Source organism: Pinus tabuliformis, chromosome 1_2 (genome assembly GCF_031772625.1).
Source record: "Pinus tabuliformis cultivar Carrire ecotype Pingquan chromosome 1_2, CPIR1, whole genome shotgun sequence".
NCBI lineage: Eukaryota > Viridiplantae > Streptophyta > Pinopsida > Pinales > Pinaceae > Pinus > Pinus tabuliformis.
Genome location: NC_142298.1, coordinates 337,534,349 through 337,606,437, shown reverse-complemented (window position 1 = coordinate 337,606,437; position 72,089 = coordinate 337,534,349). Strand labels below are relative to the sequence as shown.

The window sequence follows — 72,089 nt, the reverse complement described above, 5'->3', positions numbered from 1 at the left end:
GCTGAAAATATAAATGAGGGTGCTTTTCCCATTAGAGAGACTAATGGAGATACTAGGATGAAAAATATAAGTCCCTTTTCCCTTCCTCACTTCCATGGCTTAACCTCAAAGGACCCTGATACCTTCTTGTTTGAGTTTGTTGTCATCTGTAGAACTTATGATTATACCTATGATGACCAAAAGTTGAAGTTGTTCCCATCCACCCTCAAGGATGCAGCCTTGCGCTGGTTCATGGGTCTACCTAGGGATAGCATCACTACCTGGGATCAAATGTTGCAATCCTTTAACAACAAGTATAGGGACTATTGCAGGTCCAAAGACACCAAAGAGGAAATATTTAGAATGACCCTAGGACTTGATGAATCTCTAGAAGATTATGAGGAAAGGTTCCAACTCAGTTACAAAAGGTTCAGAAGCACCTTTGATCCTGAATCACTCAAGTTAGTCCTTCTTAGAGGAATCAAGGAGGAAATATTGGAAACCCTGAACATGTTGTCTAAAGTAGACATTTATCAGCTACCCTATAATGATATCAAGGCAGTGCTCAAAAACTATTCTAGGGCTGCTAGAAAGAAGGATAGGGCTAATCAATCTTTGGCCAATTCCTCTTCCTCCAACACATCTATCAAGAGTGAAGTTGGAAACATGTTGGAGGAAATTAAAAGTGAAATGTTGCGCACCTTTTCTCTGCAAATGGACACTATGCATATCAAGAGGAAACAAGAGGAAGTAGAGAGATAATTATCTATACTTTTCCCTAAATGCACTAGGAGGCATCCCAGAAACGAATGTCCACTAAATGCTATAGAGGTCTGCTCGATCTGTGAGGAAAACCATTCCATAAATAAGTGTACTTCTCTTCCTGGATTAAAGGTTGTATACCAAGGGGTTGAAGGTGGGGCTAAAAAACTCTATTATATCAATCAAAGGGAGGCTCAAGGACCTCATCCATACCAACAACGCATGCGAGGTGCATCCTATTCCTATTACAGCCCCAATAAGAATGCACCCCTGCCCCCTTGGTGTTTTCCTGCTCATCCTTCATGGTCCACGCCTTCTCCTTGGTCTTATGCACCTCAATATCCTTCCCAACCTACCAATCAACCATTTTAGCCATATGCTTCTCCACATCCTCAGTGGAATACCCCATCACAAGGTTGGAGGCCTCAATTCAACCAACCTCTTGCTTTACTGCCTCCACCTCCATCTCAACCACAACTAATTCATCCTGCTCCACCCAAGCAAGCCCAAGTGCCTTCCCAACCAAATATGAACCCGAACAACAGGCAGGCACAGTAGGTCTATAGTGGGGAGACATCTTACCCTGCCTATGTAGTGGAAATTCAAGAAATCAACCTCAGGTCTGGAAGAGTCCTCTCGAATAACCAGCCTCCATCTCCACCTGAGGAGCTTGAAGAGGAAAAGGAAGAGAGTGTTCCTAAAGCCAATCCACCTCCTTTTCTAGAAAGTTTGATCCATCCCAGTCAGCACACCGCGGAAGAGACTGAATTTCTGGGAGAACTAAAAAAATTGCTTGTTAAAATCCCACTCCTCCAATCCATTAAGGATGTCCCCATCTACAAAAATATAATCAAGGAGAAATTCTTCAAACATCCTGGGAGGAGAAAGAAAGACACCCCTACCATTAATGTCATTGGTTAGTTGTCTCGCCCAATGTTGGGGAGAGTGATTTTCCTAAATTATCTAGACCATGGAAGTCTTGTGGTATATGTGCACACTAATGGCATCATTGTCGCTCACACCTTGATTGATCTTGGGGTTGCCATCAATGTGATGGCTAAGGAGACCATGCTCAAACTAAACCTCCAAGGACCCTTAAGAAAGACCACAATAGTATTGCAACTTGCAGATAGATCCACAGTAGCTCTTGAGGGATTTTTTGAGGATGTAATTGTCTCTATTAATTCTTGGGAATATCTTGTTGACTTCTTATTTCTCCAGCCCAAGGCCAAATTCAGTGGTTATCCTCTCATCCTTGGAATACCATGGCTAGCCACTTCTGATGCTTACATAAGTTGTAGAGTTGGTAACATGACTAGTAAGAATGCGCATTTTTCCAAACAATTGGCCTTGTACCCTCCTGCTCAACCATCCCTAGAGTATGACTTACCCTTATGGTTGGAAGAGGAGGAGGAAGATGAAGTATGACATACCACATCCTATCCAATCTATACCCTAGATGCTATCATAGCATGGGGGCAACCTGATAAAGGTGACCTCATTGATCAAATCCTCCAGAACCAGCCCCCCAACACCATGCCTCTTGATGAGCTGGTGAAGGAATCTGAAGATAACCCTGGGATTGATTTATGCCTAGTGGACCCAATTGTTTCGCATGTCAAAATGGTAGAATTTTCCCCCAACACGATGCCTCTTGATGAGATGGTAAATGAATCTAATGATAACCCTGGAACTGATTTATGCCTAGTGGAACTAATTGTTTCGCATGTCAAAATGGTAGAATTTGGTCCCTCTAAGACTTTGAAGATCAACCCCTCACTCTAAGCCAACGAAAAAGAGAAGTTGTGTAACATGCTGAGAGAGTACTTAGATTCCTTTGCTTGGAGCTACAAATAAATAAAGGGAGTGCATCCTTCGGTGTGTACTCACCACATCTACATCAAGGAAGGCTGCAAACCAATGCACCAACCTCAAAGGAGAAGGAACCCAACCTTCAAAGACATAGTCAAAGACGAATTGTAGAAGTTGTTGGATGCAACCTTCATTTACCCAATCTCAGATAGTGAGTGGGTGTCCCCTCTAGTTTTGGTCCCAAAGAAGAATGGAAATTGGAGGATCTTTGTGGATTACAAAGAGATGAACAAAGCCACTAAAAAATACCATTTTCCTCTAAATTTCATTGATCAAGTCTTGGATGGTCTTGCATCGAAGAAGTTCTTCTCTTTCCTTGATGGATTCAGTGGTTATAATCATATCTAGATCAGCCCAGAGGACCAAGATAAAACCACCTTCACTTGTCCTTGGGGTACCTTTGCTTATAGGGTCCTTCCTTTTGGATTATGTAATTCCCCTGCCACTTTTCAAAGGGAATTTTTGAGCATCTTTGTTGAGCTAGTCCATGACTATGTAGAAATCTATATAGATGATTTCACTCCCTATGGGTGTGACTTCCTGGAGGATCCCTCTAACTTGGGTAAGGTACTAAAGAAGTGCATTGAAATGAACCTATCACTTAGTCTCGAGAAGTGTGAATTATTGATGAATGCAAGGACTATTTTGGGTCATTCAATATCCCAGGAAGGAATACAAGTGGGTGCAAATAAAATTGCCATCATCAAAAGGGTTCCTGGTCCTCAAAAGCATAGGGATGTTAGGAGTTTCTTGGGCTTAGCTGGATATTATAGGAGGTTTATCAAGGACTTCAGCAAAGTATCCTCACCATTGTTTCAACTTCTGGCTAAGGACTCTGAATTTTATTGGTATATAGTTTCCAAGAGGCCATAAAAATCTTGAGTGACAATTTGACTACTGTACCCATACTTAGAGGCCCAAATTGGGCTCTCCCTTTCCACATCCATGCTGATGCATCTGAAAAATTTGTAGGAGAAGCTCTAGGCCAGATAGATGACAAGTTGCCTTATGCCATTTACTTCATTAGCAAAAATTTGTCTAAGGTTGAACTGAATTACACTATGACTAAGAAGGAACTCCTAGTTGTTGTCCATTCCTTGAATAAATTCATACACTACATCACTGGTTATCAAAACTTTTTGCATACTAACCATGCTTTTATCAAGTACTTAATGAACAAGCCTCATGTGAATGCTAGAATTATTAGATGGTTTCTTTTATTGCAGTAGTTTGATTTAACCATCATTGATATGACAGGTAAATAAAATGTAGTTGTATATTTTTTGTCTAGAATTGCTTTACCTGTAGATGAGGAAGGGATGGTTGATAATCAGCTTCCATATGAGAATTTATTTTCTATTTCAGTTCTCTCTCCATGGTTTGCTGACATAGAAAACTACCTAGTTGCTACAAAGTTCCCTCCAATTATGTCATCCATGGAGAAGAGCGGGATTGTAAGGAAGAGCACCCACTCACTTGGATTAGGGGCAATCTCTTCAAACTAGGCCCAGATCAAATATTTGAGAAGGTGTGTCAGGGAAGAGGAAGTCTTTGACATCCTCTTAGCCTGTCATGGTGGGCCTTCTGGAGGTCACTTTGTTGCCAAGAGGACATCTTTCAAGGTATTGCAAGTTGGCTACTACTGGCCTGCTCTCCATCAAGATGCAAAAAAATACACCGATCGATGTGATCAGTTCTAGGGGATGGGGAAACCTACTCCCAAGGATTAAATTCCCTTGCAACCTCAGGTAGCTTTAGAGCCATTTAACAAGTGGGGCATGGATTTCATTGGACCAATTGATCCACCATCTGGACAAAAAAAAAGTACATAATTGTATGCACTGATTATTTGACAAAGTGGGCTGAGACCAAGGATGTCAAGGTAAAAATAAAGCAGAAAGTGGTTAAGTTATTAAGGGATAATGTATTCTACAAATTTGGGTACCCTAGAGAACTAATCATTGATCAGGGAGCTCAATCAACATCACATATGATCGAAAATTTATTAAAGCAGCTTGGGATAAAGCACTCACCTTGTTGAGAATCTGATGGTGCCACCCGAATACTCAAATGAATAGCCATCGCTGTTAAGAACCACCGGAATCCAATGGGGATTTGCGCGTAGCTTCTGGTCTTTGACATAAAGAAAGAAGGTTGTAATAACGGGACGAACATGTTAGAATTTCATCCTAGCTAGTGGAACGAAAGATACATGCATGTATATGGAATACATAATCTATCTAAGGTTATACCGCAAGGTTATACTCGACTGACTATAGGGGGGGGGGAGGTATAACCGATAGGATTCCGCATGGGATACGTACATATAATGATTCGATCCTAGCGCTTTGTTCCTCGCTCCGCTCGTGGCACTCCTTGCTTGCGGAGCGGCATACCGAAAAAAGAGAGAGAAGGTTATCCCCTTTCTTTCCCGTAGCTCAGGTCAGGTTATCTTCCTGAGCAGAGCTAAGGTAAGTGACCTTACCTTCATGCTCAGGTAAGGTTCTCCCTTACCTTCGGCTCTTGAGGGGAAGAAAGAAAAGGCCAGGATCTTACCGCCCACACCGGCACATGACACTTCTATTTATTCCCCTCAAAGACTTTAGGTTAAGGCCCAGGACCGTCTGCCCTCTAGAGCCTTATCTTCGAAGTCTTTCTTTACTTACTTTCATCTTATTAAAGTAAGGTATAACCTTGGCCTGGAAACCAACCTTATTAATGAAATAAGGAAAATGAAAAGAGTTATGTGCTTATCTCCTTGGCTTTATACTTATCTCCCTGGCTCTCGTTACCGACATCAAGGAAGGATATGAGCTCGCGGCCAAGTGAAGGCGTATCCAATTGAATTGAGGAATTGATTGCTTGCCCGCACTGATAAGATAAGAAAAGGCAAGGGTGAGGGTGAGGGACGAACCGCTCTAAAGACCCCCACTAACCAATAAGTAATTAAGAGGGCGAGGACCGGCAGGGTGCGTAGCACGCTCGACTAATAAGGCCGCCATCGGCTCGACTGCTAAGGAGAGGGATTAGAGTGAAAAAAGCTCGACCAAAGCCCCGTAAGGAATCGATAAATACTTCGGCAAGGAGCGGAGCAGCCTATTAGTCTACTTGCCGCCGGAGACCGACTTCTACGATACGAAGTCCTCTCCTATTAGTCGAGCCTGCTGTAGCATCCTTTGGGCGGCAGTTTCACTAAACAAGACACTGAATTCTCCTCTCCTTATCAGTCGAGCCCCCTGTCGGGTCCTTGCACTAGGAAGCGCAAGCCCCTCCGGGACCTATAGTAGCAGCAAAAGAGATTGGGTTGATAGACTAGTGGAGGCCACTTGGGCCTATAATACAACCTGGAAGACAACCACTGGTTTCACCCCTTATGACTTGGTCTATGGAAATAAAGCTCTGCTCTCCATTGAGTTTGAGTACAACACCTTGAGAATGGTAGAACATTTGAATTTGGATGTTACAAAGGCTCAGTAGGAAAGGTTGCTCCAGCTGAATGGTCTGGATGAATTCAAGATGCATTCCCTTCTACACACTGAAGTTATCCAAGTATAGAGGAAGGTTTGGCATGACAAGAACATCAAGGAAAAGGTTTTTTAGAAAGGTGATTAGGCTCTACTATATGACTTCAAGTTCAAGGATTTCAAAGGAAAATTGATGACAAGGTGGTTAGGCCCATACCTGATAAAGAAGTGCCATGATAATGGAGTTGTTCAAATCAGGACCATTCATGAGGAATGTATTCGCTTGCTTGTCAATGGATACATATCGAAGGCTTACAAAATACCTCTATCCAGAGAAGATTTCATGAGCACCATTAGCAAGGAGGTAAATGTGATTGGAAGTGTCCTAGTTTCCAAGTCGCATCATTCTTTAAAAATGTTTTTATTTGTGAAAAAAAAAGAGAGAGAAAAACAATAAGAGGCTTGTATGAAAACCTCCATGAGGCATCTGAGGCCAACTCCTGGGTTGAAAACCTACTTGAGGCAGCCCAAGAGTGAAAAAAGAAAAAAGAAAAATCAAAGATCCACGAGTGAAAACCTCCCTTGAGGCACCCAGGGTAGGAAATTAGGTTGAAAACCTCTCTTGAGGTAGCCTGTGTGTCCCTAAATACATAAGAAAAAAAAACAAGCAGAATACCATGACAGGGAACTCCAACCTGTCCATTAATAAATCCTGTCATTTTGCAGGTTTTTGAATACAGTGGCAAATGCAGAGCTACAGGGACAGCATGCTCAAGTTTCATTACATTTCTCCCTCCATGCACTCCATCTCATCCAGGTAAACCATGTCCCTAACACTCATATCCATTGTCGAGCCTCAAAAATTAGTTTTTTTAGCATTTTTTGGTTTGCTATAGGATGTCATGTAGCACTACAGGACATCATGAAATGTTATAGGAAAGGGGACCCGATGAAAAAATAATCATGCATGCCTATTCTAGGTTGATTAGGGACCCTACACTTCATCAAACCACTCACCCATCATCCATGCATCCCTGATTCAAATAACCATACCCATGCCTAGCCACTATCTCATTCAAAAAACACAGGAAAATTTCAAAATAATAATAATAATAATACAACCAGATGACATGTCCTCCATTGCCACATCCCTTCACTACTCCATCAATGCTTTGTTATCATCCTCCAACCATACACTACTTCCCAACATCCCTCTAAAGAATAAAAAACCCTTAAAAGGGAGAAAAAGGGGCTACTACAGGATCTCCTATAGCAGCCTATGCCACTACTACAACCAGCCTAAAACTTAGTTTGTCTGCCCAACCAAAGTGAGGAGCAGTACCATGATCCATGGATACCTTGTTCATCCTAGCAAGACTCCAAATTAGAAACAGCAGCAAAGAGATAGCAATCACCTACACACATGAACTGAACAAACAGTCAGCCATACAGGAGCTAAAAGAAATACACAGAAAAAGAGCAAGGAGGCACTTCCCTAGGCAGCAGCATAGAATTCAAATACTCCAGCATGCACCAATCAGAAAAAGGTTGGCACAGGTATGGTAACTTACTCAGCTCTTCCCTAGGTACGATATGATGAAGAATGTGTAAATTTCGAAGAAAGGTCTATTTTATAAGCTGGAGGTGGCCAGTAAACTTGGCCACCCTCAACTCGTGATCAAAAAGTGATCTTCTAGTCAGTATGCCATGTAAGGATGTCACATCAATGAGAATCAGTTGAAAGGGTGGTCAAATCAGTTCAAAGGGAGTGGTTGATGATTACGAGGAGAAAGTGAATGATCACCAATGGTGGGCCAATGGTCCCAATTAGGAAAACTCGTATCACTACCAGCCAGCACAACGCTCTGAACCTTAACCTTAAATAGCATAAAATCCCAAATTTTCATGCATTTATCGCTCATTTCAAAATCAAGGAGATAGGGACCGGCTTGAGAAGCCATCACAAAACTTGAACCCTGCTCTGGAAATCCTACAAGCGGCAGCTATAGGAAACAACTACAAGAACGAAATAATGCTACAGAAAGCTACAGGAAACACTGAAATTCCACAAGAAGTCTGCAAGGGTGTTCCTAGGGTCAAATCGGTCCTCAATTTTCATAATCCTAGGCATTACAATGAGAAGTAAGTGGTCTATATCTCTTTTTTCCATGGTTTTCATCATTGATACACTTTGAACTGTCTTAGTAATTACAATCAACCTATGAATTAAAAAGATTTTGGGGCTATAAAAGTAAAAAAAATTGCGGCTATAAGGAGTTGTAGTAATTCCAGTCATCAACTAAAATTTTAGCTCTCAGCTACCCTGAAATTCATACTGAAGTTATCCTAGGAAACCTCTTACACTTAGCTGAAGTGGGCGAAGAAAATGGGAGGGGGCTTCAATAGGAGAGAGCCCACAGATACATCAATAATTCACCTTCATCCCCCTATGGTATACATTTTTAGGAGGCATCACTAGTTAGGCTTCTTTGAGTTGCTAAAGGGATATGATGATGATATAACTTATGAGTTTTCCATGGCACTAAACCCTCAAGAAAGAACAAGTGCTACCACTATGGTGAGAGGGTTGTCCATTACCATCAATCCTGAGGTGATCAGCAGAGTGACAACACTTCCTCTAGGGGTCTAATGGAGAAAGGAAGACAAGGCCAGTAGCACCTTTGCTAAGAAAAATTTCTTCACCAATGATGAGAGACCAATTGAAGACAAAAATGGGGTCAAAAGGGGAATTCTTCCCTATTCCTGGGATGAGGTAGCCTACCACATCCTTAAATTCATTTCTTGTGAAGGGATACTGAGTATAGTTTATGGCTACCATTTTAGGTTTCTCCATTAATTGATATTTTGAACTAGGTTTCCCATAGCCCAAAGACTAAGTCTGCCCTATTTTCTCCTACAGTCAATCATAGACATGAGCCAGAAGGTGAAAGAGGGAAATAAACAACAATTAGCACACCATGGTCTCATCAAGCTAATAGTAGAGGATTATTTGAGTAGATCAAAGGCCCATGTCCTCTGGTCCACATTCAAATATATGGACACAGAAGCCTTCATTGAGACCCAATTCCTTGCACTTGGTGAGAACCCAACGTCAAGTGCTAAAGATTCAAGGAGAAGAAGAAGGAGCAGAAGAAAAATAAGAGGCAGAGACAAACAAAATAGAGGATGATGAAAATAAAGAAGAAGAGGAGGAGGAGAAGAAAGATACCATCCTTGAGAAGACCACTACACTTGAAGGGGATTCCTTGCACTTGGTGAGAACCCAACATCAAGTGCTAAATATTCAAGGAGAAGAAGAAGGAGCAGAAGAAAAATAAGAGGCAGAGACAAACAAAATAGAGGATGATGAAAATAAAGAAGAAGAGGAGGAGGAGAAGAAAGATACCATCCTTGAGAAGACCACTACACTTGAAGGGGAGGAGATATCCCCATATCAGGGAAGGTTGTCTCCTGAACCCACTGAAAATGACACATTTTTTGCCTTGGTTTCTTTGAGCACACCCATCAAATCCACGAAGAAAAGGTGGAGACGAACTCCATCTATTTCAAAACAATAAGAAGCAATAGGATTAAGCAAGGGAAGCCACAAACCCCCACAAAAGACCCTCTTATAATTGAAGAATCACCAAATAAACAGGAGGATCTAGAATCCATGGGAATGAAGGTTGAGAAAGTCACATCACCATGAGAAACCCCAAAGGCTACAATTAACTATGTCAGAAAGCATGTCACCAGGTTAGCCTCATCTAAACAGCCCAAGGCACTTGTAACACTCCAACATAAAAGAAAAGGCCTGTTGTAGGATCCCCAAACAGTGCTACAGGAAACACTAGCAATGCTACAGGAAAGGTAGAAAGTGCTACAGGAAGAGCATCAGGGGAACAAAGGAAGATAAGAAGCAACACCACAAATACATGAGGGGGTCACATCTCCAAAGACAATTGAGGGATATTCTACAAAGCTACAGGAGCCTAGCCCACAGGCCAACTTGAGCTCCTACTACAAGTTCATTGAAGGAGGCAGAGTGATCCCACAGAAATTTGCAATCCCTCTCTTCTTTGAACTTGAAAAAGAAAGAGGAAGGACACATCGATGGATGCAGATTGCTAAATCGAAGAAAGTAGAAGATGTGGGCCTTATGGAAGAAAAACTCCTAGATATGGGCAAGGAGTTGAGTGAGTTGAGAGATAGAGAATACACCATGAGAACACAGCTGTAGGAAAAAAAACACATGGCTAAGGAGGAAATTGCAAGAAAAGGAGACCCAATTTGCCACCATGGCAAGCCTCTCCATGGAGGCACTTCAATGTAGACTACCATCCAAATCCTATGCACTTTACCTCAAGGACCAACGAATTCAGTTCGAAATTAAGACAATAGAACAACATAGGACCATGTCATTCCAGGATTACAGACAATTCATAGATTTGTGTGACAAAAGTACCCTTGAAGGCAAGGCCAAATTATCTAAATTCTACTTGCACAACCTTGCCTTAATAGACCTGAATGTTTGGGACCCCAATGCAAAGTTGGAAGACTTGTATCTGATGGCCCTTGCATCATGGATGAGTCATGAGGAGGCTAGGGCTAAGGAGGTGAAAATAATAGTAGAAAAATACGAAAAAGAACCCCTCTACATCAGGGAAAATCAAATATATTCAATGGTTATATTTAGTAACCACGGAATCATTTCCAATGATTCTCAACTTGCACCAAGATACCTAGCTACCCAAGGACAATACATATCCCATTTCGAGGACATCCTCATATTGTTAGGGACTGAGATCCAACAAGCATGCCAAAGAAGATGGAATAACCTGCCACACAGTCTCTGGATCTGGGAATATCATTGTCCTGAGAGATTGAGGAATGCATTGGAGAGAACACCCCTGTATAAACAAGCCATGCAAAGAGTGAAGATCAATTGGATTGGACTTAAGATCAGTCCACCTTTGTTGTTGGGTTTGCTGGAAGGTAGGAAAGAAGAAGAGGAAATAAAGTAGTGGGAAGAGATATAGAAAAATGAAGGGTTCTATCCTCAAGAAGGGACACCATCCATAGAAGCTTGGCATGTCAGAGAGGCCACCAGGGCTATCAAGGATATGGATATAGATGACTAGGTTGGTGAGAGGATGAGAAATAGTTTCAGTAGGGGGTGATGATGAGGCTCATCAATAAATAAACTATATGGGTCAAAATGCCACTCTCCATATTATTAAATTGTATTTTCTCACATTTATTTACATATTTTATTATATTTTTCTTATTGAGAGGAGTAAAAGTAGGTTACTATGTCCTATGGCCTAATGTGTGTTAAATGCAGGAAATTGGAGCAGTTTTGAGTTGACTTGAGTGCAGGGACTCAGAGTAAGGAAGCAAGAGAGGTTCTAGGAAGTGGTATACCTCCTTAACTCCTCAAATCAATCGAAGATTCTCCCCCTCTATCTCATCAACTCGGTGTCACTGGTAGACAAGCAAGTTGAGTTCATTGGTAGCCAAGCTAGTGCTAGTGCTAGTCAAGGAAAATTTATTCTCAGGTTAGGATGCCAAGTATCCCTATTTTCTATGGAGTTGTTAGTATCTCTAGTTTTGTATAAATAAGCAAGCTAAGGGACTCATTAGGATTTAAAGTTTTATTGTAGCCAAGAGGCCATTAAGCTAAAGCACATTTGACTGTTATTGTTATGTATTCGACACTTTTATTATTATGAGAAAAAAAAATTTGATCCAGCACTGAGTTGACTCAGAATGATAAAGCTCTTGGGTTAGGGCCCAACCCTAGCAGCAGAAGTTCCTCTCTTTTGTATTTGTATTCTTAGCTTAGAATGTTGATTAACTGTTGAAGTTATTTATGTTTTCCATTTAGCTTAGAAAGTTGATCAAGTTGTTGCTTATCCCTTCTTTCATTAGCTTAAAGAGTGGATTAGTGTTGCAGTCTAGTGAATGAAAATATACCAGAAAATATTGTGACAGTGACCCCTATCCCATCTCCCTTATGGCATCATAATTAGGGGACTCCACTCTCACGGCCCAAAAATAGAGTTTGTCTTTTGTTCATTGCCTAGATTAAGTCTCATTCTTAGCTAGATAATTGTTTATGATTCCTTGGAAATATTTGCAATTGTTATTATGCTTCTTAATGTTGTTGTAGCTTAAAATTTAGTCCATTTTACAGATCTAGTCCTTAACAATAGTTAGATCATATTTTCTAAATTCAACTCATATTTGACATCCGATAATTTGTAAATGAGAAGAGAGATAGGTTTTATTGCAGGTATTATTGATCTGCAGGAAGGGACTCCTCCAACCAAATCCCCTTAGGTCTTATGAACCTTCTTTTGATTCATACCAGCCCATATTCTGAACCTATGTTTTCCAGCCACCATGAGCAATTTGTCTTAGGAAAATACGTCCTTCTTGGAGTGTTGGGCTTTGCCTTGGGTGATGCTCACCTCCCCTACACCTTCCACAACTGTCATGCACCTTTCTAACACTTCATCTCACCATACCTGTCCTCCAAAACCTCTCAGCCAACTTCCTGTAGCAGTTCAATACATCATGTAGCAGTTAAGGACATCCTATAGTAGTTTCCTGTAACAAACCTATAGCAGCTTGTTTTGACAATGTTTTGACCATGTTTGACCTGAATTGGTAGTCTAGCCTAGTTTAGGAGTAGGATAACCCCTCAGCTTCGTCTCCATGACCAGAAGTTCCACCTAGACCATTCTTTTCACTCCCTTCCTTCCTGCAAGATGAGATAGCATTAGCTCTTTTATTAATAAGTTCATAAATTAGAACTTTATCTGTTCTGCAAGTGTGAATGAAATAGTTAATGCATACATGTTTTGCTTATGAATGATATGGTAATCTTCCAGTTTCAAGCAACCCTGATAGACAGGTGATCAAGTACAAGATTAGCATAGTTTCCTTTCTGCAAGTGATTTGTGTCATTTAACCCTCTTCAACCCTGTGATTGGGTGCTTAAGGGGGAGAAATTTGGGTCGTTGATGGCAATTATGATAATTGTGTTACAGTACATTCCACTAGAGCAGGATTGCGATTGTGCATAATCCTTTTCTTGCTAAGAGGGAAAGTTAAAATTGTAGAAATAAAAGGATTCATTTGAATTGTGCCTTAGTCAAATGGAGAAATTCGATTTTCCACAACAGCTAAATGACTTGGATTGCAATTAACTGGAGTGACATGGCTTTGTCTCCTAGTTAAATCATTAAATTCGAGTTGGTAGGCTAGAAGTAGAGTTGTGCATGAGTTAATTGCTAAAATTTAGCAATCTGGTTGATTTGTTGTTAGTTAAACTCAATTATTTGAGCTCTAGTCTAGAATAGAGTCAGTAGGAATTAAATTGAGTAGTAGAACTATTGTTACTCATTGATCTCCCACTTAACTAATCAAATAACTAAAAATATCCCTAGTCATGCATGGAATTCAAATTGCCTAGTTGCGGTGGAGGAAAAGGAGCATTGTAATTGTCAATTGTATCGATCATGTGATAACTTCCTTCAGTATTTGCACAAGGAAATAGGGAATTTTCCTATTTTTTAGGGGCTAATTTCTTCAAGGATTGCACAAGGAAATAGGAGGAAAGTTTAGGCCTATTTTGGCTAAGTGTTGGTCAGAGAAGGTCAGTGAGTAGGAGATCAGAATTGCAGTGCATGGTGTGCTTCATATGTGAAGCAGTCATTGTAAATGATCCATATTCTCATCTGAATTAATGAAAAGCAGCGATGGGGATTTTCCCAATTGGGTTCCCTTATAAAATCATCATGTTCCTTGTGTTTTGATGGTTGCATGTTATTGCATGTGTTTCTATCGTGTGTTTTCCTTCCGAAAAATTTAGTAGAATAATTTTTTGTCTATTGATTTAAGTGTGATTTCATTAGTAGCTACAAATTTTGAGTTATTTCTACATGGTAGTAGAGCTATTGAAAAATACATAGAAACCAGGTCCCTGATCTTATCTTAGAGAAATTTTTTGAATAGTAGATTTGTGTTACAGGAATTTTCTTCAGCGCAGGATCGATGTCTTTCTATGGAATGAGACTTGAGTATGCATTGGAGGGAACTTCAAATTTCATAGCTTGGAAAGACAGGATGGAAGTTGTGCTAAATGACAACGGATTATTTGAATACACACAAGCTGATATTCCAAAGCCACAGAATCAAATGCACAACAGCTAGCATGGTGGAAGAAAGATACTGCAAAATCCAGGAGGATTATCTTGGAGGGAGTCATAAACCGTGTGGTTTCTAGTTTGCATGGAAAGCGGATTGTTTATGCAATGTCGAAAACCCTCACAGATTTATTCGAAAGAAGTAGTGATGCAAGGAAATTAGCATTGAAAGATAAGCTCGGGAACATTGGAATGCAAAAAAATGAAACCATTGTTCAGTACCTATCCAGATTCACTTAGGTAATAAATGAACTTGGAGGAGTAGGAGAGACAGGAGTAGGAGAGACCGTGCCACTATCTGAGCTTGTGATATTAGTACTCCTTGGTCTTCTGAAGTCCTGGCACGGATATCAGGATTCAGTTAATGGAAGAGACAAGCTTCCAAATTGGGAGAGACTTTGGACTAATTTGGTGTAGGAGAAGATCAGAAGAAACACTAGAGATGGTGTCACATCCAAATCTGATGAGGAAGAAGATGGTTCTCTAGTTAGCAAAGGAAAGAATGTCAAAGGCAAGAAGGCCTAAGGTGAGGTGGAATTCGGTCAGAACCATGGAAAGAAGAATGACCTCAGTAAAATTAAATGCTTTCATTGTCATGATTATGGACACTATGCAACCAAGTGTCCACACGGGAAATCCGGTAAGGAGCCTGCGGTAGGAGAAGAAGGAGATGCTCTTGCATCACAATTTGAGTTGGATTTTACCCTCATTGATTTCATGGCAAACACAGTAAGAGGGAGTGAGTGGTACTTAGACTCTGGTGCTTCATATCATATGACAGGAAATAAGGAGTTCTTCAGCAGCCTAGAGGAGGAGGACCTACAATTACACATAGAGCTTGGAGATGATGGAAGGTATAGTACCAAATGGATTTTCACTATCACCTTTAAGATGGAGTTGGGATCCCATCTTCACCTGAAGAATGTAATTTATGTGCCTGGTCTAAAGAAACATATAGTTTCTATAGTTATGCTTGAAGACAAAAGATATGATGTGAAGTTCAGTAGAGGGAAGGCATATCTAAAGCATGTTGCTACTGGATAAGTAAAACAAATTTGTGTTCGAGTCAAAAATCTCTACAAGCTAGAGGTATATTTCGCCATGCATGCACTTATAACTTCAGGAGTGAGGTGGGGCGATGTAGATCCTTAGTCCCAGAGTTGCAAAGATTTGGGTAGGGTCCATAGGAGAGTAGTAGCAATTGCAGTACACTCTTCTCATGGATCATTACCCTTGCTACAGGGGCCCACAGTTTTCAGTAGCAGAAGGATAAGTGTAAGTTGATGCAGTCAAAGCTTGAGCGACAGTTGTAGGCTAGTAGCAGTTAAATACTCAAGAGACAGTCGCAGCTCAGAGACACAGTGGATTCAATATTTTGGATGCTTCTTAATTGCAGTTGTTGTAGTAACAACAACCACATTGAGAAGGGGTGTTAATTTTGTTACAGTAAATTCCACTAGAGCAAGATTGGGGTTGTGAAAAATCATTTTCTTGCTAAGAGGGAGTGTTAAAATTGTAGCAAGAAAATTCTTCATTTGACTTGTGACTTATTCAAAAGGAGAAATTTGATTTTCCACGTCAGCGAGTGGACTTGGATTGCAGTTAGTTGGAGTGACATGGCCTTGTCTCCTAATTAAATCAGTAAATTTGAGTTTGTAGGCTAGAAGTAAAGTTTTACATGAGTTGATTGCTAAAATTTAGTTGAGCTATTGTTAGTTAAAGTCAGTTATCTGAACTCTAGTCTAGAATAGAGTCAGTAGGAGTTCAGTTGAGTAGTAGAATTATTGTTAACCCACTGATCTCTCAGTTAAATGACCAATTTACTAAAAATGTCCCTACTCATGCATGGAATTCAAATTTCCTAGTTGAGGTGGAGGAAAAGGCACATTGTAATTATCAATTGTATACTAGTTGAGAACTCTCCTATTTTTACGCAAGGAAGTAAAGAACTCTCCTATTTTTAGGGTCTCATTTCCTCAAGGATTGTGCAAATAAATAAGACGAAGTTGAGGTCTATTTTGGTTAAGTGTTGATCAGAGTAAGTCAATGAGCAAGAGATCAGAATTGCAATGTAGGGTGTGCTTCATGTGTGAAGCAGTCATTGTAATTGATCCATATTCTCATCTGAATTAATGCAAAGCAAGGGAGGGGTTTTTCCCTGTTGGGTTCCCCAATAAAATCATTGTGTTCCTTATGTTTTGATGGTTGTATATTATTGCATATGTTTCTATCATGTGTTTTCTTTCTGCATAATTTAGTAGAAGAAATTTGTGTCTATTGATTTCAGTGTGATTTCATTAACAGCTACAAATTCTGAGTTATTTCTACAGATTATTTATGGTCATCGAATGAGCCCTAGAGCAATATCCCCAGAAGATCCAGAGAGAGAACACCAAGAGGAAATCCCAGGGTCGAATTCCCGAGATGAGGTAGTAGTGGCGCATGTTTCCCCATGCATAAAGCGAGGATGACCCTCCAACTTGCATATAAATGGGAAGCCATGAATGGTTGGGCTTGAAGGCTACGTGGGACACTCTTGAAAGAAAACACTCTGCTAAAATGTACAAAGTCTAAAGTCAATACGTGTTTTGGTTTACCTGAATAAAAGATTTCTTGTTGAGAAATGCTACATGGATCACATACATGTTTAATATGCCCTCTAAGAGCTGGAAGTCTCTTTTTGAAGTACAATTATTGGAGCCATAAGAAATACATATATTATATATATGATACTAAGATGGTGACACTTTGCAAGTTAAATATGGTAAACCTGAATCTTGTAAACTTGAGCCCCGTTTCGAACAACTTTAATGGTGTGGTTTATAAAATATGTTTGTTTTCTATAATATAGGGGTTGTTTAATTTTCCTATTTATTAGGAAAGAGGTTTAATTGTTTGCAACCATTTTTAATGTCGGGTTCCAATGTTTTTTCATATGGTACGGCTTTATTCGCCAGTGACGAAATTATATACCCTTGCATGCGTGTGAACGGAGGAAAAAGGAACAAAGTATATTATAGTAATTAGATACTTATTAGTATAGTAAAGTATAGTATAGTAATTATATACTTACTACTATGGCATGATGACTTATGAATATGTTGTCTTATTGTTCGATGATGTTGGGTTTGGCACATATGGTTGGTTGGTGATATATTTATGTTGTCATGGTTATTATTTTTTGCACATGTTTATTGGTTATAACTAAGGTATCATTTTGATTAGGGAAGGATTTAAAGGAGGTCTCACTTACTAAATTAAAAAATAAAAAGGTTTACCAACTAATTTATTAATTATGTTTTTAGAACGTCCCTCCTCCCGCTTTCTAATTAGTGAGATTAAGAAATCAGATATAACACAATCTTTTGACTAGAAAAGCTTCCCAAAACTGTTTTTAAGTCTTTTTAAAAGGAAAAGGGGTCTGTGAAGTGGAGGGGGAATTGTGAAGAGAGGTATGCCATAAAAATTTATGTTTGTCATTTTGTCTTTTGATTTTAATTTTTTTTAATTTTGAAGCTAATTTTGATAGTGATAGCAGATTCATTTCGCCAAAGGGAGGCAAATTGGAGTGATTCCATTATTATTTTTAAGGAATTTTTCAGGTATCTTGCGTCTTTTGGATCTATTTTATTGTTGTTTGAAGGTCTAGTCATCTTTTAACCAGTGCTAATAGCTATCCTTTTGCAAAGAACAAGTTGCCCATATTTGTACTTTCATGAAGGATTTCAATTAGCTGTCATTCTTGTTTGTTTTCCGAGCTATTGTATATGATTTGATTTTACATTGCAGTGGTTTTGTGTTGAGATTGCAAAGGTTTTCACAGAACTCTGTCTTTCAAGATTTTGGTTGTGCTTTTTCATTATTGATAAAATCAGTGTTTATTTTACAGTTATGTTATTCTGCATATCTTAGTCTTTATTACATATTTTATTGTCGCAGTCTTATTTGGTTTCTTATAATTTGGCTTTACAAAATTCAGGGCTATAAAACTCAATTTTTGACCAGCTCGTTGCTTTAACTAAATTTGATTTTTATTTTCAATTTTGTAAACATTGTATTTCAAATATATATTTTTTCATTTATTTTTTTAATGTAAATTCTGCTTTCCTGTAAGATAAATCTTCACTATAAAAACATAAAACCAAAAAATATATAAAACCGTAGCTGTAAATTCTGAGCACCCTGTCTCATATTTCGTTGCGTTAAGCTTTTCATATAACTTTTTGGCACATTGAAATTCCATTGAGATATGCCCCGCATATAATTTGTAAAGTTATATGAGATGTACAAATCTATTATTGAAGGGTTAGTACAACCCAAATCGCTATAAAATCAATTGATATATTTATGGTTTACTAAAAGAGCATTATAAATAAGTGGATAAGATAAAATTATCTTGTATTAGTTACTACCTAAGTGATCATACTTTTCCAAATCAACTAAAGGGGTGATTTCTTTTTATCTTTTAGGTAATATCTTAAGGACTAAATTTGTTAATAACTTTTTTATATCATGGTGACAAATATTTCTAAATTGGTGGTAAGGATATATTATGATAGTTTTTTTTTATCCTCATAGTAATGATTAAAATTATAGGTGCTTTATCCATGATCGGGGTGAGAGGTGATTAGCAAATCCATTAAGAGGATCATTATGACAAGGACATCCGAAGGCAGTGCCACCGCCTCCCACACGCTCGAAGCGCAGGGCACAGTGGCGGTCCGCATGATTACGATAAGATAGAGGAAGGAAGGTGGAATTCGCATGCATCAGAGTCAGTTAACATCAAAGAGGGTTAGCAGGGAGGAGGGAGGTCGCGAAGAGGAGGCAACAATGAAGGGGACGCAACATTTGCGGGAAGGCGAAAAGATATAATGATCCCAAGCGTTGGTTAACGAATATGTTCTCTGCCTACACTTCATTATGCTCCCCTATGTTCGGTGTTTTGAATTGGGGTTGCATGGGGGCAAGGGGCTGGGGAGAGAGAGTAATTGGGATGGTGGGAACAGTTGGGAGGTAAAGGGTGGTAGGATTCATCGCAAATGCAGAGGTTATGTAGGGATATTACTCTGCTTAGGCACTGCATTCTCGTGCATGGGGTCTGCTGGGGTTTTACTCCGTTTTGGCATTCTCCACTCGTGCATAGGGATCATAGGGATGGGGAGGGAAGGTTGTTTCCTGAGTGAACCTTGATTGCTTGTCTGCTTGGCAATTTATGTAGAGTTAATTCCAGTCTAGGTCCTGGAATGAGTTGCGAAGGATAGGGCTCTAAGAAGGTCGGAGGCCATGAAGGCAGACACCCAGGGCCCGAGGGGAGTCAGTAGGGGGGGAGATTTCTGGGAAAGGAGTCCTCCGGAACTGGGAATTGGTATGTTGGGAAATCCGTACAGGCTAGCTTCGGCTAGCGGCGAGAGCTAGGGATGGTTCATAAAATATGGAAGGGATACCTGGTAGAGGAAGGGTCTCAGAAGACGGGAGGTCTGGATGAGTAGCCGCAAGAATCACAGATACAAAGTCAAGGGAACAGGGGACGAGGTCAGCCAACAAGGGGCACTGGGGAGAAGGAGCGAGGCTCCTTTCAACTGGGCTTCTAGGCCTTTACGCCTATCGGCAGCCATGCAATTCGTGATCGGAATCGTGGCCATTATTGGCACAAGGCAGGGGGCATGCAGGGATGTCTGGGGCGTATTGGGTGGGCGTCTCTCACGCTCGGGGGATTTGAACAGGATGCATGGGGGGAAGAAATGTTGGATGAAGAGAACGAGTGGTTGTCGAAGATCATAAAAATAATGGTTTGGAATTCTTGGTTGCTTGTTCCCGAAGCAGGTAACTCCCCTTCGAGGAAGAAAGCTCTAAAGCTAGTTCCGAGCCACCGTCAACAGCAAGCTAGAAGGCCCAGGGACAGTACAATAATGGCTCGATCAGTGGAAGAAAGCTCTAAAGCTAGTTCTGAGCCACCGTCAACAACAAGCTAGAAGGCCCAGGGACAGTGCAACAATGGCTTGATCAGTGAAAGGTAAGGGCAAAGGAAAGAGACCGCGGGAGGGCGAGGCAGACATTGAGCTGAGCAATGCTGGAAAACGTCATGGGAGGAAACCAGTGGACAGATTGATCCATGAAGCAGTGGCTGCATATGTGGGTGGCACCAGAGAAGAGATTCAACGACTCATCGCGGAGTGGGAGTAGGACATCTACATATATGAAAACGTGGGGGCAGTGGACGTGAAAGAGTGGAAGGTCTTGGTTCCTAATCTAGGACACACTCACGGTAGAGAAACACAATATAAACAAACTCCACACCAGTATTTGCTGCTAAAATGCCTCCAAGGGAAGGCAATGGAACAAATCTAGATGATGGTCATTAATTTATTTTCAGACTACAAGAAAAAATTCCAAAAGATCCAATCCCAGCTGCAGAAACAAGATGGCCGCCTGGGCCGAATCGAGAAAAAATTCTCAAGCATGTTCTTGCCGATCGCGCTGCCCTGATCCAATGCGAAAGACCCAGCCCCGGGTACCTCGCCCTCGACCGATTAGGTGAACTAAAAGGATGAAGTCAAACTTTTTTGCTTAATTTTACATGTAGATGGCGTTTACTTTCAAGTTTGTAGTAGTTTATATATATAGAAAAACAGTTTATGGTTGTGGACATGATAATCAAGTTTATATAGCTTGGATAGATAGACTAACTATTTTTTGTTACTGGATGGCGTATAATGCGGTTATGTGATCAACAGAGCTGGTTTCCCAACGAGTAAATTGAGACCACCTAACCAAGCTAAGTGGTTGTAACCTGCTTGCATATATTATAATGAAAAAGAAGGATCTACCAAGCTTAACAAAACAACACAAAAAATATAGTTGCTTTAAAATAAGTAATTACAATGTACTTTGTGATTCAAATTGCACTCTCCTTTTTTTCACTAATTATATTTTAGCTTAAAAGCAATATGATCATAATCAAAATTCCAAATTGAGGGATTTCTTTCCGCGCAAGGAGCCACAGCGACAATGGGAGACTGGTGCATCTGAGGTCAGTAGGAGCGATCGAGAGTTCTGGGTGCGCGTGAGGAGCCACAGCATGAGACTACGCGCAGCTCCAGCGCCATGGCCATGGCCCCAGGAGGGGGCCGCGAACTGGATCCTCCCCTTCCACCTGAGCTAGCTGCGTTCCGGGATCTAGTTGCGGCATGCAATAAACGGCCAGCAACTAAAAACCAGCAGAAGTTTGTCAAAAGAATGGATTCCATCCCCACAGTTGCTCTGCCCACTGAAGAACCATGCAAAGCGGCATTGAACCTAGCAGAAAGAGGGCTTATTGGATAGTTCACTGGGCTATGGCCCTCGCCTAAAGTTGTAGATGCCTGGGTGCAAAGGAATTGGCGATCTCTGGTCAAGGAAGGTATCAAAAGTCACTTCGTCGGCAAAGGCTTCTTTGTATTCATATTTGAAGCGACAGAAGACAGAAACCTCATATTCAGAAACGGCCCATATTTCATGGGGCCTCAAGGTTTGTATCTGAATCAATGGACTCCAAACTTCGATCCAACACAGGATGTGCCCTCGGCTGTCCCTGTCTGGGTGCGCTTGCCCCATTTACCTCTGCATTGCTGGAACCCCAAATCCTTAGAAACCATAGGCAATAAACTTGGCAAATACATCGATCGAGCAAAAAGGAGGGACCAGTACTCCTGTGCGAGAATTTGCGTAGAAGTAGACCTGGAGGAAGGTCTCCCTGAAGCTATTAAACTCATGGTGGCTGACTGGACTCACATACAAGTGTTAGATTACGAGCAACTCCCATTTAAATGTCGGCATTGCCATGGCTATGGGCACTTTGCCAGGCATTGTAAAAAGAAATCAGAGGATTTGGCCAAGAATGCGAAAGGAGATCAATGGACTCAGGTCCAGAAACCAGGAACAGCTAAGCAGAGCAACAGGAACAAAGGGAAAGCATTGTCCACGGGGAGTGGTCCTCCTCCCGAAGCCCAAGCAGAGGGAAGCTCAGACCCACCAAGAGCAGACATACCCACAAATCCCTTTGAAATACTCAGCACACTAGAAAAACTCCAAGATCCAGCAGATAAAGAGGTTGAACAGCAGGCCATCATCATGGAAGAAAACAAAAGGCAAGAGGAAACAAGCCCTCTCCAAATCAGAACTCCAAAAGGTGTCTCTAGTTCCCCAACCTATGCAGATATGACAAGGAAGAAGACCCGAGAGATTTCGGGATCCTCAGAAGATGAGACAACTGACAAGCCCTTGAAAAGAGTGGGGAGGAAATCTCACAGAGATACCAGAGAAGAAGAGGCAGAGAAACAAAAAATGTAAGGCAGCCAGCCCACGATTGAAATGTCTATTGGCAGAAATACTAGAACCGGGCCTCCCAAGGGAGGTACTACCCCACCCTCTAACAGTAAATAATGTGATTAGTCTTTCTTAGAATTGCAGAGGACTAGGGAATCCCTCAAACACTGAAGTAGTCAAGAACCTATTGAAATCATAATTTCCTGAGATCCTCATGCTCCAAGAGACTAAAATAGAAGGCAAAGCCCTTTTGGAACTTAGCAAAGTAAAATGGAAAACAAAAGCTGGAAAAGTTGTAAGCGCTAGAGGTACATGCAGTGGGCTAGCCACTCTCTGGGAGGATGACAAGTTTCAACTTGAGAGCTCCTTTCAGACGCAGCACTAGATTTACACCGAACTCCGACACCTTCCAAGTAAGATTAACTTTTCTCTCTTTAATCTTTACGTACCTATCCTCTATGCAGAAAAGAAAGAATGTTGGCAAACCCTGACCGATTTCCTTGAAGCCTACTCCCTCAAGAATATAATTCTTGCAGGAGACTTCAATCTAATCCTCGACCCAAAGGAAAAAAGAGGAGGAACCAGCAGCAGGGACCACTTCCTTCCCTTAGTGGAAGACTTGATTCAACAATGGGATTTATTGGATTTTAAGCCAAAAAAAGGGCTTTACACATGGACAAATAACAGAGTTGGGGCGGAGCATATTTCAGCCCGGTTGGACAGATTCCTACTTCAGAGCACCTTCCTCTCCGAGAAGAAGATCATTTCCACAAATATTCTGCCAAAGTTGATTTCAGATCATAAACCCATCCTTCTTGGGGCCAATCCCCTTCAGTTCAGCCCTCTCTAGGCAAACAGAGAAGGGTTTATGGGTACAGTCAAGAAGGCCTAGTCCATCCATGTTATCGGATCGCCCAGCTATGTCTGGGAGCAAAAGATAAAGGCCACCAAATCAACCTTGAAACAATGGATAAAAAATCCCACAGACTCCCCCACTAGTCATAGAAAACAGAACACAAAGCAGTTGTTGGATCTGCAAATGGGCCTGGAGCTGCAAGACATAACTTGCTCAGAAATACAGAGCGAGCAAGAACTCCAAATCAGCACCCTTCGGTCATTCAGAGAGGAGGAAGAATCCTTGAGGCTCAAATCACGCAATCTCTGGCTTGTGTCTGGAGACAAAAATTCAGCCTTCTTTCACAAGCAAATTCGAACCCGTCTTTCTAGAAATCACATTGTTGAAATCACCTCGTCGGATGGGGTTGTTCTCAAAGGCACAACTCTGATAAAAGAGGTTGCAACCTCTCATTTTCAGCAGTTGTACAAAGAAGAAGGTGTGGAGGATGATGAGGAAGCTCAAGACTTCCTCAAGCACGTTCCAAGGCTGGTTAACGAGGAGGATAACTCAACAATAAGCCCTTCACTGAAGATGAAATCAGCAATGTCATATGGAAAATGGAACCAGACAAAGCCCCAAGACCCGATGGATTCTCCATACATTTTTATAGAATCTATTGAGACATCATCAAGGCTGATTTGTACCGAATAATCAAAGGCTTCCTCCGAAAAACCAAAGTGGGAGGAAGCACAAACTCCACTTTCCTAGCACTAATCCCCAAAGAAGCGAACCCGGTGGCGTTCGACCGTTTCAGGGCAATCTGGCTATGTAATGCATTGTACAAAATTCTCACCAAGTTACTTGCAAATAGAATAAAGTCGTTGCTGGAAAAATTCATCTCGCCCAACCAAGGAGGGTTTGTTAAAGCCAGGTATATCCTGGACAACGTGACACTGGTGCAGAAATCATCCATTCTAGCCATCAACGCAAAGAGCAAGGTATGTTCATCACGCTGAACATGGTGAATGCCTTCGACCAAGTAAGGCACTCTTTCCTCCTCTAAGTTCTTTCTGCATTTGGTTTCAGTTCTAAATTTATAAAATTGATTAAAGCATGTATTGGGGAATCTTGGATAGCCCCTTTAGTAAATGGCAAGCCGGCAAATACTTCAAAGCTTCAAGGGGCATTAGGAAATGCCACCCTCTGTCCCCTTTCCTGTACATTCTGATGGCAGACTCCCTGAGCTGTAAGCTCTCAGCAGAGAAGCTCAATGGGACACTTCCAGGCATCAGGGCGATAAACGGAACAACCCCAATCAATCATGCCTTGTTCGTCGATGACTCTATCCTTATGGGAGGAGCCTCCATTAAAATAGCAAGGGCCTTCAATGGAGTAATCCAAAGCTTCTGTAGAGTCTCCGGAGCTATGGTCAATAAGAGGAAAAGCGCAGTGTATCGCTGGGCGGTAGACCAGCAAACTATTCTCAAGATTGCCCAAGCCCTGGGCTTCACCGACTATGTCTCTTAGGACAAATTCAAGTATCTACACTGATCTTTAACATTGGTAACCAGCAAGTCCCCTCATTGGAAGGAAATCATCAACAAAATCAAGGCAAAAATGACTGCATTGCGCTGACAGTGGCTTACCACAGTCAGGAAGCTCACTCTTGTTAAGTCAGTTCTTTCATCCCTTCCTATCTACCAGGGTTCGTTCCTTTTAGCTCCAAAAATGATCACCGAACAGCGAGCTAAGCTGATTCGAAATTTCCTATTGCAAGGAGGAAAGGGGAACCAAAAAAAAATCATCTTGTACACTGGGACATAGTGAAAAGGCCAATATCTGAAGGTGGACTACAGGTAAGAGATCCCAGGATGGCCAATCTAGCTTTGGGAGGTAAGATTCTCTAGAAAATCTTCTCAAATCAAAGACATCCTGTAAGTCAAGTTCTAATTAAAAAATATCTGCACGGACTCTCAATAAAGAATATGGAAGAAGGAGCTTCCCACAAGGGAACCACACTGTGGACATTGTGTAGCCAAGGTTGGGAGTTCTTTAAAGATCATCTCTACAGAATCCCAAGAAACGGAAAAAGAATTGGATTGTGGGAAGATAAGATCATGGGCCTCCAACCCCTAAATCTTGCACCGGAAATTGCAGATTTGCGCAATTGGCTCATCCAAAAAGGTATTCACAAACTTGCTGACATATGCACTTGGGATTCCGATGGGAATTGGAGTAATTGGGCTCTCCATCGCCCCCCTGACTGGATGCTCCCTCAACTCCATCTCTTTCTAGCTAAGCTCTCTGGTCTGGCTCCTGTGCATCTCCATTCGAGGGACAAGTGGGGTTGGGGGAAGACCGGAGCTTACTCAGCACAGCAGGGCTTTGCAGCTCTTCAAGAACAACCGCCTCAGATCCACTCTACAAAGCTTTGGCAGCATGTTTGGGACCCATTTGGCCTCCCAAAAATCAATTTCTTCTGCTGGATTCTCATGCACAGAAGGGTCCTCACTGGAGATAATTTAGAGAAACGGGAATTATTGGTCCCCATAGATGCCCTCTCTGCTGCAAGGCTTAGGAAACGATTGAACACATGTTCATCGACTGCCCCTTCTCTCAAGAAGTCTGGCTGCAAGCAATGTTGGGGCTCAACGCCCAAATTCCAGAGCAGCTTTCACTTGTTCGTCTCTTCGCCACATGGAAAGTGTTATCCTCACACTCTGAAGAGCAAATCAACATGGGCTTTAAATCTGGAACACAATTCCAAAATACATCTGCGGGGAATTTGGTTGGCAAGGAATGAAACCATATTCAACAACAGATTACAATCCACCAATACAATCACTACCAAGGCCAAAGCTCTGTTGCTAGAAACTTATGAAAATAGACCTCATAAGTCAAACAATTCTCTACTCCCCAAAGAGCTCCCCTGGCTAGGTGAATCCCTGAGACGGGCCAGCAACAAAAAGAACCTCTCCTAGCCTTGCCACAATCCAGAGTGGCAGCATCGGATCCCTGCGGCGAACTTTCAAAACTGGTGGAAAAAGCAAGGCAAAGTCACGATATTCTTCAACGGAGCCTCCAAAGGAAACCTGGGGATATCAAGTGCAGGAGGAACAATCTACTCCTCAAATGGGCACAAAAATGACAGCTTCAGTTGGGGCCTAGGACAGAGCACTAACAACCAGGCCGAGATTCTCGGACTATTCAAAGCGTGTCAGCTTGCTCAGAGGAACAAAGGGGAAAACCTTCAAGTCTTCAGCAATTCTGAAATCCTGATTAAAATCCTAAACACTAGTGACCAACTCAATAGCTCTGCGCTTAACAAGACCCTTGAAAGAATAAGAAAGATGCTGCAAAACTTCACTTCCTGCTCATTCTACCATATCCTTCGAAACCTGAACAAGAAGTTGACATTATAGCAAATAAGGAATGTCTATTAGCACAAGGTTTTCTGTCAAAGAACGATGAAGAAACTGAAAGGCACCCAATTCCTTAACAGAGAAGGACAGTTGAGCATGGACAGGGCAGCCAAGGCAATGTCTCTGTTTCGCACTCCCTTCGCAACAGTTCTGTCTCCATGAAAGTGTAAATCTTGGCATCTTACTTCATGGTTGTCTGTAAAGCTAATAAGAGAGTTGCTCTTCAAAAGTTTAAAATTAAACATTCCATGATGCAATAGTTATCTCAATCCCCATTAAGAAAATCTATTATCTTCGAAGTTGTGAACTAAGGTGAAAGACTAAACCTTGAGGTAGTAGCATGCTTCCAATATACTTGAACCGATCTTTCTAAATACTTAGTGGCATCATTGCTTGGACACAACATATCTAGATAAGAAGATCAATGAAAACAAAATGGTTTACAATTGAAGATGGTTTATTAAATTGTCCTTCCCAATTACCAAAACCTAAACAACGATTGAGCCGACCACTACATGGATGAGACCTACCTTTTACGCGCATGTATAGGCAAACTAATGTATTTTTATTATTCATCAATTCTTCATTTGGGAAAGGCGTTATAAACTGTATTATTCTCTATTTTCAAACTTAATTCTACTTCTTAAAAATTATGCAAATATCATCCCTCCCAAAAATCCACCCAATCAAATATATATTTGGGCCACACCACTTCTTTCTTTTTCATTTTTTTAATTCACCATTCACAATATAATATTTAAGCTTTTGCAACCTTCAAAACGATAACTCATCCATTCATATTATAGATTACAACCAGAATTCTTTAGACTTAAAAACCATTGGTCAAAAAAGCACAAAATTAGCGAAAACAATCTTTCAAAATATTCTCCTGAAGCCCATGAGGGGATGGAAATCTGTATAAAAAAAATCTGTAAGGAATATGTTTCAAAAGATTTATAATGAGACCAATTATTTTTTTATTAGGCATCTTGCTTAATTGGTTGATTGTAAAGCTACTAACAGAGTTGTTCTTGCTCTCGGAAAATTTTAAATTAAATAGTGTTTGTAAAATTTGGCAATTTTTAAAGAAAAATAATTTTATACTATAAAATTCGGGCTAATCATTCTCAAAAAAATGAAAATTGGCGAATCTTGTTTTTGGAAAAAACATGGAAAATTAGCCCGCTTGCGAATATTAGCCCCTCAAATTTTCACTGCTTCAAAGTTGTGGATTCAGAGGTGAAAGACTAAACCTTGAGGTAGGAATGCGTTTTCAACACACTTAAACTAATCTTTCTAATTCTAAACTGCATCATTGCTTGAATACAACATATCTACATAAGAAGCCTGCAGCATTGCTTGAATAAAACATATCTAGATAAGAAGATCAATGAAAACATGATGGTTTACAACCGAGGATGGTTACTAAATTGACCTCCTTAACAACTAGTGAGCTGGACCACTGCATGGGTGAGATCTACATCTTCTTGTGAGCAAGCAGAGGCAAACTATTTTCAAACATAATTCTATTTCTCCCTGCAAAATTATGCAACTACCATCCCTAGCAAAATCCACCCAATCAATACCCCTTAGGGCCACGCACCTTAGGGAGTTTCGTTAGTCCATTTTTTATCTTCGAGGGCCGAATTGGCTCACCACAGCGTATCACTAGATGTCTTAAGATGGTTTTGCCCCCTCCCCCCCCCCGCTCAAATCATTATCAATCACCTCACAAATCACCACCATCTATATTACCAAGCAACATCCTACAAGTTACAACATATTTTAGGGTCAACAATATCTTAACTTGATGGCCCTACTAACAAACGCCGCACCCTACACTCAGTTAAAAGCCAACATGCATTCTCAAGGGAAACAAGCTGATAGCTTTGGACTTGCTTAATCAAAACACTTCGTTTTTTTCCAATTGGAATGCTTGTTTAAAGAAAAGAGTAGTTGTAGGATACCTAATCTCCCGGTGAGTTCAAAAGACCACCCCTCACCAGGGTAGGCCTAAAGCACTTAATTCTCATCCATGGAAAGGTCCAATGAACCCAGCTCAAACCCTACCCCAACTTGTGGTGAACTGCTGTTGACTAGATCAGCAGTCCATGTCCTTAGGCTCAATTAAAGAAGGCCTCCAGAGTAGGCCTAAAGCACTTAATTCTCAGCCATGGAAAGGTCCAATGAACCCAGCTCAAACCCTACCCCAACTTGTGGTGAACTGCTGTTGATTAGATCAGCAGTCCATGTCCTTAGGCTCAATTAAAGAAGGCATCAGGCCTTTGAATCGCACTATAGATGCGAATCAGCAACAAATCATGATTCAGGTTGTGGCGAACTGCTGTTGACTAGATAAGCAGTCCGAGTCCTTAGGATCAATTAAAGAAGCAGGTCTTTGAATCGCACTAAAGACGTGAATCAGGAATAAATCAAGTATCAATGCAGAGAGTCCCCCCATCGAGCTAATATTATAACGTTCAAAAAAGGTGGTAACCATAGAGTTCCCTCCTGTAATGTCAGAAATATGCTCTGCTACTTATTTTAAAAATATACCAACCTCTGTTTGGGTTGTGATCAACATGACCAAGCGAACAACCAACTCCAGATATCACCAAGCACAAAGACAAAAAACAGTGTGCGTTGGCCCAATTTGATAGCTTTTAACACTGCAGTAGGCCCTTGAGAATGCAGAGTTGAGGTTCATTGCTCCCAGTGGATCAAAAAAATTGAAACAAAAAAAGTACTTCCGAAAGTATTGAGACAATATCCTTACTGTTTACTGATTGACCCCAACATAAGCAAAAATTAAAACAAAATCCTTCTCATTTCATATAACCAGCAGGCCTCATTTTGTTTGCTTTCATTCACTGCACAAACCATAACAACTGTTATCAAATAGCGACTTCATCTTTCATAAAAATGTCCACTTACAGAAAGCTAGGTTATTCCTCCCAGGAGAGCAATAGAATCAAAGTTGAAAACCGAAGATATCCCAATGGAAGGAACAGACTTGAGGTTAAGAACTAGATCATATAAACTGGTAAAGATTTTCTGAATCCTCAAACAACAGTTCATCACAAACTGCAACTTTATAGAGCAAAATGCCATACAAACTGCAACTTTATAGAGCAAAATGCTATCTTAGAAACAAAGGCTAATTTGTAGAGTTACCATGCCATTAAAAAAAACAATATAAACATGGCATTGATATAGCACTGCTCAGATTTTCAGGACTTTATTCCGATTCCTTAAGTGCACACAAAGAAACAATGGCACATTCTATAATCTGAATCGAGCACATCAGCTTTGAGTGGGGAACCTTATTCTTACAGAACCCATTTTCCAAAGATCACTAAACAAGGCATAAATGTGCCTCTGCAAGATGTGCTCATAGTCTTTAACAAACACTATTGATATGGAATACCTTCCAGATCAGTTAGGTTAGAACACCTTACAAAACCTTTACAAGGCTACCAGCTGTATAATTTAAAGTCTTGCAACAAACATAGAAAGCAAAACCTTCAACACCAGGAAACTGAAGATATTAATGGACCGAAGACATTCATGTCTCTTTCCTGTGCAACCACCCCTGCTCAACACCAAGCCACTGTACTGCAAAGCCAAATGCCCTTTGAATGGAATTATAACATATGCAAAAATTACATTAATCTGACCTGTTAAGTCCATTATAACGGCCATGTTAGGAGAGAAGCAGCATTAAAACCAGCCTCAATTTTCATATTATTCTTGATTTCCGATGAGCAGGCCAGAGAAACATTGCCACATGGATGAGCAGGCTACCACAGAAAGCATAAACCAACGTTCCTTGCTATGTTTTGTTCTTCAAGATGGTGGACTCATAAAGAGGTGAAGTAATTTCCAATACATAGCTTTTCTTTCATCAAGAGATTACAGTAATCTGACTTTAGAGTACTGTGCCACTCCTTTAAGATCCAGCTGTGGTTTAAAGTCAGCATTTAGCTTCGCCGCCTCCTTCGAACAGGTGATCCAGACCGTGACTGCTTGCGCCTATTATTCAAACAAATTGGCATCATAAATCATAATACTCTAAAGAAAAAAACTCACCTTTGACAATATACTGCAAGGATCATCCATCTTATTGTTAATGTGCCGTGGATCTTATAAATTTTGATAAATAAAAGTAGGTGGCCTCTTACCTGCCCTCATGAGAAGGATAAGGGGAATGCCTGCGATGAGAATGTCTGGCATGTGATGAACGAGAACGAGAACGAGACCGCGAAACTTGTCTAGAAATAACACATGATCATACTCATCCAGTAAGTTAAAACAAGTCAATATTAACTTTTAGTTGTGAAGAAATATCTTACCCCAGTAGCAGTGACCTGCAAATATATAACTGGAAAGATCATAGAATTATAATGCCACAGACAATCCCAGGATATCCTACACTCCATGGATGCCAATCTTCACATCTGGGGATTGATTAATACATTTTTTTTGGTCCTGAGATTGCTAAACAGATTATCGTACGTAAAAATAAATAGCTGGAGGGTATATTTATAAAAGGCCTTGATTCCAAGTTGTCTATATTTGGTAAATTAAATTTTAGTGCCATCGGTCATTTTCCAGGATTTATAAACAAAACAAAGGGCCTGCAGTAAGACTTGAAGGGTCATATCACAACGCTGTGAGAGCCTGACAGTACCCATACAAAACCATCAACAGCTATTCAGTGGTACGTCAGGAAGCCAAGAAGTCGTTTTTAATTCATCCCTTTACCTCTATAACAAGAACTTGTCAGAAACACAAAAACAGCTTATCAAGTTTATTCGCAACAGTCAGCTCTTTTAAATCTAAATGCTTTTTAAGAGAACTTACTAGAAAAGACAAATGGTTGAGATATAATTAACTCCGCTGGGTAATACTAAAATCACGTTTATTTTATCAAGTATAATTATTTCTACACTAGGAAAAAATATTCCTTGTAAATACTTCATAAGTTGCTCAATCTTAAACCAATATGCTATGAAAACTGGCAAAGGCAAGCACCCAAGATACAAAATATGAGAGAGAATTCATTCAAATATTTTCACTTAAAGAAATTACAATCATGAAAAAGCACGAGTGAAAATAAAGTTTTGTCAAGCTAGATAACAAAAAGAGCAACGCAATCCAACATCATCATATAGTTAGCATTTTCAATAAATGGAGCAACCAATTTCTTGTATGTTAATTCCTCTAGATATAGTTGCTAGTACGTGATGCTCTATATTTTTACAGCTCATTCACACATACCTCTTTCTGGACCTAACAGGTGATGGTGATGAACTGCGTCTGCTTGAGCGCACCCTCCTAGAACACACATCCCAAGTTGTGAAACTGATCAGTATAACCATAAATCAGTTAAACCAAAACAAATGCATGGCAACACAATCTGAGTGAAGTTGTAGAGAACAAGAATTAAACCTTCTTTTCTTATTCTCAGTTTCATCTGCACCTGAACTACTGTTATTACTATCATAGGAATCAACCTTGCCATTTCGACCTCTACTGCTAACTGATGATGACCGTTTCCTGTACTTCCCTGCATCCTTGATATCTCTTTGTCTTACTTTGCCATTTTTCTCACCTCTCTCTTTATCAATTTTCTTACCATCATCAATTTTGTCAGTTTTCCTTTTGTCTTTCTCATGATCCTTTCTGCTTTCTTTGTCCGATCCCTTTCTCCCTTCATGATCATGTATTTTATCCCTTTTCTTATCCCCAGCTCTGATTTTCTCTCTTTCCTTTAACTTTTCCCGATCCTTTTCCCTCTCCCTCTCCCTCTCCTTCTCCTTATCCCTATCCCTTTCCCCATCTTTTCTATGTTGAGCCATATCATGTTGCTTGTTCTCTCCTTTTTTGTTCTTGGTTTCCCCATGCTCAGGATTCACTACGGATGCACCCCTTCTTATATCATGCTTGTCATTTTCCTTAAATTTAGTTTCTCTGTCTTTTGAATCACTAGGCCTTCCCTTGTCAAAGTCAATTTCCGAACGGGAAGATTTGGAACTTGCTTGATGTCTCTCTATACCTTTCTCCACAGACTTTGGAGCATGCAGGTTTAAAGTCTCTTTGAGACTTTCATCTTCTTCAAATGTTACACCAGCATCTTTGTTGACAGCTGTATCTTTAGTTTGCCCCAGAGACCTAGGATTATGCCTTTCTGCATCTGCTTGTCTGTCGTCCTTTGATATTTCACCACCAGAGTTCTCACCTGCACTGACTTGACCACCTAGTTCCTCCCTATTTCCATCTTCCATCAAACCACCCTCCTGTTGCTCTGGACCCTGAGATGACACATGATGTCTAGCCTGATCTGTTTCATCATCCTCATCTGAAGCATAGTTTGCAAGACCAAGAAGGTTCTCACCAGGCGCACCTGAATTTGACTTTTCAGTGTCATCCCCATTAACTGCAGTGGCATTGCTGGCTGCAACAAGCACCCTTGCAGATGCCACTGGGGTTTGAACTGGTGGAGGTGGTGGAGATGACTTTGAGAAAACTTTCATTCTACTACGGTCACTTGCAGCATGCCTCTTAACTGCAACTATGAGTCACAAAACTTAATGAGTTAGAAAAATATAAGCTCTAAGACTATTAAATCCCACTAGAAGACCAGAAATACAGTGACAGCAGAAACAAGAACCAGCCAACCTTGAGCACTATGATCATCCTCGTCTAGAACTTCCTGGGCAATTTCATCAAAAAGATCGTCTGTGACCTGTCAACAGAGATAAGCCCCCAATTCAATAAAATCATAAATAAGGCAATGTGTATAACAAACAAAGAGGTAACTGGCACATCATAAAGAATCATGAAAAGAAAAGTTGAAATTACAGCTAACCTTCAATAACACTTCAGTCAATACACGTTTAATTTCCTGATTGATAGCAGCAGTTCTTGCTGCCTCCAGCTCATCCTTTTCATCAAGAAAAAGCGAGATTGAATTAATTGGAAACATCATTTCAAAAAGTAAAGCAATATTGAAACCATATAATTATCAGAAAATGCCTAAAAAGGATGATTCCAATCTCAGGAATCAGTAGACAGAATAGCAGGCATTAAATAAAAGCATCAACAGACACTAATAAAGGATAAAAGAAGCAAGATACATACAAATACTGCACACCAAGTACAAAAAAAAACTTGAACAGTAGAAATATGAAGAAAGTACATTGTTTGGAAATGCAGCATTTAGGAATGCTCGACTCACACATCAAGTCTAACAAAAATAGTTACAGAGATGGAAAACTGACTAAACAAACCTCTTCATCATCTTCATCATCACTAGAACGCCCAGAATCAACACTTTTGCTGTCTGCAAGGTCAGCTTTGCGAAAGGATCTATTTGCATCTTCAGATCTGCTTGCAGGGAAAGAATCTTCTAACGCTAAACCCTGTGCTGAGGTATTTGCAACAACCACAGCTTTATTTTTCATGAGTTCTTCTCTCAGCCAGTTAGGCACAAATGCCTGCATTAGAAACATATTTAATCAATGAAAATCCTGGACAGCACAGTTGGTTCCACAAAAACAATATTGAAAAAAAGAATGTTACCTTTTTGGGTCGCTCGGGGACACCAAAAGCCCCATTATTCTCTCCCATAAAAGCAGGCCCAACCATCCCAGCTGGTCCAGGAGGTAGGCCTGGGCTGCCTGGTCCTATGCCAAAAGGTCCACCAATGGGTGGCAGATTTGGACGAAAGCCAGGTCCAGTCTGAGGTCCAGGGACTCTTCCAAATAAATGTGCAGGAGGCCCAGGGATTGGATGAGGTAGAGACATGTATGGATGATCAAACTGATGATTGATGGAATAAAACGATCAATAGATGCATGAAAATTAGTTGAAAGACCAGGTTCATCAAAAAAAATTGAATAGCAAGGCCCCAAAATCACAGTAAAAAACAATACCTGATGACCAGATGGAAGGATAGGAGGAACAGCTGGAAACGGTGCACTAGGACCACCTAACTGAGGCCAGCCAGCCACTGAGGGTGGTGGTCCACTATACTCCTGACCTTCCATTGCCACTGTTGGTACAGGCTGCAAATAATTGGATCGCTGAAGCTGGTGATATTCCTGACCATGTTCAAATTCTGATTGCTGATGATTCACTTCATGGGCTGGTGGTACTTGCTGATCAGAATATGTAAAGTGAGGTTGTTGAGTAGACTGTGATGGTATCTGAGTTGTTGAAACCTGAGACAGTTGATCATCTTGTACCATAGTCATGGGTGATGACAATGGTGAGTGGGAAGTCTGCCTTGGATTAACATGCTCTTCAGGACCTGCTGATACATTCATTGTCAATCATTTGGAACTGAAAACAAATGTTTAAAATACCAGTTGTCTTCAAAGTCTTACAGGTTTTTCCCATCCCCACACATCAAAGCTTAGCTTGTAAAGAAAATATCATCAAAAATATATATTTGAGACCTACACATATGATAATTGGCCATAACACAATTCCCCTCTGAACTGTGCCAATGTAGTAATGTAGTATTTAGAGATCATCAAGTTAAGAGGCCCTAAGTTTGAACTTTGGACAACATGCTTTGCAAATTCATTTTTTAAAGAGCTCCTAAGTTCAGCAATCTTTGGACAACATGTTTTCCAAATTTATTTTTCCCAGTGTGGGGGACGTGTTCCCCCAAAAGGGGGACATCTGAGTGCCCACTCCCAAGAGAATGGGCATGCCTGAGCGTTTCAAATTCATTTTTCCCAGTGTGAGGGATGTGTTCCCCCAAAATGGGGACATCTGAGTGCCCCCTCCCAAAAGAATGGGGATGCCTAAGCACTCCTCCCAAGACTTTTTGTAATTAATGATTATTAAATTCATAAAGTAAAAGTAGCATTCCCATTAAGGTCAAGAGAATGTCACTTCTACTTAAGATTTTTAGAATTACCATTTATTGTTTCAGGGTATTAGAGAGTGGTTCCAGTATATTCAGACTTTATATGGAGAAAGTAGAATTTCATAAATTCCATCATTTCCACTGGATTGCACAATGATGAATTTGCATGGGATTTTACCATTATTATTTTTATATTTTATAATTTTAGAGACAGACCCTTATGCTAGGAACCCTGACATCCCCCCATCCCCCTTGAATTTTCCTAAAATTTAGGTGCATCTTCCCACTCCCACACTGCCCCATCTCAGAAACTTGGTAGAACATAGCATATCTTCTCCCTCCGATGTCAATAACTACATGGCCACCAAAGGTTATTTTCATATTAAAGCTAATGTAGGCCAGACAACTTGGAATATTTATCTCATTAACAGAGAGGCAAATTCAACCATGCAAAATGACTTTACATTTATATGTATAAAATGGTCAAATTCAGATGATTTCGGTGCATAAGGTTAAAGGAATACCTTGAAAGAGGATTCATATAACTACATTACAGGCAAGTGCATCAGAAAGTAAACAGCATTTAAGAAAAAAATCATTTTAAAGAAATAAAACAGAATATATAAATTATTAAAAATTAAAAACAAAAAAATCTATTAGAGGTTCCAGCAAGTAACCCACCTAATTGAACTCCATTAAAATTTATAGCTAAAACATAACTTCTAATCCCTATGAAAGTGCCCCTTAATATCAGTGGTGGTCATAATCCTATTATATGTTGACAATTTACAGCATGAAATATCATCTGCCCGAAGAATATAGAAGAGTACCTGAAAATGAAGTATAATTTGAGACCATTTCTTGTGAATAACTTGGATTAATGGTAGGTATAGATCCTTGAGAAGAATTAACTGAAGTGTTTTGTTCATGAGGAGCAGCTCCATCTTTAGAGCTGTAAGACATAAAACCATCTTGGTTGTATGAAGATGATAAATCAGTAGGATACTGAGTTGTCAAATCTTGAGCCTGATTTGTAGCCATATTTGGCACTGGTACAGGGGGCAGCTGAACAGTTTGATGACTCAGTGGTGGCAGAGATGGTTGGTGAACCTCAGGAAACTGTGTCTGAACCGGCTGAGAATAATGATCTTGATAAACTGTATGCTCAACTGATCTACCTAAAGGTGTGAACTGAGGCTGTGCCTGCTGAGCTTCCATAGCCGCTTTAGCCGCTGCCCATGCTCTAGCTCTGGCAGCCCAATCTTGTTCGTTGCTGACTCCAGTATTGTTACCTGCAACATTGTTATCAACAAAAAAATAAACTCAAAATCACCAATGCCACTTAGATGTAAAATAAGGATCTTGAAAATATATATAAATAAGGGGAAAAACTATCAATGGTTTGGCCACTTCCACATCACTGTCAAATCCTGAAGATGTAGTCCAAGAGGTGAAATCAATTGATTTAAGCAGATTGCTGAGGGTTTACATCTCATGGCAAGCATAATAAACTCCAGTTTTACAATGCAATCAGAAAGGATATACATGGGCAATGATAGAACTCAAAAGGCTAAAGTATGAATAAATTTTGAAAACTCTAAAACTGTAAACAGGCATTACAGGGAAACAAATAAACCAATACACTGACATTTATCAGTGACACAATCAGATCAATCAATCTACAAGATTAATAGAAACAAAGGCAATGGAATGTGAAACAAGTTAATGACAAACCTCAAGTGAATGTCCAATAACAGAAATAAGATATGCAAATATTTAACAATATGCATTCATCTTATACTAAAAACTGAAATTCTGAACATCTTTATAGCAAACTTTTGGTCGATACAATACCTGTAAACTCCCATGGTTGTTGGTGACTCCAGCCTGTATTTGTCCAACCCTACAGTAAAATGAATCAAACGCACTAAATTAGTTCAAACCAGTTCAAACATTCAAGCAGATTATTCTGTCCACTGTGCATATGTTCAGACAAAATTATATTACTTGTCAACAAAAGAATTAATGGAAAACAAATGAACACTGCATCAAATGCAATTAAAACAAATAGAGACAAATGTGTGGTATGTAGAGAAGTGTCTGCTTAAGTGTGGGATTGCCCCAATGCTTGCCGCGAGAGTAAATGTCTGTGGACCTGCACATAACGGAAGGCATGGTGCTAATAAGAAAATGAGAATGGAAGTTCATGGTTGCATCAGTCAGGACTGCACATGGAATGAATGTCTTATCATGCAGGAAGCAAGGCCCTCTGGAAGATCAGCCCTTTGACAACTTCATGGCTATACCCTGGCCCCATCTCAGATAAACTGTCAGCAAAGGATATCATGCCATGTTCCCACTTTTCATAGCTTAACTGTATATTTTTTCAACATGGAAGCAGCTCAGCTTTTAATTCATCATTATTCAGAAAGAGTCAACTTGCATCTAGAGGCCAAACAATCAAGAAGCTGTAGTCAGCTCTCAACTGCAATGCTTGACATTGTGCAAAGAAAGTTTACTCTCAGGAGCTAGCTCTACCTTGAGAGTATTAAATTCCAATTGCTGGCACAAGATTGAGAGTGTTATCTTCAACTTCCAGTCCGCAGTGACAAATGAGGGATATAAGAAGGTAATTCTGTTAGGCTTCGATACCAAGTTCTCAGAAAGGCGTAGCTTGTTCAACTTTTCCACTTAGCTGCTGCAGATGCTTGGAGGAATGAGGATCATAGAAGCCATATACACGGTAACTATGACCTTTCTCTTTCTCTTCCAATAACTATGACCTTTCTCATTTTATGCCCCACCAAACAATGGCTCCAATACATTGGAAAGAAAAAAATTATCTAACAGTACTGTGGTTATACTCTCAAATACAGGTTGGGAATTGAGGCTTAAGCACAAACCTTGTAGGGTTATTAGATATAGTCATCAGAAGCCATGAATGTGGCTGATCTACTGCTTTTGATGCTATATGTTGTTAATTGGATCAGGGTTGATGCCTCTTGCTCACCAATCACCATGAATGCTAGAACTCTTTCCAAAGAAAGCTACGGCAGTTCCCAACTAGCAATGATTCTAAAGATTACAGATATCAGCAGATAGAAGAAAGCAAGGAGTAGTACAAGCAAGAACTGAGCCTCTGAATGTATGTAAGAACAGGAGTTGCTGTGTACTTGTACGAATTCTTGATTTACACAGAAGGTAGTACCATTTATAAGCGTACTTACAAGAATTGGAAGACTTAGCTGAGAGTCACCAGTTTGACATGCCTTCACCCAAACAATCCGAGTCAAACCAGCAACATAAAAACTGTCAAACAGGTCAGACTGCCATAGCTCAACCATTTTGAATGGGACTTCACCAAGCCCTGCAAGACTCAGTGAGTTTCTCCAAATCCTACAAGACTCAACCAGTTTGATTGAATCATGGAAGACTGGCTGAGTTAAGCCTGAAACTCAACCATCTATTTTTGAAGCACAAAAACAGAACAATAAAAAAAAAATGAAAAACCCACATTCTGGCAGATATCTCAGCTGGTTTTTCCCATGGGGCCAAAAAAATGCTGAAAGTATTCTCCATCCAAAAGGCAATTAATTCAATAAAATTCTAGGGACTGTGAGTGACAGGTTATAGGCTTTTAAATCATGTAGGCAAAAAAAAATTAAGATTTGTAGTGAAACAGTAGCCAAGCTTGTCCAATCACTTTCTTCATTTATGATTTCCACAAAATTTGGAGGCTGTTGGAGGAGAATCAGAAATGGCATTTGCACTTTCTGGTTTAAGAATCAGGTGCAGAAAAAAAAACAAAAGCACCACCAATTTCATCCCTTTTACAGCTTCAATACCATATAAACTATAGGCATCTATAGGCTCACTTGGGCATTATCTTACATTTGTTTCTATCTTTGAGCCAAATGGTCTTATGGAGTGAGTATGCCCCCACTAACAGATTTTTTGCAAATATTGCATTGTACATCTCCCTTTTCTAGTGATGCTATTGCCAGAATTAAAAAAAAACAGCAGAAAACTCTGCAAGGCCGAAGTGTAAGAGTTCCACAAAGACTTGGCAATAACTTGGCTGCGTATGTTGTCCAAAATGAAGACTTTTCTTTCCCATTTTGGCATTTATATTTGACACCTAAGATTTCTCCATCCACCTGTGATTTGGACTCTCAGGCAGGTAAATTGCCCACAAGTTATTCAGGGGTCAGGGTCTGACCTGCAAACACTTGCAGAACTCACTCTCTGCCAACAAGTATGACTTGCTGGAAGAGAGTTGGACTCACGACTGAGTTAACTCATCTCAGCAGTAAGGCCAAATAAAGTTTAATTCCCACACTGTCCTTAACAATTTATTGTTTCAAATTTGATGTGACTTAGCACATAACTCTTTGGATGAAGATTGTTGCTAGACCACTGCTGTTTTGGCAGCAGATTTCTTCATAATATTCTAGATACTTATCTTCAGTGGACTCCTGAATGCTGAGCATCAAATTTTCTTGTAAATATCATTTCTATGTTTTTTTGAAGAAAATAGCAACATTATGGAAGACAAGCAATGAGAGATAAAGAAGCAGTAATGAGATTGGACAGAGAACAAAGAATGGAGTGATGAGGGAAGATTTGACTCGAGAGGTGCTATTGCACGATAGAAAAAATTGTAAACAAAACGGTAAGGGAGAAACATAGAAGAAGAAACTTGCCGCAAATCAATAAGTGCCTATTCCCTACAAAAGAATTAACAAGATTATACCATATATCATTGAAATATATCTGTATATGAATAAAAAATAACACATAGTCAGTGAGTTTACCGATTCTCTTTGAAATAAATATAACACATCATAGCAACTATCAATAATTGTCAGTCGTCCATAGTACATATGTTGATTGCATTGAGAGGTGCTCTACAACCCAGTATGGAGGAGATGTAGTGGTGCGTTACATAAATGAGGCATTAGATTTAAAATTAAATTGAAAAAAAATAATGTTGATCCATTACAAGGGAGATGTTGTAGTGAAGCATTAGATAAGCTGTTGTAGTGAAGCATTACATCAAATAATAGTAAAACATAAAGTCAACTCAATTTAAAAAGTAACAAAAAGTAATAATAAAAATAATAAGTCAGGGATCAATTTGCTATATTGCAATTTTGTTTTTATAAATAAGGTTACAAACAATTTTTTCGAAAAAAATTTATAATATGCATATCACATTAAAAGGAATTTAAAAAATTATGATTCAATTTGTAACCATAATATTTCAAAACTTGATGTCTAAATTTAGTTAATAACCACATAAGACTTAAGACTTACAATAATCTCTCTCTATATACACATACAATCTATGCTATGAATATCACAATTACAAATTAAATTAATACAAAAATTTATAAAACATGTCTAAGACTTACAATAATCTCTCTCTATATACACATACAATCTATGCTATGAATATCACAATTACAAATTAAATTAATACAAAAATTTATAAAACATGTCAAAGAAAAATGCCATGTGCATATGTATGCAGCTACATAGGGTTTTACTATAATTAAAAATAAGAATATTTTTATATATAGTGATATTAAATGTATGTAAGATAACTAATATTATAAAGAACCAACATAAGTCCATCTTAACTAAGTATTTAGCAAGTGTCAAGAGGGATCAAAGCTCTCAAGGTGCACACCTTTTCTCAGGTTTTGCACTCAAAAGAGGTTTTCATCTTGAGAGAAATTGATCCCTCTTAGCACTTTGTAGATCCAGAGTTAAGATGGATCTATGCCGGTAGTCAGACAGCATTCTTCTTAAAATGTTATTTTGAAGGAAAATTTAAATTTTATATTTGCTTGTCGCCTTTGATAGTTTTTAAAATTTCCCACATCTCAAACTTCATAAGATTAAAAGACAAGAACTTTAATAAACAGGGCAACTTTGGGCATAACAATAATTACAAACTTTTGGTTCTTTGCAGGAAAATCTGTTTCAGGACTCATTGAAGCAACATTCACTGAGTGTCTTATTTTTATAACTATCTGTTAGTACATAAGTAGAACCTATTTACCTTATCCATCTAATCTAACAGTGCTAAGCTACCCACCAAATCCCATCTTGATTTATTAATTTGTAGGATCATTGCTATGAAATAACTTGTTGCTGTCAATTGGATTTTCTCAGGTGGTTAGGAGGAATGATTGTTGTCCTCCCCACCGAGGTTCAATTCTCACAAGATGTTGAGCTCATATTCAGTATACTGCTGTAATGGCTTCAAGTTCTGCTTTTGACCTGCATTGTGCCCAAAGATTCTAGGGTTTACCCTGGGTACCATCCCAGGGAAGTACTCTTTCTGTATTGGTTCCTGATTCACTCTAACAGATAGGACGTGTCATAATAATCTTTAGGATAAGCAGGTATTTCCATTCTTCTCAAAAAGAAAAGGAAATGAACATTCGGTTGTACCCTCTTCCATATCATAATTTTCCGTCTTTCCCACAGGCTTTGTAACCTGGAAAAATAAAAAACAAATATAATTTGTTTAATTTATTTAGTTTTCACAACTTCATTCTATCTACTTTGTGAGCCAGGTGAGAGCAGCCCTTGCAAAGATGCTTGCTTTTATGTTTTTGATGAAGCACCTCTGCTTGCACTGCCAACTTGATAGTGGTGGACATGTAAAGGGAGGGGTGTGAAAGGCATTTATGACTAAAACCTTTGCAGCCACTTTCAGTAAATCTCTTAAAAAAAATTGCAATTTACAAAATGTAAAAGAAACCAATTAAATTCACCAGACTCAACAGCCCGAATCAAATTTCGGCATATTTGGTGAAATTTTTTGGTTTAAATGAAAAGTTTATATAAACAAAAAAAGTATACTATGAAAACATAGTTCAAATATTTGGTAATTTTTGACATGTTTTATCACATTTGAAGCTATAAAAAAATTGGTTAGCAGATTCAGCACTCAGCTCTTGACGATAAGCCCATCTAGTGACTCGAAACGTTGAGGCAAAAATCATTTACACGCAGTGTTCTAGATGCTAATTATGTAAAAAAAAAAAGGTATTTCTTGTGCGAGAATTTTGACTCGCTGACATTTTTATGGGTTTCGCTCGGAAGATATTTTTCTTACCTTCTTTTTCACCAAATTTGACAATGTGACTTTAGCCTAAAAGAAGAAACTTTCAGTTCACTTAGGAGGTATACAAACTTTTTTCATGCAGCATCAGCACGGGTTGGCATTTCTATATGCCATTTTCCAACCCTTTTTAATTTGTATTCCTTCACATTAATTGAATTTCAATCTTCGTCCTTTTTATCCTGTCATTACGCGTTTCCAAATGCCTAATATATCTAGAACGCCCCAGATGATGCCTTTGTCTAAAAGGCTAAAAGTATATAAAATCCAATCCGCTGATATCGTTAAAACTAATTTCTAGTCGAACCCTAACAAATAAACAAAGGCATTGGACAATTACGCAATACTGTAGAAATAAGTAAACCCTAACTTCTATACCTAAATTACAGGAAGAACGTACAGATGCTGATTACCACTGGGAGTACTATTCAAAACACTGAGAATATAAAAATGAGGGAATATAGCCACAGCAGGAAGTTAAGTGGGCATATGTTTTATAATAATAGTAGCAATAATAATTACTTCATGGAATTAGGAGTGCTAAACATGAAAACGGACACAGGTGCAACCAGAAATAACAAAAATCGCTGTGTAAAGATGGTCACCTGATCCGGTTGAGCATACATGTGAGTAACCTGATGGGGCGGCATAGGCCGTTGCGGAGGAGGAGGGTAGTGTTGTTGCCCTTGATGTTGTGTGTACATGTCGTGAATGGGGTTGAACCCATGTCCTGGAGCGTACTGTTGTTGTTGCTGCTGTTGCCCTTGCATCGATTGATCCATAGAAGGATTATGATGATGAGAAGGAACCCACTGCTGCGGTGGTGCCCCTGAGGTCTGATACTGAAACTGCCCAGGATACCAAGGGACACCAGGTGGGTGCTGGTTCTGATTCTGGTCCTGGTGCTGGTGCGGATCCATCATGGGTTTCAGGGGCCTGTGACTCTGCTGTTGCACGGCGTCCATTCCTGTTTGCCTCTCCTCGACGATTATCTCTTTAAACCCTCCTCGACTAGTTATTTAAAACCCCCTTCAATTTCATTCGTTCATGCATTCAGACTCAAAGCCCTTCGATTTTAATCGCGACCATCACAACCAACGAGAGGCTGAAAATCAAAGGGAATTGATTATTGAGATTGCTTAATCACATATAAAGCCTGGTTTGTTTACACTTAAAATACAGATATTGGGAAATCTTAGGTCGGTAGCAGTAGCCTTATGTTTTCCTTTTTTATGGAATGTAATGTTATTTTTATCCAAATTATATGCGTAAAATAACTCATTAAAATAATGTTTTTTAATATTTTTTTATTTTTTATAATAATAGAATTGTTGATTCAAGGATTTGGAGTATGCTTTAAAATTGTTTTTGCTTGGTTAAGAGTTCGTCTTTTTTCGATGTAAGGAAACAGGGTAACGGCCCAAGATCCAGAGGCATCTCGCAAGAGTGAAACCCTGCCCCCTTACGGATCACCAGCGGGTTATTCCAGGTGGCGTGGTTTTCCTTGATTAACGGTGATGAGTCAGCCTGCATTCGCACTTCGCAGCCAGATGGTTATCCTCACTATTGGTTTGACAACTGAGTTATAAGTTATGGTAGATTTTCCTACATGTAAAAAATAAATAGAATTGTTGATTTTTCAATAAATTAATGATCAAGATTTGATTTCAAGAGAATATTTTTCATCCTATACATGATGAAACAAATGATATGAAAAGTATTTGAAAGAGTTTTCAGTTCTAAATCAAAAAAATAGTATATTTAATTTAAATATTATTTATTTCACCAAGTGTTAACTAAATTGGAATCGAATCATTTTGTTTGGTCACTAGGTATCGTTTGGTTGAATTTTAATTCAAATAAGCATCCAACTCAATCCCCATATTACTTTGCCGCAGGTGGCAAATAACAGTAACATCGCACTACAAATTTTATGAACGGTGTTGCTGATGGTGACGCGATTTGTGAAAGAGTTGGTAATGGTGACGTGATTCTTTGACAAGTCAGCAATTTTCAATTTTGTTTGATAAATATCAGTGAATGATCACTAAATCAGAGGGCATTATAGTACATGAAATCTCTCATCTTTTGTTCGATGTGGACACATAGATCAAAGTTGTATGTCGATTATCTCATCATGCGATGTTATTCTATTAGTGTAACTATTAGGGTTAGGGTTTTGGTTGTGTTGGCTCTGCTATAATTTTCTGTGTTTAAAGGTCAACTTCAGGGCTGATGATTGGTTTGTACCGAGAAGGGTGCTCGCAGCTGTTGGTTTCCTTTGCCCCTCGTTCTCCTTTAAAACTCTGTTTAATCCTGTGTTTTCTCTGAGCCCCGATTTCTCTGCTTTGTTTCCAAAATTTCTTCTTTCCCCCGTGGCCTTTGTTTTTCTTTACAAACTCTGTATAGCTCCTTTTCTTTAGGCCCCGGGCGCTAAACTTATGAGCCCGCGCTCATGTGACCCACCCCTCCATAACCCTTCACAGCCCTTTTCCCGCACATTAAACATTGTGCTTCTTCCTCGACATCTGACCGTCCATCGCAGATCCGACGGTTGACGCATCCCCCGATCGCGCGACCTGCGCACGCGATAACCCACGAGGGCAGTGGTTTTGGGCTGCCACGCGTCACGAATCTATTGGATCGCGCCTTCATGTACGTAAACCGCCTGATGTCGTAAAGCGGTGCGGGGAAACCGCCCGCCCGCAAAACCGCTTTTCCCCGTCGTTTAAACTCCGCACAACTTTCGCGTGCGATCACCGTCGGATCAACCGCGCCTAGATCCGATAGCCCATATTCATTCACCCTCGATTGCTCCCAATAGCCTCCAGGATCTGATCTCCGTCGTTCATCCTTGCGATCCGACGGCCCATATTTGATTCCCGCTTCTTCTCTAATAGCTTCTGCAAAGTGTTTCCCGCCGTCGATCCACGCGATCCGACGGTTGATTATTCTCCTCCTGTGCCCGCCTCAGCCATGAAATCTTCATTCCTGTAATCTGTGTTGTGTGCCCGAAGGAGGAAGGAGACCACAATTTAGTACTCTACGCGTTAAAGCTACAACTACCTCCATTCAATTGACAGAATTCCTGAATGACAAACAGGACGACCTCGAGCAATGAAGAGCATTTATCAGGCATGGAATTTAATCCATAATTCACTCCAGCTGCCAGAGAAAGACATCAGACTATCTAAAAGGCCGATTTTGTCCATTAAAATCAACGGATTGTATTTGAGACCATATCTAATTGTAAATGTGGTTGGTGGTCCATTAAGACACCTCCACGTATAGGTTAGCAGAGATATTTTGTATTCAAACTCTATATATATCCAGAAGCAGAATGTAATAGGTTGATGAGTGTTATTTTGTTATAAGGTTCAACTTCTGGAGATTGTAACTGTTGTGATACCTGCAGCGTCTGGTATTCATTTTTCAGCTAATGCAAGCTTCTTTTGTTGTTAATTGCTCATTGTCCACTTCTTCTTCTTGTTCCAGGATGTGCTTGTTTTGCATTTATTCATGTGCTATTAATGTTTAGCATTAGAGGGGTTGTCATACCACCTCTGTGTTAGGATTTAGCATGTATCTTTGAATTTGTTTGCAGGCTTCTGTTATTTTAATGCCAGAGAGCTGTCATCCTGTCTGTGCATTAGAAAATAGATTTACAGACCTTTTAACTGGTTACAGCCGGCCATCACAGGGTCATGTGCATCTGCTGGTGTGGTCAGTCTTCTCCATCATCACATTTTGCTTAGAACTGTGAGTAATTGGTGGTCTAAAGCCTTGTAGTCTGGGGGTGTTCACCCATGTCTGGGGTTAAGCATAGCAGAAGTGGTTATCTGGCTTGAATATGCAGCATTTGTATCATTCATCCACCATTTATCCAACATTTTGTTGAGTTTGTAATGTTCCCGAGCATCTCTGATATACAACCTAGGAGAGTTTCTTGGGGTGATAACAGGTTGCATAACATTTTTAGGATTTATGTTTATATCTATTAGTGAAAAAATAAAGTATTAATGTTTACCTATATCCTATCGATGTATATAACCACATTTACCAATGTGGTTATGTTAGTAATAATTTAATTTTAAAGTTTAGTTAAGTTGAAAATTACTTTTTTGTATTCATCAAATAAGTGATTTGTTTTGCCCTAGATGGGGTGATAAATGAGACAGAGGGGGAATGACTTTGTCACTAAATGGATTGGGGGTTGTAGCAACCCACCCCCAGTTAAGATTAATACATTTACCGTATGAGCATTATACACATGGAACGAGGATTATTAACTACAATGGGAAGGCAAAGACAGTAGGTTGTAGCTAGCGAGAGGAGGTATTTTATTTGTGTGATGGTAGGAGTGGTAATTATTCTACCCATGTTTTTAAATCTATGGCAATGGAATGTTGGATTCTTGGTTGCAGATAGAGGGAAGAAAGCAGTGGAGGTCATGTCCATCCCACTAGTGATAAGGGTGATTAAGTTGGGAGTAAGATAGGAAGGTTTGTACAATGCAATGTTGCCAATCCCCCAGCTAGTTTACTTGTAGCATGTAACTGATGTCCTCCTCCAGTCAACGCGGCTTCGGCAGCTACTTGGTAATTCTATGTTCATCCTCTACTTTCTTTTGTTTCAGTTAATTTAGATTTGCTACAAGGGACTTTGTATGGTGTCCAAGCACAAGTGGTGGTCATTTTTTTTCCTTCTTCGCTCTCTCTTACTCGTTATCCTAAGCAGAGCTTTCTATTTTTGTTATTTAATAAATCTCTCAGTAAGGTTCTACACCCCTTCCCTCAGTTATAGTCTAAGCTTTTCACCTTAGTCTTCCACCATGTCAAAGCAATGGTGTTTCACTTCTCGCCTGGAGGATATCTCATTTTGAGAGAAGTGCTCGCTTATTGGTCTTTCAGTATTGGTGTCGAGGTGTGTTGGGTGGGGAAATCGCATTCAATATGTTGCTATATCATATTTCATTTTTGGGGTATTATGTTTCTATCTTCGGGCATTATTTGGGTGGTACTTCTAGCTCCCAATGTCGTTTGTTGTCTGCTTTTGGTGCTCTTGATCCACCCTCTTTGCGAACGAAGCTGGAGACTTGTTGTCCTGCAGGATTTTTAGTTTCTTGGGGGGGTTATTTACGCGATTTATTGTTTCTGATATTGATTTATGTTGGACTGGAATTTCGCGGGTGGTGAAATTAAATGTTGCCTTTCTCATCCCAATGCAATTTAGAGGTTTGATTCAGGGTGGAGATTTCTTGGTACAACACCTCTGCAACTCACATATTAGATCGAGGCTGGTCTTTTTCTAAATTCAATTTCCTAGCAGGTTTGTTCCCCATGCCACACTAATGAGCTCAATTCAGAAGAGGGATCACTTATTACCAAGAGTGGGCCCAGAAAGGCCACACTCATATGCATCACAGACTAGAAGGATTTTCATCTCAATAATGGGAGATTACACTGGCCAACATTCAAGAAGAACTCTCCTGGTCTGAGGGAGAAATGATCCTCTCATAGGACTACTCTCTCAAACATGAAGGTTTTGACTGAATGGAATGAGTGGATCCAGAATGTAGGACACACAAGGGGCAATTTCAATCAATACATGTAGACTATAGACCTTTATTGGCAGATGAAATTTTTATTGGGTCAAACTATCTTGGATCAGCATGAGAATTGTATGGATATCGTGCACTCTCTTGAACACTTGCACACGCATATGAGGGATCTGGACCGAAGAGTGGAGAGGATTGAGCAACACCTTGGTATTCCTCCAGCGATAGGTGATACTTCAGAGAACCCAAATGCACCCATCTAGGTGTCAGCATCATATATAGATCCTTTGGTTTAGATATGTTATGATCTTGGTCATGGATTTCATATTTTTGTTTTCAGGTACCTTTGTATAAAGCCCTTTAAGCTAGTTTCTTAGTCGTAGTCAGTTTTTTTTTGTCTATTTTAGAACTCAGTTATCTCTCTCTTCTTTACAAAGAGTGTATTTTTGGATATGGTCAGGTCTCTCCCAGTGAGAGATTGATCTGACGATGTATGCTACACTATGTAAATTTATGCTTCCAATGATAATATAATTCACCCCACAAAAAAATTAAGTGATTTGTTTTGAATTAATAATTTAGGGTAATTATTTAAATATATATATATGTGTGTGTGTGTGTGAAATTAATTTTTTATAATATTGAATATTGTTAAGTATTCTTCAAATATATTATTTTCATTTTTTTTAATTGTGTGAGGGTTAATATTTTTTTTTTAATGTTGGATGGAATAATGATCTACCCACCTTTGGGATGTCATCATTAGGGTTTTTAGTTGTCATCAGATTATGTGAGGCTCGATCGAGCCTAACACCCTATAAGACAGTTTAAGTCCACCACAAGTGCCTCCCACTCTCAACCGCTCGCCATGAGATTTGAACCAATGCCTTGGTGATGACTAAACCTCACACAAATTAACTTGTTTACACTTCATGGGGAAGGATCAAACAAATTTATCTTATATAAACAACATAGGTCCATCTTAAATCTAGATCTACCAAGCACCGGGAGGGATCAAATCTCTCAGGTTGCAAACCTCTTTTTGAGTGCGAAACTTGAAGAAGAAGAAAAATGCAAACTTCTTTTTGCATGCAAAACTTAAGGAAAGATTTGCACCTCGAGAGATATGATCTCCCTTGACACTTAATAAAGACAAAGTTAAGATGGATCTATGTCAATTCCTTATAATATTATTTATATTACATATAAATTTAATATCTCTCTATATAAAAATGTTCTTATTTTTAATTTTATTAAAACCTTCGTAATATATATAGTTAGATACATATGCTCATGGCATTTTCTTTTATATGTTTTATAATTTCATTTTTTTAATGTGATATGCATAGCATAGATTATATGCATAGAGAGATTATTGTAAGTGTTAAGTGTTTATATGGTTATTAAATAAATTTAAACATGAAATTTTGAAAGATCATGGTTACTCATATAAATTGTTATTATTTAAATATTTTTTAATGTAATATGTATAATATGAATTTTATTTAGAAAAAAATATATGCACTTTTATTGAGTTTAAAAAAAAATTGCAATGTAACAAATTGAATGCAACTTATTATTTTTATTGTTACTTTTTATTACTTTTTAAATTCAACAACATTATATTTTATCATTGTTGTTGTTGATCTAATGCTTCACTACAACATCTTATTTAATATTTCATTACAATATCTCCTTGTTGGGTAATTTAATTGCTTAAATTGATGACATTAATTTATCAATCTTGAAGTTTGTTAACTTGTGTGATCATGTACAAGATCAAGGCATCAAAAGAATCTAAATTATTCATATTACATAAAGCATTATGTTTGAGAAGTCATTTCCAAGAATCAAGGTCACGTAAAGGAGTGTACTATTGTTGCTCAAGTGAGAAATAAATCAATGGTGCTCAATATGAGCTTACTCCAAAACTTAAGCAATTCTTGTAGCATTACCAAACTGCAAATCAAAACAAAAATGAAATTAGAAACTACTCTTAGAGGATCCTATGGTTGTAGATTTAGGTACTAAGACTTTTACAACCTTTTGAAGATTCTTCGGTTAACAATGTTCAGACCTCTGGCTACAAATGACACACACATGGTGCTGGAATTTTGTTAACACACTTTCTTCACACACTGGCAATCAAAGACATTGATAAATTGTAGAAATATGGTGATAGAATTGCGATTGCTCAAGAAATTTAATCTAAATCAAGAGACACAATTCTACTCTATTGCTCTGCGGAAATTAATTCACAATTTAGAACAATATTCACAAACATGCATCAAACACATACACAGGTACACAGATTTATCTAGGGGAAACCAACTGGTAAAAACCTCTTAAGATTGCTTGCATTAATCAGATGAATAGAGAATGTATTATGATTGCTAGCTTGCTCCAATCTCAACCTGCAAGTGAATAACCTTTCTCTCTGCTTAATGAGAAGCTCTGACCCACACTTAGTCAATTTTTGCCTCTGCTTGTGCCCTGATTTACTTGCACAAATCTTGAGGAAACTGACCCCTATTCTTTAGGAATTTCCTCCAAAATGATTGCACAATTCCCAAGGATTGATCATTGATTGCATGCAACACTTGTACACTCAAGACTAGTCTACAACTAATGTTACATTGCCTTGGAATCTCCACCATAGTTAGGGAACTCGAATTCTCTACATGCACTAGCTATTTTTGGTTGATTGATCAGTTAACTGGATGATCACTAAGTTAGATTGTTGTCCCACTGCACAACTAACCTCCAACTAGTTCTATCAACAGTTAGAACTAGTTTAACTGAATACAACTAGAAATAATTGAACTGGATTGCTATAAATTAGCAATCACACATGCATAATTGAACTCCAAGCCCTCTAACTCGAATTTACTAAGCTAACTAAGTGACAAGAACCATGTCACCTTGGTTAACTACCTCCAAGTTGTCTGTTGATGTGGAAATTTTGAATTTACTCAATTTTATCAAGGCAAAGTCAAATTGAGTCTTTCTTGTTACACTTCTCAACACTCCCTCTTAGCAAGAAAGAGATTTTCAACCGCCCCTATCATGTACCTATGGAATTCGAACTTCCCTCTTAACAAATTCTTTGTCAAGATGTCAACATCTTGTTCCTCTGTCGGAATGTATTGTAGCAACATTATCCTCCTCTACACACAGTCTTGTAAATGATGATACCGAATATCTATATGCTTGGATCGATCGTGAAATACCAGATTCTCAGAGAGCTTAATGCAACTCTGATTATCACAATAGATCACAATTTGATCCATCTCCTGACCAAACAGTCCCACAAGTATCTTTCTCATCCAAATCGCCTCACATGTTGCTTGAATTATAGCCATGTATTCAACTTATGCCGAGTTGAGCACCACAAACCTCTACTTCCTAATGTACCAGGAAATTGTTATAGACACAACACTGAAAATTCCACTTGATGTACTCTTTCGGTCGAATGGACTCCCTACCCAATCTGCATCTGTGAAGCCACACAACTTCACTCCCTTTGTCCATTTATACCATAATCCATACTGGGTAGTGCCTCTAAGGTACCGTAAAACATGCTTTTCTACCTTCCAATACAATTTGGTCGGCCTAACCATATCTTGGCTTAATTGGTTGACTGCATAGCACATATCTGGTTGTGTGTTCACAAGATACATCAATGAACCCACTAATTGTTGGTAAATGGTAGCATCAACCTCTTCACCTGAAGTGGAATTCTCCTTCCTCTAGTTGGTCGCTAGAGGTGTCTCCATGGGCTTACAACTCTCCATGTGAAATATTTGTAGTATCTCAGTGGCATACTTTCCTTGAGACACAAACAATTCCCCATCACCTTGTCATACTACTGGCCTAGGAAGTAGTGCATGAGACCCATGTCTTTCATCTCAAATTCCCTTGCTTGGTACTCCTTGCAAGAGTTGATCAACTGCTCAACACCTATCAATATTAAATTATAAACATATAAAACAATGATAAGCAAGTTACCTTGTACCAAAATATGATAGAGATTCACATTCACTTCACTTTTGGTGAAGCTCAATCTAGTGAGATAATTGTCGATCTGAGTGTACCAAGCTCAAGGTGCCTATTTGAGATCGTACAATGCTAATCTTTTTTGCACACATGAGGCTCTCGATCAAATGTCTCAAATCTTTATGGTTGCTCGATGTACACTTCCTCCTCAATAACACCATTACAAAATGTTGTTTTTTCATCCATCTGGTGGATCTTCCACCCCATCTGCGCAGCCAGTGCAAGAATTGATATAATGGATGAATACCTTGCTACGGGAGCAAAGGATTCCTCATAGTCAATTCCCTCAACTTGAGAGAATCCTTTGGCCACAAACCTAGCCTTATACTTCTTTATGCTTCCGTCTGTTGCATGCTTAACCTTGGAGATCCATCTTGAACCCACAACTGATTTATTTGTCAACCTTGGGACCACTTCCCAAACATTATTTTTCATGAAGGTTTCATATTTTTCCACCATTCATCAACCCAAATTGGTTTCTCAACTGCTTCCTCAAAAGATAATGGCTCGGTCTCTACAAGCTCAGTCATTAGAGCCATGTAGCCAATGTACCTCTCAGGTGACCTCCTTTTCTTGCACAAATTTGAAGGAGCTCTCACATTCTCCCTCGCATCCTACACCAATATATCAACTTCCCTGGTGTTACAGGCCATTTGTCACATCTGGTCAATAGGCTTGCAAACTGGATCATTCAACATCCATATACTTTTTGTTATCATCCCTTCATGAAGCCCTAAGCATCACTTCTCCAAAAAAGTCTGAGTTTATGGGACTGACTACTTAAAATCTATGTTTTAAGCCTCGATGCACCTGGCCCTTTAACCCACCTACGCTCAATGTAAGTTGCATGCCTGGTCACTGACACTAACCAACATAGGTTTCTCCTTTCTACAGGTAAGCTGATTCTAGAAATTTAGGAAAAATAAAAAATATCTCCAAAGCTCCCTCTTCCAAAATCTTTCAAGGTAGTTTTAACCATTTACCATGGATAGAGAATTTGAATCCTATCTTGGAGACCTTATCTCTTATCCCTTGAGCTCATCTTTGTTGAAAATAGCAACAAGAAATGCTAAAAATATCATTCATATAAATAGCATTTTAGGATATACTCCAACTCTGTTGGAAATAACAAAAAATATAAATGCTAAAAATAGCATTTCGGGATATATTCCAATTTTGATTTGTCCTTGAATCAAAATTGAGAATTAAAATTCAAATTTAATCTCACTAGCTATTTGAAAAATAATTAATGAATTCATCTTGAGTTAATTAGTTGGAGAAAATTCAAACATGAAGTCTTTGTGAAGACATGCAACAGTTATCCCTTTGATTGAGGAAGTTATCCCTTAATTAAGGAGATAAGGATGAGTTGTAATTAGTTAGCTCAGTTAACTGAGTTAAGTCCAGTTAAATTAGTTCCAAACAGTTTGTGGAACTAATTGTGAGTTCAGCCAGTTAATGCATGCATGCATGCAACTAGTGTTCTCCAGATAATTGAATATTCTCTCATAAATAACTCATGCATGTTAGTTAAGAGAAGACCTAGTTGAGATTAAAGACAGGGCATTGTACTACCAGTTGGAGGAATTTTCCTATAAAGTAAACTCATCCATGTAGAAGGAACAAAACTCCTTCAGGATTACGCAGTTATTTCAGAGGTCACTATTGTGTGTGAGGTGAGAATCACACAGGTTGCAGCTGGAGGACCTAGGAGAAACTGCGCAAGGAAATAGGAGGCTTGGAGGACTGAAGGAAGGCACAGGTGTTGTCTATTCTGTCTATGAGCAGCAGTGAGGGATTGTATTGAGAGTTGGATAGCTTGAGAGCTAAAACTTTATGTAATCCTGAGATATTTCCACTTGTATGATAATACAAATAGCGGGGTTTTTAGCTGAGGCTTTCCCCAGAGTATTCTTCTGTGTTTCATGTGTGATTGAATCTTCTTCTCTGTTATATGTTTTCTGGTTGATCTTGCTCAAAATCAATTAAGCTTCCACAAGTTTGATAGTAGAAGTAGATCAAGTATTTTTCTTTAGTTACATTGCATTATCAGGTGATCTACAGTGAGAATTTCTACATGGTATCAGAGCAAGGTTTTGTAGAAAGAATTTCTACAATCTTCCCCTCTTAAGTGGATCTCAAGCTTTGATTGGTAATTGGATAAAAATTCCCAAACTACCACCCTCTCCTATAAATTTTGTAACACCCTCCTCCCACATTTACCCAAGCTAACCTGTCCACTGGGGTAAACATGTGACGAAGAGTTACTATGACGTGATTCAACTCCTCATGTACAGTTAAGGAAGTGGAACCGATAAAACAAAACCAATTTGACCTTTCTCAAGAGCTACAAAACCTGCAGGAGACAACCAACCCTTCCAGGTGTCCAACCCCTCAGACAACTTGTCATTTTATTGAGTTGGACCCCAAGTCGCTCTAATGACAAGCCATGCATGCGACTGAGATCCTCCAATCGCTCCCACAACAAGGCATGCATGCGAATGTGGCATTTTTCATGCAGTTTTGAGCTAGCGACCTCAGATTTTGGGCCACTTTTTCAGGGCTAGGCCCTAGGCCTTTGCCCATAACTTCATGAAACTTCTAGAAATGATAAATAACAATGAATTGAAGCTACTAATGCAAATATTGGTACAAGTAATTGCCTTGACCCCTACTAGCCATGATAGGCATTTCATCAAACATATCGCAAACATGTAATCTATAGGTCATAACCACATATCTGAGCACAGGGGTCTTATACTTTTATGAGATTCGTCGAGAAATATTGATGCTTTATCACAATAGCTGCAATATCATCTATTAGGTCATATATTCATTCACATTTCTTATACTAATCAAATCATGATGAGGGCTATAACCAATGTCTATCATGAACCATGCTTATAACCACCATATAACCAACAAAATAATAATAATAGAACAAATATTAAAGGCACGCATTAAAAAGTAAATTTACACATAAAACACAAGAGGAAAAGAGCTATTATTAACATATGCAAAATCCAACCAAGCCAGGGACTTCCACGTACCACCCAACCATAGATTGGGCTGAACCAAATCTTTCTTTCAGTCAATCACCCTCGTGCCATATTCCAAGCATGAATGTGGGACTCACAATAGAACCAATCAAGGTTTCCTTGGGCTTTACCATATATCCACGAAGGGATTCCTAGGCCTGAAACCCTCATCAATACAACCAGGCTTTACTGCAATCCCACCAAATCACGAGGCCATAAACAGGCATGGATGCCTCCGGATCTCTCCACCTAAAATGTGAGGAATTTTTCTGTCTCCACCTCTACACTTAATCGTATATCCTGCCAGTCACCGGTTAAGGATTCCTAGGCCCAACAAGGCTTCACCCTCTAGGCTTCACTATATATCCCACCATCCAACAGTCGAAGATTCCTAGGCCTAACGAGGGCATACATAATTAGGCTTTACCACAATCCCACCTTCACCAGTCCAAGGATTCCTAGGCCTTATGTTTCTCCCCTGAGACCACCCCACTCAGTTTCGAAAAACCATCTAGAAATCTAGCTCAACCAAAACAAGAGAACCCCATCACACCATGGTTATTTGAAAATGGCAAGGCAAGGTTGAAAACCATTGCCACACCTAGTAAGACCCATGCCAATGACAACAAGAGAACCAAAAACACACATGCATGCCAAAACTAGCAAGGAAATCATAAACATGCAACTCGATACCTACAAGTAATCCCGTTGTAGCCACTTGAATCCCACTCTTTATTACTTGATCCTTGCTTCCTCTTGTTTTCTTGTCTTTCCTTTGCTTATTTTCCTCCAATGTTAGAGTGATCCAAGAATACTCTAAATGTCCAAGAGTATGAGAGAGTAGAGAGAATAGAGATAGAGCTCCAAAACGGAACTACAAAAGGTTGTGAACTGATTCTCAGAAGCCTTTTTATTAATGAGACCTCTATTTTCTTCATTTTCCTCCTCACATGCAACATGTGACCTTTCACCTTCCTTTTCTCCTAATTTTGATTATTTTCATAAATAAAATGCCAATTAATGTCACTTTTCCTTTCCAAAGCCTTTGCCAATTTCCTTAGCCATAATAAACCAAATGAACACCACACTAGGATGTTTTGCCCAACATTCAACTTGGAATACGTGTTCCATGACCTTGGTTATTATTTTTCCTTCATTAACTTTATTACATGGATTTTTGTCTAGGGTTATTACAGAACCTCCCCCTTGGGGGAACATTGTCCTTGGTGTTCAATGACACGTACAAGCAACAAGACTACTATAAGCAAAACATACTTCCCATGGAGCTTTATAACTTAGCTTGATGCAGTATTTACAATGATCATCCTTCTGAGAAGCAAACCAACATGAGGAACATAACAACAAGATAACCATCATGACATGACACCCATATCACTTATTGGAGATTTATAACACAACTCCTAGCGGTATTTACATCCATATACATATATGCATATACCAACAACATCACACCAAAACATATGACAAAAACATTCACTCAACTAGTGAATTGAGAAGGATACGTAGCCCGCATTTGATCTGCCATCTCCCATGTAGCTTCATCAAGCCCAAAGTGCTTCCATTGCACTTTAACCTACTCAATAGCTCAGTTCTGGAGCATGAGAATCTTTCTTTATAAAATACACTGAGGTTCTGGCTGTAACTCTTCGTCTAGATCCACCCGCAATATGGACCAGTCAGTCACACGATCAACATCTTTAACATACTTCTTTAGCAAGGACACATGGAAAACATCATGGACATTCACTGTCGTAGGCAGTGCAAGTTGATAGGCGACTGGTCCAATCCTCTCAATAATATCGAAAGTTCCACAAAACCAAGGTGTCATCTTGGCACATGATCCAATCCTCAAAGAGGTCTTCTTGGGCTTGATGCGCAAGTACACCTATTCCCCAACCTGAAACTCCTTAAACATCTTGTTCTGATCTGCATAAATTTTTCGTTTGTCCTATGTTGCCTTCATATTCTTCTTGATTACCTGTATTTCCTATTCTATCTTTGCCAATATGTTCGGTCCTATCAACACCCTATTCACTAGATCACTTCAACTGATGGGAGTATTACAACTCCGCCCATACAGTGCCTTGGACAGACTCATCATCAGTGACTCCTGATACCCATTGTTATAAGCAAACTCAAAAAACAAAAGGTACTCCTCCCATCTCCTATGTTGATGTATCACATACATCCTCAACATGTCCTCCAATATCTTGTTGACCCTCTCTGTCTATCCATCTGTGTGTGGATGATAAGTTGTGTTAAAGGCCAACTCTATGCCCAAACTTGCAAACAACTCCTTCCAAAATCTATAAGTGAACTTAGCATCCCTGTTTGACACAATCTTCCTTGGGACACCATGCAACCTCAGTACATCTTAGATGAAGACCTGTGCTACATCACTAGCTGAATAGGTAGGCTTCACTGGAATGAAGTGTGCCACCTTTGTCAACCTATCCACCACAACAGTGATGAAATCATGATGTCTAGATGTCCTCGACAAACCTGCGATGAAATCCATGGAAATGACCTCCCATTTCCACTCTAGAATCATAATAAGTTGTAGTAATCCACCTAGGTGTTTACATTTTGCTTTTACCAATTGACAATCTAAGCATCTAGCCACAAACTCAGCCACTTCCTTCTTCATATTCAGCGAATAATAAGACTTCTTCATTGTTGTCAATGTCTTTTGGTATCCTGGGTGTCCTGAATACAGTTTTGCATAAAATTATCGCATGATAGTCTTCTTGGGATCACTTTCATTCGACACATAGATCCTGTCCCTAAATCTGACCAAACCATCCGTTGTGAGACGATAGTCCACATCTTGATCACTTGTACCCTGTTGTAACTTGTGCCTAAGCTCCATGTACCTATCATCCTATTGTCCTACCTGTAAGATCTGATCCTACAAGTCTGTCCCATCAGAACTCACAGTTGCTAAATGATTCACCTGCACTCTATTGCTAAGAGCATCTGCAACCCTGTTTTCATTTCCCTTAATGTATTAGATCTCAAAGTCAAACTCATTGATCGTGGCCAACCATCTAACTTTCCTGGCATTCAAATTCAATTGGTCAAACAGATAACTCAATCCACTATGATCGCTCATCAATACAAACCTCTTGCCAAGAAGATAGTGCCTCCACATCTTTAATGCATGGATGATCGCTGCCAACTCAAGATCATGTGTCAGATAATTTTCGCTCGTGCTCATTCAGCTTCAGTGACTCATAGCACACTACTTGTCATTCATGCATTAAGACTCCACCAAGTCCTCACCTGCAGGGTACATACCGCAAACTCTTTGTCTAGATATGTAATCTTTAAGACTGGAGCATTTGTCAACAACTCCTTCAACTGCTCAAAACTTGCTGCACATTCCTCGTTCCATTCAAATTTCTTAACATGCCTCTACAGTGACGTGATAAGATATGCAATATGAAAGAAGTTCCTGATGAACCTCCTATAATAACATGTTAGCCCCATAAATGGTCTTACCTCATCCACATTTCTAGGAACTGCCCACTCCATGATAACTCTTATCTTCTCCGGGTCCACTATTATGCCTTCCTTGGAAACAAAATGTCCCAAGTAATGTACCTCTATCTGAAAGAAACTACATTAACTAAGCTTAGCATACACTTGAGGCTCTCTTAGCAATCTCAACACTACTACTAAGTGTTCTCCAAGCTCTTCCTAATTCTTAAAATGTATCAATATATCATAAATGAATACAATGACAAACTTATCCAGATAAGGACGCAACATACTATTCATTAAGCACATGAAAGTAGCTAGAGCATTATTCAAACCAAATGGAACTACAACAAACTCATAATGCCCATACCTGGTCTAGAAAGAAGTCTTGTAGATGTCCTCTTCTTTAATGCGTACCTAATGATATATGAATCTCATGTCAATCTTTGAGGACACTATTACTCCCTTCAACTGGTCGAACAAGTCATCAATCCTTGGAAACCTATACCTATTCTTAATGGTCACTTTGTTCAACTACCTATAATCAATGCTTAACCTGAGAGCACCATCGTTCTTCTTCACAAACAACACTGGTGCATCCCAAGGCGATACACTTGGCCTAATGTATCCCTTGTCAAGCATTTCCTTCAACTGCAATTTCAACTCTACTAACTTTGGTGTGCTCATCATGTATGGTGCCTTTGATGTTGGTGTTGCCCCTGGTACTAACTCAATGGAGAGGTCCACTTCTCTCTTAGGCAGCAGCTCTGAAATATTTATGGGAAACACATCCTGAAACTGCTATAAAACTGGGTCCTCTTCATAACTTCTACATCCTCAACATCCTTACCTTTATCACTAGAAATATGCACTGCAAATAACACACACCCTTTTCTATGATTGTGCTTTGCCTGCATAGTTGTCACCATTCTAATTGATGTAGCTTTCTTCTTACCCTACAAGATTCTTTGTTCTCCATTGTCATCCAAGCATTCAATAGCTTTGTCATAACAGTCCACCTTAGTCTTGTGAAGATACAACCAGTCCATACCCAAAAGCATACTATATGATCCCAACGATAGTACATTCAAATGTGTTGAGGTAGGCATACCATTCAACTCGAATGCATAAGCTCTTACCCAATGATGAACTCTCTTCTTTGTACATGTAGCCAACTGCACTAAAGATTTTGAATGCACTTCTTTATTCAAACCACACTTATCCACCAGGTCAGGACTTACATAACTATAATTAGATTGAGGGTCAATCAAAATAAAAACAACTTGATTGCAAAGCTTACCGTCCATCTTGATAATAGATTCTTGGTGATTTACCTACCTATTGTCCAACACTGCATAAATCTGTGGAATGCTCTACCCAACATCCCCAACTATCTACACATCCTGTGGAATGTAAATATGAGGCCTACCACCCTAATTCTGCAAACAATCTCTCTTGACATGCTCCTTAGAAAAGTGCCTTGACAAAAGCTATCAGAGGAATGTCCAATTCAACATTAGTGACTTTGATATCATGCATAATAGATTTTACTTTTGATGCAAGAGCAAGAGTATCATCATTTTGTAATTCAAGGCTGAACAATTTAATCATGAGTTGAACAACTTTAAGTGCAGAGTGTGAGTCATAGAGTTCCTTTAGTTTTTGTAAGGCTCCGAAAGCATTTGAAAATGGCAAAATATGGCGACTCACCTCTTCATTTACTGATGCTGCAATTAAGGCATAGGCCTTGCTGTTCTTATTTTCCCAAATGGCGAATTCCTTGTCTGAGGTAGGATGTTCTGGTTCTTTGTCTTCATCTCCAACACACACTCCTTTCCACAACTCATTAAAAATGAGAGTATGTTTGATTTTTCATGACCATTCTGGATAGTTCTCCTTGCTGGTGAGAACCACTCCCACAATAGATATCAATGAATGCATTTTAAAAATCTGTGTACTGTAAAAAATACTTCTGCTGCCAATGTAAAATTTTTCACCTCTAGTGTTAAAAACTAAAGTTCTGGTGTGAAATTGAAAAAAAAAATCACTTTGATATTTAGGACAGAGGTATTTTGTGGGGGAGGTGGTTTATGGGGAAGGGTTTATATGTGGGAAGGTATATCTGGTGGAGGGTGTATCTGGCGGAGCAGCGAAAGAGTATGGGCGATGACTTGTTTCAATATGGAGAGGCCATATGTGGAGAGGCCGTATGTGTGTTGGGTTGTGTTATATTCTTTCCACGACTATCCGACGTAGTTAACCGGGGGGTTAGAGGGGGGCAGGTAGCCCCCCTCTACGGGGTTCGGGGCAGTGCCCCGGGGAAATTTTTTTTGGACCCTATATTAGGTTGGGCAGACCTACCTATGGTTTTGTGCATGGTTTTTGCACATGGTTTTGGACGCGATGGTTTTCGGTCCATGGTATTGGATGCTTCAACATGTATAAATATGTATTATAACATTGAAAGGAACATAATGAAAAATCAAGCTGGTAGTCCCAGTTTTGGGATCCAGGGGAAAATCTCTGTGTATATGTGTTATGCTCTCGCATTGTTTATTTTCTGTGTTTTAGAATTCGTATGCAGGTAATTTCTATACGGGGTTAAAACCTACATTTGGTATCAGAGTTGTTTTGGTTTCAAGGGGACGCCTTTGTTGTTGAGGGGTTTCGCTTGGGCCTGTGGTAGACCCTGTTCAGTGGGATTTCTGCGGGATCTATTCTGGTGGTGAAAAGAAGATAGCGAGTAGTGGAAAGATAGAGATCGAGAAATTTAATGGTCAAAGTTTTGAGTTGTGGAAATTCAAGATGGAGGATCTATTGGTGGATAAAGATCAGCGAATCGCGGTAGATCCAGGTACTAAACCAATACGTGTGTCTGATGAAGAATGGAAGAAGTTGGATCGGAAGGCAAAGAGCACAATACTATTGTGTGTCTCAAATTCAGTATTGATGAATGTATCAGGGGAAGCTACGATGAAGGCTTTATGGGACAAGTTAGGGGCTTTGTACCAATCTAAGTCTAAGGTGAATAAACTGTTCTTGCAGAAAAAGCTGTATAACCTGAGGATGAAAGATGGAGACTCGATGACAGAGCATCTGAACGCATTTAATAATGTGGTAAGTCAATTATTGTCTATTGATATTAAAATTTCAGATGAAGATAAGTGCATCAGTTTGTTGTGTTCTCTACCAGATTCGTGGGATAGTCTGGTTATTGCAATAGGTGGCAATGCAACTGCCTTGCAGTTTGATGAAATAGTCTCATCCTTGCTAACGAAGGAGATGAGACAGAAAAATATGGAGAGCCAGAATGGTGATGCCTTTTCTGTATAAGGACTGTCCCATAACAGAAACAAAAATAAGTCATCAAGTGGGAGATCTAATTCTAGAGGGAGATCTAAATCTCCAAGAAAACCTGTAAAGGTGGTTTGATGGAAATGTAGAAAGGAAGGGCACTACAAAGTGGATCGTAAATCTAAAGCTCTTGACAAAGGAAAGGGATCTGATGATGCTCCTTCTGCAGAGGCAAAAACCACCTCAAATGAAGGTGGGGATGTGTACTTGGCTTCCTCAAGTACACATGTAGATCATGAGGCATGGTTGATTGACTCAGGCACATCCTTTCACTTCACTCCCCACAGAGAGTGGTTCTGCGAGTATGAGAAATACGATGGTGGTGATGTCTTCTTAAGGGATGATAGGAAGGCTAGAATCGTTAGTCGCGGAAAAGTAAAGTTGAAGTTGCAAGGTGGAAGGGTTAGAACACTTCCGGGTGTTCTACATATTCCTGCATTGGCTAGAAATCTGATTTCTGTAAGCAAGCTGGATGATGCAGGTGTAAAAACAGTGTTCGAGAAAGATACCTGCAAGATGGTTCAGGGAACACTGGTATTGATGTAGGGAGTTCGGATTGGAACTCTGTACAAGCTGCAAGGTAGCACTGTTATTGATGGGTGCAACAATTCTGTGATTCCTGAAAGTGGAGTAGAAAATCTAGTGGTCTCTGGAGAAAAGACCATGCTATGCATCAAAGGCTTGGACATATTGGAGAGAAGGGCCTTCGAATACTTCATGGTAAAGGTATGGTAGAAGGTATGAGTAATAGCTCTCTGGATTTTGGTTTCTGTGAAAATTGTGTATATGGGAAGTAGACTCGGGTGAGTTTCCCCTCTAGTGCTGAGAGGGCGAAACAGATATTAGAGCTTGTGCACAGTGATGTGTTTGGACTTGTGAAGGTTCCATCACTGGGTAAGTCTATGTATTATGTATCATTTATAGATGACTTCTCAAGGAATACATGGATATATTTCCTCAAGAAGAAATCTGAAGTCTTTGACAGGTTTAAAGAATTTAAGGCTCTGGTGGAAAACTAGATAGAGAAGAAGATAAGAGTGTTGAGGTCAGATAACGGTGGAGAGTTTTGCAGCAAGGAATTTGAAGAATTCTGTAAGAAGTGTGGTATAGCACGATAGAAGACTACTCCATACACACCTAAGCAAAATGGAGTTGCAGAAAGAATGATTAAGGTGTTGATGGAAAGGGCAAGAAGCATGCTCAGTGGTGTCGGGTTAGGATAGGAATTCTAGGCAAAGGCAGTGGAGACAACATGTTACCTGGTCAATAGATCACCTTCATCAGCGTTGGAGGATAAGACTCCACAAGAGGTATGGACTGGTAAGAAACCCTCTCTTTCACATTTGAGGGTATTTGGATGTGATGCATATGTACATGTTCCAAAGGAGAAAAGAACCAAGCTGGATAGTAGATCTGAAAAGTTCATCTTTATTAGGTATAAAGATGGTTTAAAGGGTTATAAGCTTTGGAACCCATTAACAAGGAAGGTTGTGTACAACGGAGATGTGGTGTTCAGAGAAGTTAAAGATGTTATTAAACATGATGTCCAACCAAAGGAACCTGAGAAGATAGAGTTTGAGCTAAAGGAGGAAGAATCAGACTCTACAACAGAAGAGGAATCAGAAGGTGAAGAGCCACAAACTCTAGGTGTGAGAAGATCAGTTCGAGAAAGAAGGCAGCCATAAAGGTATAGTCCATCTGCTTTCTGTTCAAATTTTGCTTTATCTATCATTGATGATGATCAAACTGTGAAGGAAGCAGTAGATTAAAAGGATGGCAAACTCTGGAAAGAGGCCATGGTTGATGAAATGACATCTTTGCACAAAAATGAGGCATGGGATTTGGTGGAGTTGCCGATCGGAAGGAAACCCATTGGCAGTAAATGGGTGTTCAAGAAGAAGACAAATGCAGAAGGAAAGGTGGAGAAATACGAAGCTCAGTTGGTAGCAAAAGGTTATTCCCAGGTGCCGAGAATTGAATTTGATGATATTTTTTCTCCTGTTGCCAAGGTAGCTTCTATTAGATTACTTTTATCTGTTGCTGCTGCTTTTTATTTTGAGGTAGAACAGATAGATGTGAAGACAACATTTATTCATGGGGATTTGGAAGAGGAGATCTACATGAAGCAACATGAAGGCTTTACGGTGAAGGGTAAGAAAGAATTGGTATGCAAGTTAAAGAAGTCTCTGTATGGGTTAAAACAGTCACCAAGGATGTGGTATCAAAAATTTGATACATTTATACGAGGACTTGGCTTCACAAGAAGCAAAGTAGATCACTGTGTGTATTTTAAATTAATTGGTGACCTGGTTATTTATCTGGTCTTGTATGTGGATGATATGTTGCCAGTTGGAAATGACAAAGAAATTATCCAGGATTTGAAGACCCAATTATCCTCCAAATTCGACATGAAATATCTTGGTGCTGCAAACTATATTTTGGGCATGGAAATTAAAAGAGATTGGGCAAAGAGGAAGCTCTAGTTAAACCAGAGGAAGTATGTCGAGACAATACTGCAAAGGTTTAATATGCAAGATAGTAAACCGGTGAAGGTTCCTATTCCTGTAGGTGTAAAGTTATCTGCTGAACAATGTCCCAAGGCACAAGAAGAGGAAGAGGACATGTCCCGTGCTCCATATGCAAGTGCAGTCGGTAGCCTGATGTATGCAATGGTCTGTACTAGACCAGACATTGCACATGCAGTGGGAGTATTGAGCACGTTTATGTCAAAACCAGGAAATGAGCATTGGACAATAGTGAAGCGGGTTTTTAGGTATTTGCATGGCACTAGTGATTATAGTTTGTGCTACCAAGGAAGACCAGGATTGGACAAAGTGTTGGATATTCGTGGCTTCGTTGATGCAAACTGGGCTGGAGATCTGGATCAGAGAAGATCTACAAGTGGGTATGTGTTTAACCTATTTGGAGGTGCAGTCAGTTGGATGAGTAAGAAACAATATGTAGTGGCACTATTAACTACAGAGGCAAAATACATGGCAGCCACACAACAAGCAAGGAAGTAGTTTGGTTGTAGAGATTGTGTTCAAGTATGGGGTTAGTATAGGGAGCTATAAGGATAGACTGTGACAGCCAAAGTGCAATTTTCTTGGCAAAGAACCCTGCATATCATTCAAAGACAAAATACATTGATGTTCAGTATCACTTTGTGAGGGATATTATAGAAGACAAAAAGGTGTCGCTAGTAAAGGTGGACACTTTGAAGAATATTGCAGATGCATTGACAAAATATGTGAGTTCTGAGAAGTTCTCGTGGTGTAGAGAAACAATGGGCATTACAGGGCTGGATAAATGGCTAAGCTCTCTTGTGGCCCCTTGTGGAAAGAAAACAACAAGTGGGAGAATGTTGGGTTGTGTTATATTCTTTCCACGACTATCCGACGTAGTTAACCGGGAGGTTAGAGGGGGGGCAGAGTCCCCCCTTCGTTGCGCCGATTGCGCAGCGGGGGGATCACAAGGGGGTAGCAGCCCCCCCTTGTCCGGGGGGCAGGTAGCCCCCCTATACGAGGTCTGGGGCAGCGCCCCAGGGAATTTTTTTTTGGACCCTATATTAGGTTGGGCAGACCTACCTATGGTTTTGTGCATGGTTTTCGCACATGGTTTTGGATGCGATGGTTTTTGGTCCATGGTATTGGATGCTTCAGCATGTATAAATATGTATTATAACATTGAAAGGAACATAATGAAAAATCAAGCTGGTAGTCCCGGTTTTGGGATCTAGGGGGAAATCTTTGTGTATATGTGTTTTATGTGTTATGCTCTCGCATTGTTTATTTTCTATGTTTTAGAATTCGTATGCAGGTAATTTCTGTATGGGGTTAAAACCTACAATGTGGAGAGGCCGCGTGGAGAGGTCATAGCTGAACAAACCACTATGACAATAATTCCCAATCTAGTTCCTAAACAAGAAATCAAAGGAGCAGTTACTCGTGAAGAAACTGATGTACAAAACATGGGTCCAGGATAGTTTATAACAGGCAGCAGATAGTGGGCAGCATGAGGTGAGAGGTGTGCATTCAACGTAACATATGGGAAGAGAGAGGTATGCGTTCGACAGTCAAAGGCAAAAATGAACACCCATGCCATATTTTTATATGATAGGCATGACCAAAGGCCACTTGCGAGATTCAAGAAGTGTGGAAATGGAACCAGCGGGCCAATGAATCACAAACTAAATAGAAATTGCAAAACAAAACCAAGCAGTCATGGCCGCAGAGTATATAACTAAATACAACTTACAGACCAGTGAGGAGGGCATAGAGACAATGCATCTTCGACTCCCAGTTTGCAATTGAAATAAGACAAACAGTTAAAAAACAACGTTCTATGTATAAGAGATTGCCACAGTGCAACTCAGAGCCATAATGCCACCACAAAACTGATACTTGGGACCTATGCGGTAATACCTTTGCTATGGCGAGGTCGTGGACAGCGTGATAATGCAGATTCAAAACCAGGAATCACACCTCCTTACAGTGTTTCCACAACAAATCGACATATACCAAACTTCTGCTGCGTACCTCTAGGAAATGCACAGTCCACACTTATGTTGCCTCAGTAATGCATGAAACCCAATGTTTAATGCACTAGTGCATTCAATAATGCATGAAATTTCGTAGGGATTTGACAGAGATTTTAGTCTGCAAAGGATGTAGAACATAGGCAGAATGGGTAAAATAGGCAGAATGGGAGTTACAAAGTAGAGGGAGGCCAAAAAATGGCGTTGGCTCTAATACCATGTCAGACCACGAGGTAACTCGTCAAATGAGAATATGTTTATTCATTTGGGCTGTTCATAGTTATATACATGAGGGTGTGACTCTTGAGTTTCATCTCCTGAAGACTCTTCATTTTCCCTTATTTATTGTTTACACTATTTACAGTTGTTCACCCAATCCCTATGATTAAGTGTCAACAAATACTGCAACTGTCCCTTACCATCACCTTTATTCTACTATTCTCCAGGGTGAGGTCCATTAAACTTCTTGTAAGGTGCAACGATTTCTTTCTCACCTGCATCCTGAGGACTTGCTCAATTTGGTTTCTATTTACCTTTATATTTATCTTTCCCTTTCCAACCTTGCTATGATTATGTCTTACGCTTTGATTGTTCATAATCGTGCTTCAATTTCCTAATGACTTCCTCAAGTGACCGAGGCTTATCATACTCAATCCGATCTCTAAATGCTAATGGAAATCCATTGACAAATCAATGAACTTTGGCTTTTTCATCCTTAAGATATAGAACATACCTCAACAACTCCAGGAATTTAGTCATATACTCCTCATCCGTCATCGACCCCATATTTAGCTCATAAAATTCCTTGGCTTTGTTGTTGTAGTACCTCTTTGACAAATATTTCTCCCTAAAAAGTCTCTTGAATTCATGCCAACTCAACTTCTTTTTCCCGATGTCTCTAATCTGCTTCACATCTTCCCACTAGATGTCTGCTTTCCCTTTGAGGTTGAAGATAACTGATATTGCCTTCATGTTTTCTGTGTAATCATGCAACTCAAAGAACTTTTTAATTTCGAGTAGGCATGCCTTTGCATCCTCCAACTTCTTCAAATCCCCATCAAAGGTATGTGGCTTTGCTTTCTTGAACTCATTTGGAAAAAATCCCTTGTCACTCCTCTTGTAAGGATGTCTGGGATATCCAAGAACCTGCCATCTCTGATCATGTCATCTCTATCCAACCTGTGTGCACCATGATATCTACTGCCATATGCCCTGTTAGCCTTATCCTCTTGCCCATGGATGATCCTAAGCGGTCCCTATCTCTACAAATATGACAAACTTTGAAGGATAATTGCATTAAATTCTGCTTGTTTCTCTTGTGCCTGCATGATTATGCCATTATCTGCTTTGCAACATCTTATTTATGATTTCAAACTTCTCTATGTGTCTGCTAAGTCAGAAGAGTGCCCTCCAACATGATGCTCATTTGATCCATAGGGAGGGTCTCCTGAACTGTAGTATACCATCTTTCTAGTCATCTTTGATCTTCTTCTTGCAAGTATACCATGTCAGCTTAAACCAAAATAACATAATCAACATAACTCAATATAGTCCAGGGGAGGATATCTCATTTGTAAGATCAACCAAATTAGCGTAATACTTGTTTAAACATAATCACAATAGTATATAAACATCATCTCAACCTTCATCCAATTACTATGCATGACTATATTGACCACATACCATGACCTTATGCACAACAACTATAACCATGTCAATGTATGCATAATGACGTATAGATAATGACATGCATAACAAATTCATAATTGACATGAACTCACGACAAATACATCGAACAACAACACCATCAATTTCACATGGTGACACAACTGCAACCATACCTACACAACAAGTACATAGACCACAAGCATCAAGAACACATATGCAACTGACATGTATGCATGACCAACACATTCTGCCCATCCAGTCCAAGGGGTGAACCATGCTCTGATACCACTCTGTAACACCCTCCTCCCACATTTACCCAAGTTAACTGGTCCACTTGGGTAAAAATGTGATGAAGAGTTACTATAATGTGATTCAATTCCCCATGCATAGTTAAGGAAGTGGAACCGATAAAACAAAACCAATTTCTCAGGAGCTATAGAACCTTCAAGAGAAAACCAACCCTTCCAGGTGCCCAACCCCTAATACAACTTGTCATTTTACTGAGCTATACCCCCATTTTCTCCGATGACAAGCCATGCATGTGACTAAGACCCTCCAGTTGCTCCCATAACAAGGCATGCATGTGATTGTGGTCTTTTTCAGGCAATTCTGAGCCAACGATCCCATATTCTAGGCCACTTTTTCATGGCTAGGTCACAGGCCTCTGCTTAAAACTTCATGAAACTTCCAGAAATGATAAATAACAATGAATTAAAGCTACTAATGCAAACATGGGTATAAGGACTTGACCTTGCCCCTACTATCCATGACAAACATTTGGTCAAACATATCGCAAACATGTAATCTACATGTCATAACCACGTATCCAAGCATAGTGGTCTTATACTTATCTGGGAGTCGTCATGAAGGATTGATGCCTTATCACAATAGCTGTAATATCATCTATTAGGTCATATATTCATTCACATTTCTTATTCTAATCAAATCACGGTGAGAGCCATAACTAAAGTCTATCATGAACCGTGCTTATAACCAACATACAACGACGAAAATAACAATAATAAAACAACCATTAAAGCCACACATTAACAAGTACATTTACAAATAAAACACAAGGGGAAAATAGTTGTTATTAACATATGCAAAAGCCAACCAATCCAGGGACTTCCACGTACCACCCGACCATAGATTGGGCTGAACCAAATCTTCCTTTCAGCCAATCTCCCCCGTGCCATATTCCAAGCATGAATATGGGACTCATAACATAACAAATCAAGATTTCCTTAGGCTTTACCATATATCCACCAACAAATTCCTAGGCCCCGAAAACCTCATCAATAGAACCAGGCTTTACCGTAATCCCACCAGATCAGTAGGCCCTAATCAAGCATGGACACCTCTGGATCTCTCCACCTAAACTGTGAGGAATTTTTCAATCTCCACCTTTAGGCTTTACCATATATCCCGCCATTCACCGGTCAAGTATTCCTAGGCCCAACGAGGTTCCACCCTCTAGGATTTACCATATATCCCACCATCCACGGGTCGAGGATTCCTAGGCCTAACAAGGGCATACAAAATCAGGATTTACCGCAATCCCACCTTCACCGGTCTAGGGATTCCTAGGCCTTGTGTTTCTCCCCTGAGACCACCCCACTCAATTTCGAAAAACCATTCGACAATGAAGCTCAACCAACACAAGAAATCCCCATCACACCATGGCTATCCGAAAATGGAAAGGAAAGCCTGAAAACCACTGCTACACCTAGAAAGACCCATGCTAATGACAACAAGAGAACCAAAAACACACATGCATGCCAAAACTAGCAAGGAAAGCATACATACAACTCGATACATACAAGTAATCTTGTTGTAGCCACTTGAATCCCACTCATCCTTGTTTGATCCTTGCTTCATCTTACTTTCTTTTCCTTGCTTTGATTATTTTCCTCCAATGCTAGAGTGTTCCAAGAATGCTCTAAGTGTCCAAGAGTCTGAGAGAGTAGAGAGAATAGACAGAGAGCTCCAAAACTAAACTGACAAAAGGTTTTGAACTGATCCTCAAAATCCTTTTTATTAATGAGGCTTCTATTCTCTTCATTTTCGATTATTTTCCTTCATTTTCCTCTTCACATGCAACTTGTGACCTTTCACCTTCCTTTTTTCCTAATTTCCACTATTTTCATAAATAAAATGCCAATTAATGCCACTTTTCATTTCCAAAGTCTTTGCCAATTTTTTTAGCCATAATAAACCAAATGAACACCCACACTAGGATGTTTTGCCCAACATTCAACTTGGAATATGTGTCCCATGACCTTGGTTATTATTTTTCCTTTATTAATATTATTACATGGATTTTTGACCAGGGTTGTTACAAAACCCTCCCCCTTGGGGGAACACCTTCCTCAGTGTTCAATGACACCTACAACCAACAAAACTACTGTAAGAAAAAACATACTGCCCATGGAGCTTTACAACTTAGCTCGATGCAATATTTACGATGATCATGAGGAACATAACAACATAATAACCATAAGAACATGACACCCACACCACTTATTGGAGCTTTATAACACAACTCCCTGTTCACTAGATCACTCCAACAAATGGGAGTATTACAACTCCACTCATACATTGCCTTGAAAAGACTCATCCTCAGTGACTCCTGATATCCATTGTTATAAGAAACTCAACCAATGAAAGGTACTCCTCCCATCTACTTTGTTGATGCATCACATACATCCTCAACATGTCCTCAACATGTCCTCTAATAGCTTGTTTACCCTCTTTATCTATCTGTTTGGTCAATTTAGAGTGTCCTAAATTTCTATTTAAAATGTCAATCCAGGAGTTGTAAACTGATGAAGTGAAGTGCACTGTATGTGCAAGATAACCGTTTTCTTAATCTTTTGTCGTTTTTGAGTTTTTTAGTTTGTTTTTGGGTTTATCTTCTGTGGATTCCCTAATATGAGATGGCAAAATTGAAAGTTAAGTATGGATGGTAATGGTGATTTCTACAATGATTTTCAAAACTTAAAAGTTCTCAAAAAGAAGGTTTCAAAGTGACTGTAATGAAATCAATTCTCAAAAGGAAGTAAATGTACCAAAATAGTGAACTAGTGACAATGGCCCAGTATCCTTACTGTTGTATGAAAAAGAAAATAAAAACTGAACTTAAAGCAACTCAAAGACTGAAAGCAAGGCAAACTAAATCACACTACTTCAACCCACATTCTAACCCTTCACCTTTCGACTCGCTTCAGCTATAGGAAGTAATCATAAACAAGCTGAGTAATATGATATCTAAATTGCAGGAAATTAAATTGCATAAAAGGAAACTAAGATTTAACTACTCATTCATATTTCAAATCTTGAAAATGACATAAGTAATTCAATCTCTAACTTGCAGGAAAACAAACTAAATCATACTACAACAAGTAATATTCTGATTCCTTACTAATTGAGTCGCTTGGCTATAGAAAGGAAATCATAAACAGATGAGTAATATGATGTCTAAGTGGCAGAAAAGTAAATAAGC

At 39.5% G+C, this 72,089-nt stretch overlaps 1 protein-coding gene across 2 annotated transcripts; it reads right to left on the bottom strand.

The window, feature by feature from the left end:
* Positions 1 to 30,311: 30,311 nt before the first annotated feature.
* LOC149205760 (cyclin-like protein) lies at positions 30,312 to 44,045 on the bottom strand. Of its 2 annotated transcripts, none has more exons than XM_089395148.1 (12): positions 43,482 to 44,045; positions 37,593 to 37,641; positions 36,569 to 37,030; positions 34,795 to 35,171; positions 34,442 to 34,681; positions 34,150 to 34,356; positions 33,729 to 33,803; positions 33,539 to 33,605; positions 32,309 to 33,425; positions 32,138 to 32,194; positions 31,039 to 31,128; positions 30,312 to 30,889 (listed from the first exon to the last, which is right to left on the bottom strand). In XM_089395148.1, exons 1-12 carry the CDS (start codon positions 43,839 to 43,841, stop codon positions 30,838 to 30,840), a joined length of 3,153 nt encoding a protein of 1,050 aa, XP_089251274.1. In that variant the 5' UTR covers positions 43,842 to 44,045; the 3' UTR covers positions 30,312 to 30,837. The 2 variants fall into 2 exon arrangements, with proteins under 2 accessions (XP_089251274.1, XP_089251273.1); XM_089395147.1 differs by having other exon boundaries at positions 32,309 to 33,431; positions 43,482 to 44,042.
* Positions 44,046 to 72,089: the final 28,044 nt, after the last annotated feature.

Coding starts and splice junctions, on each gene's coding strand:
- LOC149205760 (XM_089395147.1), bottom strand. CDS start 43,841: ATGGACGCCGTGCAACAGCAGAGTCACAGGCCCCTGAAACCCATGATG. Junction 34,682..34,794: donor TCCTTCCATCTGGTCATCAG/GTATTGTTTTTT, acceptor ATCAATCATCAG/TTTGATCATCCATACATGTC. Junction 32,195..32,308: donor ACTGAGAATAAGAAAAGAAG/GTTTAATTCTTG, acceptor TGTGTGTTCTAG/GAGGGTGCGCTCAAGCAGAC.